Source organism: Chiloscyllium punctatum, chromosome 17 (genome assembly GCF_047496795.1).
Source record: "Chiloscyllium punctatum isolate Juve2018m chromosome 17, sChiPun1.3, whole genome shotgun sequence".
Classification (NCBI taxonomy): domain Eukaryota; kingdom Metazoa; phylum Chordata; class Chondrichthyes; order Orectolobiformes; family Hemiscylliidae; genus Chiloscyllium; species Chiloscyllium punctatum.
The window spans coordinates 67,771,113-67,843,201 of NC_092755.1; the positions used below are offsets into that span (position 1 = coordinate 67,771,113).

Here is a 72,089-nt window from a genome sequence, read left to right on the forward strand (position 1 = left end):
CCTTATTTCCCAAGAGTAAGTGAAGTTTTGCACCTTCTCTAATCAGTACATCCACATATTGCATCAGAACATTTTCTTGTACACACTTAACAAATTCCTCTCCATCTAAACCCTTAACATTATGGTAGTCGCAGTCTATGATTATCAAGTTAAAATCCCCTACCATAACCACCTATTATTCTTACAGATAACAGATCTCCTTACAAAATTGTTTCTCAATTTCCCTCTGACTATTGGGGGATCTATAATACAATCCCAATAAGGTGATCATCCCTTTCTTATTTCTCAGTCAGTGGTAAAGTTGCTATCTTTTTCTGTTCCCTTATCTAATATTGCATCCTTTACAAATCTATCAAGTAAGACCATAGGATGTAAGAGCATAACTAGGCCATTTGGCCCATCAAGACTGTTCTGCTGTTCAGTGAAATCATGGGTGATCTCATAATCCTCAACATCACTTTCCTGCTTTTCCCCCCAACATCATTGAACTCCTTGCTGATTAAAAGTTTTGTCTATCTCAACCTTGAATATAATTGATGACTTACCCTCCACATCCCTCTATGATAAAGAATACTCCACACAGACAGTTGCCTAAGGTGGGAATTGAACCCAGGTTCTTGGTGCTGTGAGGCAGCAGTGCCAGCCACTGAGCATCCTCCGGGTGCTCCGGTTTCCTCCCACAGACAAAACATGTGCAGGTTAGGTGAATTGGCCATGCTAAATTGCCCATAGTGTCAGGTGCATTAGTCAGGGGTAAATGTAGGGGAATCAGTCTGGGTGGGTTGCTTCTTCGGAGGGTTGGTGTGGACTTGTTGGGCCAAAGGGCCTGTTTCTACATGTAGGGAATCTAATCTAATCTAATCTAATCTAATCTAATCTAATCTAATTCCTCAGAAATACTATCGTATGAAGTAAGAAATTTGTCCTCATCTCTGTCTAAATGGACAATCCCTTATTCTCTCTCATTATGAGGGAATCATGCTGTCCGATCCTGTCATCTGCAAACGTGATGATAATTCACCCACTTTTGTCATTCATGTTATTCATATATATTGTAAATATTTGTGAACCCAACATTGGCCATGTATCATTCCAATAAAATATAGGTTGTCAGCTTGAAAATTCATCCATGCTAATATTTTACCCCAAAAATATAAGTTCTTATCACAATAAGTAGCTTTATGTGTCATATGTTATTGAACCCCTTTTGGAAATTAAAATACATTATATCTGCTGGTTCATCTCCTGTGAATGAACAGGAGTCTTTCTTGCCCATAACTGACATGTTGGCATGAGACTTCATGGAGTCAGCAGTCCGTGTTGAGGAGTCCCAGGACAACTACCTCTTAGCTCTGTAGCACTGTACTAGACAGGGACATGCTAGGGATTGTGATGGTGGTGACTGGGAAATTATCTGTTATCCATGGTTCCATGTGCATGTTTATGTCAGACTGTTGCTTGAACAGGCCTCCTCATATTAGTAAAGAGGACGTTGCAAAGTTAAGAGTGTGGTGCTGGAAAAGCACAGCTGGTCAGGCAGCATCCGAGGAGCAGGAGCATAAGCTCTTCATCAGGAATGAGGCCTGAAAGGATCTCTGCTGTTTTTCATCCTTAGAAGAATCCACACACTGAACAAATGCTTTTTCTACACCACATTGGACATCAAAAACTGTAAGTACAACAAACTTTCATGTACCCATTTCAATTTCAAAGCCTCCAGAAATGTCTCTCCTTCTGGGTCCTCCACTCCACACTTGCAGCCATGCGCCGCCACCTACTTTCCCTGCAGTCAGCCCTGCCACAGCTCATGGTCACATTCTCCTGCAAAGGACTTCTGCTGTTCTTCACCCTTAGAAGAATCCACACATTGAACAAACACTTTTTCTATACCATCTTAGATTGCAAAACCTGTAAGTACAACAAACCTTCATGTACCTACCTCAATATCCAAAGACCCTTTGCGGAGTTAGTACAGTTTGGTTAACAATTGTTGTTCCCAGTGTCTAGGTCAGATGGTCTATCCAGTTTCATTCCTTTTCTTATTTGTAGTAATTAGATACAACTGAAACACTTCCTAAGTTATTTAAAGGTCAATTTCATTGTTGTGGGCCTAGAGTCACATGTAAGCCTGACCCAGTAAGGACAGCAATTTTTTTTCCCTCAAGGACATCAGTGAAGTATTTTGGATTTCTCCCAATGATTGGCAATGGTCACCATTAGATTAACCACTAATTCCAGATTTATTAATTGACTTAAGATTCTACAATCTGCCATGTTGGGTTTTGAACCCATTTCTCTAGATCAATACTGGATTACTTGTCCAGTAGCATTACCACCATTGTTAATTAGTAGATAGTAAGTTCACTTAAAACTAAAAGCAGGGTTCTGTAGTCCACACATGTTCCAATTGCCATTTGTGAACTCAATAATATGAGCTAGCTGTCCACCAAACAAGGATCCATTGGATTTCTTCTTTAATTTTGTTGAGGCCAGCAGTGTTCCTCCAGGCTTCGCAACACCATCTCTCCAACTCCCATCTCATGGTATCACACCCCTCCCAACAGACCTGTCAGAATTCAGTGCACAGGCCAGCTGTGCTGTTCTATATTGTGATAAATCAGAGCTAGCCAGTCATCCAAAATTGACAAAAGGGGATGTCCTTCCCCAATATGTCTTGGAAAACATTTACCATATGAGTGAGATGGTTTGCTTTGTGCATTCCATTAATGAATAATAAGAACAACAGTCAACTGTTAAAAATATGTACTTCTCATTTCATCCAGAGTTAGTTCACAGTTTCAATTATGCTTGCACTGCTTTAAATAGAAAATGGAAAGCACTCATGTGAACAACCTCCAAAACTGATGCTGCTGTTACTCTAACAGCTTTGTACCAATTTCACTCATCTCCCTATTAATATGACACCATATTGTCATATTAGGACAGGGTGCACCATTCCATCAAAAAATAATACTTACAATTTCCATCTGATCACACCCTCCATAAACATTGTATTTTCTTATTGCATTCAGATTAATGCAGTTCATACAATGAATGAGATCTAATTAACCTTATTACCCTCACTACAATAGCCAGCAGACTAGTGCATTATTGAGATTGAGTTGCGTGTACATGGGCAAATGGACAACAAAGAGCATAACAAGAGAAACTTGAAGTGCAAATGAGTCAATATTGTTTGAATGCTACCTCATTTACTTGGCATCCATGTTGTTATATTTCTCTTAGAGGACTGGATTAATCAGTTTGGTTACTATTTCCCTTTCAGTCTACAAGTGAAAATTCACAAGTCATGACAGGCAACAAGAGACATTATGAAAACATGAATGACCACATCATAGTTTTAGTAACTTGAGGAGATGATAGTGGGACTTTAATGCACTTGAATGTTTGCAATGCACCCTCAATCCCAATATGACATCTCAGTCGATATTCTGTTATTCTAAATTGTTGAAATTATAATATTAAAACTGATTACTGTATGCTAACTGATCTGTTAGCTTTGCTGGTGAAAGCAGAGATTAATAAAAAAGACCATTAATACTTAATAAGAGATTAATGTTGAATATTTTATGGGCCTTTATTATATCCAGTCTTATAAATGGGATATTTTTTTCCAAATAAGTACTCCAATCTAAGCAAATTTCAAAAATTCCAGAAAAGCATATTTTGTAATATCATAATTGGTAATGTTTCATTTTAGTCAGTTATAAAAATCTATCAACCATACAAAGTCTCCAAGGTACCTAATTCCAGGTTTGTGAAGAAAACCTATCAAACTCTGCCATCAGCTCCACCTGTACTGAATTCAATACTTCATCATAGCAAAGTTCATAACAGCACAATTGAAATACAATAATTCAATAATATGATGAAACCAAACATTGGTAAGTTTACACACTTGTAATGATTTAAGAGTTATATATTGGTTCACTTACAAACATCAAGTAACTTCAGTTTGAATTTTTAAAGATTCATTATACAAATTACGCATGTGTGACCACTTTTGTGCAAATTTATGTGCACTTATCTTTATTTCATTAAAATTCAGTTTTGTTTAAAAAGACTGTGTGCCCAAATTAAAAGGAAAATCAGGAACTACACTGCGCAGTACAGACATTATACATCAACTGAAGGCACACAATGCTTGCATTTGCAAAGAATATTCATAAAAAATGAGCCTTGGATGTGTTGGTTTTCATCCTATTGCCAAAACAACAGAGTACTCACTGAACAGTAAAAGACAGACCTGGGTGTAAGTAATTACCCTGTCAATTGAATGTGTTTCGAGATTCATTGTACTCCCATTCTGTGTAAATTTTGTGGATCTATTATGCCAACTGTCATTTTATGCCTCTGTCACCCTATTTCTGTAATTTATTTTGCACATGGGTAAATGTTTTAATATGTTGCTGTCCACTGAGATTCATGAAATTTACCAATTCTAGTTTTCTTTCAACATATAAAGCAGCATAGTAACATTTTAAGATTAACATAAAAATATGACACAGTTGAAATATATTTGCATTACAAAGATATTGAATTTTCATTTGAAAACATGCAAAATATCGCAAGTATCTTGCTTCATCAACGCATACTGATAATTTATATACCATTGTTCTGAATTACTTATTTCTGCTGTACACACCTCAAAAGAAATGTATTCAGATTACATATACTTTATAGTAACAATAATTTATTCTCAAAATGAAAGCTAAAAGTCGACTTACATTCTCAATTATTGCATATTTTTAGTTACAGTATTTTACCCAGATCTATAAAGTATTGTATTTTCTATCTAAAGCATGGATACATAAAGTCAATGAGTGCAAGAGACATAGGCAATTCCTACCAATTGTGGTGTGGAATTGAGGAAGGCAAGAACACTGAAATATGAGAAACCCATGACATTACCCTATTAAAGTAAAATATATTGAACCAGATCCATTTACAATTCGTAGCACACCAACTTCAGTTTGAATTTTTAAAGATTAATCCTTCCTCAGGGAAAATATTTCATCACTCAATGCATTTGCCAAATAAGTTAGAGATATTGGTGTATCTTGGCTACATGCTTTTGGGATAAAAGGATAAATTTAAAAATTCTTCCTTTATATCCAATTCAATTAGAGCCTGGCTCGTTTATTTTTGACTGTTTGCATTTGTTTATTTATGCTAATTATTTTTATTGTTCACTGCAATTTAACTAGATCATTTATTAAAATGATTGATCAAGGAAGATAGAGCTACTTGCTGTTTTTTTTTATCCCCATATAACATTCCAAAAGGTTTCAAGCTGATAAAGCATCTTTGAAGTATAGCCATTGTTGTAAGATAGAGAAATGCAAGAATTAATTGGAGCATGATATTAAAATGCCCCAGAATATTATTACACTCAAGTATACCTGAAGCAAACTTGTCACTTCCTATTGAGGCAAGTTGAACATTACACGTTGCGAGTTTCACCACAGATAACAATTTCAAAAGAATGTCACTGGAATATATTAAATTTGGAAATAGATGGGGAGAACCTAATCTCCAAAGTGTTGAAATTAAACTTATTGAAATTGGAGGATAGATAATTTAATATGAGGATGAGTCGGAGAAAAAAAAATCAGGCCCAAAGAGAAGACCCAAGGAATAAAGACAGACCTTTTTTTATTAATAATAATTCATGGGATGTGGGCATCACTGGCCAGACCAGCATTTATTGTCCAGAGGGCAGTTAAGAGTCAATCACAAGGTTGTGGATCTGAAGCCATGTGTAGGCCAGACCAGCCAAGCATTGCAGATTTCCTTCCCTAAAGGACATCGGGGAACAAGATGTGTTTTCCTGACAATCATTAACACTTTCATGGTCATTATTAGACTCTTAATTCCAAATTACAAATGAATTCAAATTCTACCAACTACCATGGCAGAATCTGAAACTAGGTCCATCAGAATAATTCCTGGGTCTTTGGATTAATATTCTAATGATAATATCACTAGGCCCTCAGCTCCCCTAAAATGCAGGAAAATCTCCAATAGAAAAAGTAATATCTGTGAGATGAAAAATCATCTATCTGAAACACTAACACTATTTGTCATTCTACAGATGCTGCTGGACTTGCTGAGTATTTCCAGCATTTTCTGTTTATTTTTACATGTGCTTTCTAACATCTATAGTACTTTGATTTTGTCTTTGAAAATCCAATGAAAAGTTCTCAGTTTAATTGCTGTCAAGTCCAGCATATAATATAATTAATTTCACTGATAAGAGTCACAAGTTGTTTACTTTGTATATATATATAAAATAGCTGCACACAGGCCAGTATCCTGTCACCAAGTCACCTTTTATTTACTAGTGCGTAATACACTGGCTGTGGCCAACCAGCTGGGAGCTAGTCCTCAAGTGAGGAGATTCTAATCTCTTGGTTATATTGGTCAAGGCTTTCCTGACTGGCCCAGGTTAACAACCCTAATCAAGATCTTTGTGGTCAACCAGGCCTAACTGGTTCCAATCGTTACAATATGCATTTTTTATGATAGCATTTATTCTATGAACTTATGAATTAGGAGCAAAAGAGTAGGTCCACTGGTCTCTTAAACCTACTTCTCCATTAATAAGATCATTACTGATCTGATGGTTCTACATTCCCACATATGCAGCTTAATCTTCTAGTCGAGAAGCTACCCCTGCTTTAAAAATATTCAAAGAATTTACTTACATCATCTTTTGAGGAACAGAGTTCTGAAAAACATTGAATCTCAGAAAGAAAATCACCTTATCTCGGTCTTGAATGGGAGACCTCTTACTTTTTAAAGGTTCCACATAGCCCCACAGGAGGAAATATCTTTTGCTTATCCACTGTTTCGAGAATCTTCAGGATCAAGTCACCCCTTAGCTTCTAAACTCCAGCGGATGGCCACCTAACCTGTCCAACACTTCAGACAAGGTAAAAACAATGACTGCAGATGCTGAAAACCAAATACTGGATTAGTGATGCTGGAAGAGCACAGCAGCTCAGGCAGCATCCAACGAGCAGCGAAATCAACGTTTCGGGCAAAAGCCCTTCATCAGGAATAAAGGCAGTGAGCCTGAAGCGTAGAGAGATAAGCTAGAGGAGGGTGGGGGTGGGAAGAGAGTAGCATAGAGTACAATGGGTGAGTGGGGGAGGAGATGAAGGTGATAGGTCAAGGAGGAGAGGGTGAAGTGGATAGGTGGAAAAGAAGATAGGCAGGTCGGACAAGTCAAGGAGGCAGTAACTGAGCTGGAAGTTTGAAACTAGGATGAGGTGGGGGAAGGGGAAATGAGGAAGCTGTTGAAGTCCACATTGATGCCCTGGGGTTGAAGTGTTCCGAGGCGGAAGATGAGACGTTCTTCCTCTAGGCGTCTGGTGGTGAGGGAGCGGTGGTGAAGGAGGCCCATGACCTCCATGTCCTCGGCAGAGTGGGAGGGGGAGTTGAAATGTTGGGCCACGGGGCAGTTTGGTTGATTGGTGCGGGTGTCTCGGAGATGTTCCCTAAAGCGCTCTGCTAGGAGGCGCCCAGTCTCCCCAATGTAGAGGAGACCACATCGGGAACAACGGATACAATAAATGATATTGGTGGATGTGCAGGTGAAACTTTGATGGATGTGGAAGGCTCCTTTAGGGCCTTGGATAGAGGTGAGGGAGGAGGTGTGGGCACAGGTTTTACAGTTCCTGCGGTGGCAGGGGAAAGTGCCAGAATGGGAGGGTGGGTCGTAGGGGGGTGTGGACCTGACCAGGTAGTCACGGAGGGAACGGTCTTTGCAGAAAGCGGAAAGGGGTGGGGAGGGAAATATAACACTTCAGACAACCTATTCATTCCAGATATTAATCTAGTAAATCTTCTCTGAAATACTTCCAATCCATTTACATTCTACCTTAAAAAAAATCGATATTATATCTAGAACTGTTATCTCATTTCTGAAGCTTCCCATTTTCCAGGCGTCCCTTTACCTGCGAACATCTGCCTCCAATCAGCTTTTGAAAGTTCTGGCCTAATACCATCAAAATTGGCCTTTCTCCAATTTAGAACTTCAACTTTTAGCTCTGGTCTATCCTTTTCCATCACGACTTTAAAATGAATAGAATTATGGTAGATTTCCAAGGATGTTGCCAGGTTTCGAGGATTTGAGCTATAGGGGGAGGCTGAACAGGCTGGGGCTGTTTTCCCTGGACGTTCGGAGGCTGAGGGGTGACCTTATAGAGGTCTACAAAATTATGAGGACCATGGATAGGATAAATAGACAAAGTCTTTTCCCTGGGGTCAGGGAGTCCAGAACTAGAGGGCATATGTTTAGGGTGAGCGGGGAAAGATATAAAAGAGACCTAAGGAGTAACTTTTTCATACAGAGAGTGGTACGTGTATGGAATGAGCTGCCAGAGGATATGGTGGAGGCTGGTACAATTGCAACATTTAAGAAGCATTTGGATGGGTATATGAATAGGAAGGGTTTGGAGGGATATGGGCCGGGTGCTGGCAGATGGAGCTAGATTGGGTTGGGATATCTGGTCGGCATGGACAGGTTGGACCGAAGGGTCTGTTTCCATGCTGTACTTCTCTATGACTCTATAACTGCAGATGTGACCTCAAAAATGTCCTACAAAACAGTAGCATTACCTCATTAACTTTGAATTTAATTCCCTTCATAAACTATAACATTCTAATAGATTTCTTTATGATTTGCGGTGGAGAAAGTGACGACTGCGGATGCTGGAGATCAAAGTCAACAAGTGTAACACTGGAGAAGCACAGCAGGTCATGCAGCATCAAAGGAGCAGGACAGTCAACATTTTAGACATAAACCCTTCATCACAAACCAGCTCATGCCTGAAATGTCAATTCTCCTGCTCCTTGGATGCTGTCTGACTTGCTGTGCTTTTCCAGCACCACACTTTTTGACTCTCAATGTCATTTTTGGTAGGTCTCATGGATGACTTTTCTCCACAAGCCCTGTGTGTTTTTTTCACACTTCCTTCCCAAATTGGCTTCATTAACTCTAACAGAGTATGAGGACTGCAGTTGCTGGAGAGTCAGAAATGTTAAGTATGGCACTGGAAAAGCACAACAAGTCAGGCAGCATCTGAGGAGCAGGAAAGTCGATGTTTCAGGCATAAGCCCTACATCAGGAATGTAAGATGAAATGGGTGTTGTGCCGCAAGTATCACCACTGGACCGTAACTGTTCAATCTTTACAAAATGACATAGACGGTGGGACAGAAGATATGGTTGCTAATAAGAAGTTAAGTAGGAAAATGAGTTGTGAAGAGGCTGCCTGACCTACTGTGCTTTTCCAGTGCCACACTTTTCAACACAAATTATTTGCTGTTTTTGCAAACTGACTTTTGTGGCTCTTGAACCAGAACATCCAGATCCCACCACATCTTAGTTCTGCAATTTTCTAACTACTTAGAGGATATGCTTCTTTGTGATCTTTAATTTTTCCAAAAGATGTGGAGGTTGGATAGATTGGCCAAGCTAAATTGTCAGTAGTGTCCAGGGATGTGCAGGCCAGGTGGATGAGCCATAGGAAATGGGAAGTTATGGTGTTGGTCTGAGCAGGTTGCTCTTTGGAGGGTCAGTGCAGATTCAATGGGCCAAATAGTCTCCATCTGCACTGTTCTAACCTATTACATCCAGATCCCTTTGTAGCCTCTCCATGTCCTCTTCACAATTCACTTTACTACTTACCTTATTATTAGCAACCATATCTTCTGTCCTTCCTTCCATGTCATTTTGTAAAATTTGAACAGTTGAGGCCCGCTGGTGATACTTGAGGCGCAATACTCATTACATCTTGCCAACCAGAAAATTACTCTTTTATGTCTATTCTCTGCATTTGTTTTGCAAATTAACATACTTGGATATCTCTCAAGAGATCTCCATGGCAAATGAGGCTAGAACTTGGGGCAGCACAGTGGTTCATTGGTTAACACTGCTGCCTCACAGCAAGAGGCATGTGGGTTCAATTCCTGCCTTGGGTGACTGTTTAGGTATACTCTGGGTTCTCCGGCTTCTGCCAACAATCCAAAGATGTGCAGGTCAGATAAATTGGCCATGCTAAATTACCCATAATGTTAGTGCACTGTCAGGGATAAATGTAGTGGTTCAGTGTGGACTTGTTGGTCCAAATGGCCTGTTTCCACACTGTAGGGAATCTAATCTAAACCTGGACCTTCTGAATGAGAGATAGTGACACTACCACTGCACAAGATGCTTGCCTACCCGCAGTTTCTTGATAGCTAGCCAAGCTTCCATCCACGCTGATTGATAACCCCTTTTGCAATGAGCTTTCGCTTTTCAAAATAATCTTTAATACGGCACTTTATCAAATGCCTTCTAGAATTTTAAATTTAGTGCATCCATTTGTTCACTTTTATACACAAACTAGGAAGGATTTAAAGAGAGTTAAGAAGAGCAAAGAGAGGACACAAGCAGTCTTTAGCAAATAGAATAAAGGAGAACCCTAAAGCTTTCTATAGGTATGTGAGGAATAAAAGGATGATTAGGGTAGGAATAGGGCCAGTCAAAGACAGAATTTGGAAGTTGAGTGTGGACCCTGTAGAGATTGGAGAGGTGCTAAATGAACATTTCTCATCGGTGTTTACTCAGGAAGAGGAGAATATTGTAGAGGAGAAAAATGAGGTACAAGATATTAGACTAGAAAGGATTGAGGTTAGTTACACACAGGTGTTATCAATTCTATAAGGAGTGAAAGTAGACAAGTCCCCTGGGCCAGGTGGGATTTATCTGAGGATTCTCAGGGAAACTAGGGAGGAGATAGCAGAGCCTTTGGCTTTGATATTTGAGTCATCATTGTCTACAGGTTTAGTAACTGAATACTGGAGGATTACAAACATTGTGCCCTTGTTCAAGAAGGGCAACAGAGATGACCCAGGTAATTATAGACCAGTGAGCCTTACTTCTGTTGTAGGAAAGGTTTTGGAAAGGATTATAAGAAATAAGATTTATAATCATCTAGCAAGCAACAATTGGATTTCAGATAGTCAAAATGGTTTCGTCAAGGGCAGGTCGTGTCTCACAAACCTCATTAACTTTATTGAGAAGGTGACCAAGCATGTAGATGAGGGTAGGGCAGTTGACGTGGTATACTTGGACTTCAGTAAAGCCTTTGATGAGGTTCCACATGGTAAGCTGATGGAGAATATGCAGAGGCATAGAATTGAGGGTGATTTAGCAGTTTGGATTAGGAACTGGCTTTCTGGAAGAAGGCAGCAAGTGGTGGTTGATGGAAAATATTCAGTCTGGAGTCTGGTTATTAGTGGTGCGCCACAAGGATCTGTTTTGGGACCACTGCTGTTTGTCATTTTTATAAATGGCTTAGACGTAGGCATAGGTGGATGGATTAGTAAATTTGCAGATGACACTAAAGTCGGTGGAGTAGTGAACAGTTTAGAAGAATATTACAGGTTGCAGGGGGATTTGGATAAACTGCAGAATTGGGCTGAGAGGTGGCAAATGGAATTCAATGCAGCTAAATGTGAGGTGATGCACTTTGGGAAGAATAACCGGAAGGCAGAGTACTGGGTCAATGTATGTGCAGAGGGATCTTGGTGTCCATGTGCATAGATCCCTGAAAATTGTCACCCAGGTGGATAGTGCTGTGAAGAAGCCATACGATGTGTTAGGTTTCATTGGTAGGGGGATTGAGTTCTGGAACTGCAATATCATGCTGCAACTATACAAAACGCTGGTGCAGCCACACTTGGAATATTGTGTACAGTTCTGGTCGCCCCATTACAAAAAGGATGTGGAAGCATTGGAAAAGGTGCAGAGGAGATTTACCAGGATGTTACCTGGTCTGGAGGAAAGGCTGAAAGACTTGGGTCTTTTCTCATTGAAAAGAAGAAGGCTAAGGGGGATTTGGTAGAGACATACAAGATGATCAGAGAATTAGATAGAATAGACAGAGTAAAACTTTTTCCTAGGATGATGATATCAGCCTGTACTAGAAGGCATAACTACAAATTGAGGGGTGATAGATTTAAGACTGATGTCAGAGGCAAGTTCTTTACACAGAGAGTGGTAAGGGCATGGAATGCCCTACCTGCTAAGGTAGTCAATTCAGGCCACATTAGGGAGATTTAAACAATCATTAGATAAGCTCCTGGATGATTTTGGGATAATGTAGGGGGACGAGCTGAGAAAAGTCCACAGGTCGGCGCAACATAGAGGGCCGAAGGGCCTGTTCTGCACTGTATTGTTCTATGCTCTATGTTCTATGTTATCTTCAAATATTCAAAGAACTCTAATACATTTATTAAATATGATTTCCCTTTCACAAAAGCCATAATGACTCTGCCTGATTACTTTGTTTTTTTGTTTCAATGAGCTCTGTTATAACATTTTTAATAACATCTTCTAATATCTACCCCATTCCAAATGTTACGTTTACTGGCCTATTGTTTCTTACTTTCTGTCTCTGTTCCTTTCTGAACAAAGGGGTTACATTCACATTCTAATCTCATGGAACCTTCCCAAAATTTAGAAAATTTTAGAAATTCATTTCAATGCATCAACTATCTCATTAGCTGCTGCTTTGTGGACCCTAGGAGAAAGCTCATCAGGACCCTGATCTTATCAGCCCACATTTCCAATTTACACATAAAAAATAGAATAGTACAGCACAGGAATGAGCCCTTTGGCCTATTGTATCTGCTGAAAATGTGTTGCTGGAAAAACGCAGCAGGTCAGGCAGCGTCCTATTGTAACTGCACTGACCATGATGCTATTCCAAACTAATCCCATCTGCTGTATATGGTCTATATCCCTTTATTCTCTTGGTTATTCATGTGTCTGTCTAAATGTCTCTTCAATTTTGACATTATATCCGCTTCTACCACCTCCTCTGGCAGTGTATTCCAGGTACCTACTACTTTCTGTGTAAATACATTGCCTCACACACCTTCTTTAAACTTGTCCCATTTCACATTACATCTATGCCCCCTCGTATTTGATGTTTTGACTCTGGGTAAAGGACTCTGAGTATCTCTCCTATCCCTGCCCCTCATAATTTTATCTGGTCTCCCCTCAGCCTGCAATGCTCTGCAATGCTCAATCCAAGTTTGTCCAACCTCTCCTTTTAGCTAGTAAACTCCAGTCCAGGCAACATTCTGGTAAGCCTCTTTTACACCTTCTCCTAAGCTTCCACAACCTTCCTGTAAGTCAGTGACCAGAAATGTACATGGTACTCCAAGTGTGGCCTGACCAAAGTCTTATACAGTTGCAGCATGCCTTGTCAACTTTTTAACTCAGTGCCCTGTTAGATAAAGGCAAGCGTACTCGATGCCTTCTTTACCACCTTATCCACTTGTGTTGCCATTTTCAGGGAGCTATGGGCTTGGATTCCAACCCCTCCTCCCCACTTTGTTAATTCATTTCTTTCTAAAATATCTATATAAACAAGAGTCAATAATATGATGGCTTTAACACTCATGTCTACTTCGACTCACAGCACCAAAACCGTAATCTTGTACTGATACCATGATAGTTAATACATCTGTTCCGGATGTGGGAGCAAAATTACAGTAAGATTTTCACATATTATTCTGCAGCATTGCATCTTTTTGGTGAGCCAAAGAAGTGTATGTCACCGACATTGAATTGGAACATTTTGTGCAAATATTGGTAGACAAAGCAAAAGTGAACAACAAATCAGCATCTAAGTAAATCCTGCATAGCCAGTAGAAGATCACATTGAAGTGATGACATAGAGAGTTTCAGCTGGAAAGAAACATTAGTTTGCAACCACAATTAAGAATAACAATTTCTAAATTTTATAGTAAAAGTTTAGAAGATCCTATTTTTGAGCAAGTATACCACCAATCAGAATGGCAAGCAGGCATGTTTAAAAGGAGATTTTTAAAAATGAATTTCCTCAGTTCCATTACATTAGTTGAAGATTTAAACCCTTACATTGTCCTGTCCTTTGCACTGTCTTTCTGGTACAGACCATGGGTGACATTATTTCCATTGTTGGGGTGGAGTTTATCTTGCCAACTAGATATAAAACTCATATTGTTGTTGGTCCACCAATCATCTCACTGCATGATCTTTATTTCTGTTCCAAATGCATGTTCAGAGGGTGAGTTAAAATGCAGCACAAACATTTCACAATGTACAATAACAGCAACATAGATTTGAAAGCAAATAAGAAGAATCACCAGAAAATGTAGTTTCATTGCAATTTAACACTAACATGATGTTATTTGAGATGTACTTAGCTACATAACTTGGCAATCTGGCCCTGATCAAACTCATAAATACAGCAAAAGCAAATGACATTAAATTCTTGCAAAGTGACCATAGTACACTAAACTGAGTTTACACATGGTGCAGTATAACTTCTGCCAGCACAAAGCTGCGTCTCTGAAAATATCCAGGAGATCCAATTTTGTCTGTGGCATTTTTAATGAGTGGAGAAATGAAGTCTACCACCTGTGTTCATCTAACATTAAAGTTAACTGCCCAGGAAGGGACCACCACAATCTGTATATCAAAATCTCCCCTTTGTCTCTAATCTCAGTAGAACCTGCTGTCAGTAATATAACTTTGGTTTTCTAACTCTGCTTCAAAGTTTAGGGGTGAGGTGGCTGGAGCAAGTGTAAGTGTCTTGTTACACCATATTTTGATCTCAATGTGACTGGATGCACAATAATAATCTGTTCATACACTCACAAATGTGCTTTCTAATCTGTTTGAGTTACTAGCAGCTCATTAGAAAATGTGTGTACAAGAATATCATTCTTCTGCAACATTAAGAAGGATTTCATATTGAATTCTGAAAGTTCCTAAGAGGTCTAAAGGATCAGCTAGAGAAATATTCTTAGAATGAGGTTTCACACTGAATTTGAGTGTTACTGCAGATGGTGCAAGATTGAAAAAACTTCTCAAAGAAAGTTTTGGCATAGTTTCAGTGAAATTGGAGTGGTTGTTTAGTGAGTTATATAATAAATTTGCACTTCATTTTGTACCTGGAATTGGATTACATCAGCATAAATGTGATACTATAACTAGATGCTAAGGCTACTAAACACAAAGAATCAATGAAGATCTTGCTTATGGATTCTTTTTTGCTCAGCGAGAAGGGAAAATGATATTTAATTTAAAAAGTCTAAAAGAATAGAGGAGATATCACAATGTTGATATTAAAAGGAATAAAAGTTTCAGCCCATGTAAAATTGGAAAGGGAAATCTTGAATTATCAAAATATTGATGAATTTCCACCATAAAATCACTTTCAAATAGTTACCCTGCTCAGTTTTGTTTAGGAATATCAGTCATTTCCAGGAAATATGTACTTATATTAAAATATAAACATTATTGAAAAAAAACTATGTTCACATTATCTTGATTTTGTTGCATGTTAAAGTATTGTTCGATTAGTAATGACGCATTACTGAAAGGCTGTTCAGTCGAACCCCTGATTGTACAGTGTCATATCTATAAATGTCTGAAAACAGCAGAAAATTATGCACTTTAAGCCATCATAACAGCTTGACATGCTGAATACGTGGTACAGCAATTCTCTTCTTTGTTTCTAATCTGGTAGCGTTTTAATCGAGAATTAATTTGACAAAAGTAGTTTGATGTTTATTTTGATTTGATAGCATCTATGATCTGTCATAGAACCACACAATAAATTCTGTCACTGAAGTCAGAGGAAGGAGATATATATAATTTTTGCCAGCAATCTGGTCTCCTTCAGGTTTTCTGGATATTGCATTCCGTCAGTGTGGCACTTAGCGATCTGTTAACAAATACAGGTATGTATGTAAGCACAATTAAGTGCTCGTTCTACCGTGTATTTAAATAATAGTTGTTTTTCATAATAAAACTAATTCATCAAATCCACAAATACATCACCAGCATAAAAACTTCAATATACACGTATTCATTTTTTTTAAAATCCTGGAGGCAATACTTTGAGAATCTAACTAAACATGTTACTGATGAAAGCCGATTTCAGGTAAAATCCGCGCAAGGTCAAAACCGGATGTTTAATAATTTGTATTGTTGATGATAGCGTTGCTGGCTGTTGAGATTCCATGGTTAAACAAGATCGACTCCTTTGGTATTCACTCTGTTATGGGTCAGTGCTTCAGTCAAAAAATGCAGCACTAGTCATAAGTGGAATTTGCATAGGTGAAAGCAAAGTGCTGATGCAAGCCAGAGCAGTCAAGTATTGTTAATGACAAACACAGTACATGAGCAGAATGCATATTTAATTTACAAAATGTGAAAATGGGGACAAAATTGAGGCTATGCATCACAGCAGCGATTTTTTAAAAAAAATGAAATTTCGCAGAAAGGTACAGTACTTGCAAATAAGTACCGCACAATAATTTTAATCCCAGGCAATTGTAAACCTAACACACAGCAATTTATTAGCATTTCAGCCACATTGAATACTTTACAAATGTTACACTACAACCACATGCTTCTGTTTCATTGTGTATCTGTGTAGTGAGTGCCGCCTACCTAATATCTCATTTTAAAGAATAATGTCATTAAATTGCAAATTACGTTACTTTCATGTGACTTCGTCTCGAAATATGAAATCATGCTTAAGTTGAACTTGATTTTAGTAGATGTGCGAGAGTAAATTGCAAATATTCAGAGGATGCCTTTATGTTTGCATGCAGTCTGCGTGCCCCTGCCTGTTATGTTGGGGGATTAGGTTTCTGTTTGTATTTCTAAGATATGGGGGTTGTGGAGAGGGGAGGGGAGTGCCCGTGCGCACGCGCTATAAAGCACGATTTATGTCCAACTGAGGTGTCTGAGTTTGGAAGAAAGGGATGATTACTTGCGTGTGTGTGTGTTATACCACTAGCGGTCAGCCCACATCATCCACACTCACTGAGCGTGTTCTGCAGAACAGCTGAAACCTATTGATGTTTCCAGTGCAGATACATAGGCAAGTCGTGTGACCCGGTCGACTATGGCTTCTCATTTTCAGGACAGATCTCCTTAAAATTAGATTGCTATCGTTACCTCCTAGGGCAATAATATATGGTATTCAAATGGCAAATGGCATGCAACAGAAAGTATGGCTATCCGAGTTGTACGTCATTGCTTTCTCATAACTTTCCACGTTGATGTGTAGACCAATGAATGGTGGTGGTTAACGGAATATTGGAGAATTTCTAGGGCGAATGCATTGCAAGTAAGATGAAAAGTGGGTTTCTCTTAAGGAAAGGTTTATTGTTGCTGAATTACACACAGTTTTTGCGTTTGAGGTGGAAACTGCCCTACAATATTCCTTTACTATGAAAATAACTGGAACTGGGGTAAAATCATCACTTTATGTGCATTTACACATAACTAATATGTACAATGATAGGTTATCTTTATGTTGACAATATATTTCCCTTACCATTTTCCTACCATCATGCCCGATGTTGTCTCATCAAACCCAGAAAAATAACAAGTTTCTTTTTTAAAGACATCATAGGGTAGTTCCCACCCGAAAAAGAACGTAAGTTGATGCATATAAAGACTTGGCGAGTTAACGTGCTGATGGGGTTGATTTATGCATTGGAAAGCCAAATGCACAAACGTGATCTTGGAAACAAAAATAAATTCCAGTCAGGCAGTGATTCACACAAGACTCGAATACAGTACAACACCGTCAGCAATAGTCTCACATTAAAATAGTGAACCCAGCATATGTTATATTCAGTTTTACAAGGTGATACTTGTTAAAATTATAATTGTATGTTTAATTCCATTTTGCTAAAGGGCAGTGGATATGCTTTCCCATTTTGTATTAAAATTGTATTTTTTAACACGTACTGAAAACCGGCCATACATTTTCAAATAACTAGATTATAGATTATAGAAAGTATGAAGTTGAGACGGGTAAATGATTAATTAAGTTTATTTAATGATTTCAACATTCAAATTTTCATAACATTTAGCCAAATTTAAGATAAAATATGTTCTCCTCACTTTTACTAGTGTTTGGTTACAAGTAATCACAGAATCTATTTACATAAATATATAGTGTAAATATTTGGCACTGTTTATGTTTGAATGCGCGATTGGACAGTTCACAGTGCTGAAACACAGCCGTAAAAATGTTCCTAGAGGTCACTTGGCACGATGGACATTGAGGCCTTAGTTTTTGTAGCCAATTTTCACTGTAAATTCCAAATAAATCACGTTCACGCCTATTGGTGCCAATTAACACGTTTTATATTAATGTGTCGAGCCTGGTGTGGAAAAAAAACTAACATCTTAATGTTTAATTAGCATAGGAAATGTACACCAAGTTACAGCGGTCCTTTTCTGATCCAAAATGCAGCAGAAATACCAGCGCATATATCAGAGATATCTGTTCTTCTCGTGAAGGCTGGGGAGGGACTGGCTTTCTTGTGCTCCACTGCGAGCATTACTATAAACTTTGCTTGGATGGATTGAAGTTTTCTATGGGAAATTTGATTAGAAACTTGGAACAATGCAAAAGTATGTTGCTGCCATACAAACACGATGCTAAGGAGGAACCAACACATTTGTGACAGCAGTATTCTGACTATTCAGCGAGCTACCCCAACAGTTGTGTCTAGCCTTATGCCAATATGGCTATAAGTTTTCGTTACGAGAGGAAAAAAGAAACAACGCAGTAAACATCGTTCATTGAGAACATGATGTTTAAATGGAACTGGTGTTCAGGCCTGACTCATGTCTCGCACTTTTTAATGACAGATGGCTGTTTCATGGACTGCAGTGGCTACTTCAGTGGACTGATCCTTCACTGGCGCTGTAACAGGATTAACAAATAAAAAACATGTTAAAGAAAAGCCATGGTCATTTTAATTTCCGTGTACTTGACAATTATTAGGTTTATTCGTGGCAAACTCTGACACTGTGACTTGGCAACGCTGATTTTGAGATAAACTCCTCGTCAGGTTGCATATTCCAGTCTACGCCAAAGGCCACTGGCCGTGTGATCGTTACAACCTGCGCACCGTTAGACAATCGTTAACGGCCTGCACTCTTGGCTGTTGGAGACCGCTGTTCGCGGTTTATTTTAATCCAATGAGGGAATTTGGATAAATGGAATCTGGATCGATCATGTCGAAAAGTTCTAAAGTTATTTTGATGACAAGTTGTTGGATTTTAAAAGGCGGTTCGGTGCCTGTGCTTCAGTTTGTAAAGGGTCTGGCTATTAAACCAATTCGGTGTAATGGGTGCAAGTTGATCTCGAATTTTAACATACATAACGTTTATGTTAAAGCCGGTTTAAACTAGTTAAATCCACTGAGCAAAACATTTCAGAAGGGAATTTAAAAGTTCGGTAAGGAATTTAGGCATACAAATTGGTCGTTTATCTGAAAGTTGTGTTGAGGCTAGTGTGAACGTACAAAAGCAAGGGCAGTGTATTGCTTGACAACAGACAGCACCATCTCCTTGCAGTTTTCCTGCCGAAGACCAGTGTTCAGGGTTTATGTGGGTCTGGTGCCAGGTTTCTGCTCAGGGACATGACTCCTCTCATTTTGCTCGCATGGCTGCTTCACTTTCAGTGGCAATCCTGATTCCGCGTCATTTTCGAGTCTGCACTCCCTGTTATAGGGTGCGAACAACATGTGATGGCCAATGAAGCTTTCAAATTATCATTGGCAAACACAATAGCGTTGTGCTGCGCTGTTCTTAGGGAACATTAGCCTGACGAGTCTCAGTAATGTGGCTTAATAATTATTGCTCATTCCCTTCTTTTGTTTAGTTACATGTTTATTTTCAATTAAATTTAGATTAAATTTCTAGCAGTAATACAGTGCTTTATCTGCAGCCAATTACTCTTCTTGGCATTTTTATTTTGGCAGTAACTGTTGTTGCAGGATTAGATCATTTAACAATGACACCGAGTTATTTTGTTGTTTACTTTCAAATACGTAGATTGTGAAAACAATTCTAAATAGGGGGCGTTTCGTGTTTGACAAAAGCACTGTCCACTGCATTTATTTAGCTTTCAAACATGCCGTTTGGTTTCATGAGGCAAGTTTTCTCCCGCAAGAAAAATCACGAAAGTATAGTCTTGCATTTCCGATGTGTTGTGATTTAAAATGCATTCTACAATCTATTCAGAAGCATCAGATTCAGTTGAAGTCTACGATCGTTAAAAATCTCCAAAACTAAATATTTCAGTTCCAAGATGCCAACTTGTGGGGATATATATGATCTTCGGAAACGTTACCACTGAGCATTTGTACGAATTGATGTACTGCCGCATGGTATCCTGGTCACTTACTGATTGTTACAATACCATAAATGCTGTAATATTGCAAAAGTAAAACCATTGTTTAACATTTCATGTAAACCTACGAAAACGTACGTGCCACATTGTTACCTTCGAGGGTGGTGGGGCCTTTGTGTTATCTGTTCAGTTCGTCTTTGATTTGACAGGCTTCTGTGCTGTGAAATTAAAACGTGTGTGTTTGCCTTTGTTTTGTTCAATGTTCTGTGACAAAATGCTCCTCTGTCAAACTCCTTCACACATTACAAGCCTTTGGGGATATCAAGGGCAGCTATAGAAGGGCTACCTGGAGAAAGGTTGCTACGGCAACCCTTTTAGCCCACAACTAGATTAGCATATTCATGAGGTTGTAATTTAAACCAGAATTGTCCACACTTGCATAGTGGCCAGGATTTACTATGCAAATAGACTGGTTTTACAGGCTGCTGCTTAATTAACTCGTCAAGGCCATCTTCTCACTAAAAGGCAATCTAACTACAGATTAATCTGCCTTTGTTTGCTGCGGTTCTTTCCTTTTGTGGTAAACATCAGGATTTGTAAAGAGAAGCAAGAGTCATTGCTATACACTTATTCACTGTTATTTTCAGCTAAGCTTTTCCTGACAAATAACTCCATGACCTGAAAGATTTTTTTTTCCTTAACGCAACATTGTATTCCGGCCATGAGCTTCTAGTGTAACTACATTTTCTCGATCGCTGTGTGATTTTCAGTATAATTGATAAGTCAGTTATCATTATTATTCTTATAAGCCAATAGCACTTTGCATTGTAGATTGTTTTCTCCAAGTCAGTTATGTTTCTGTTTATTCTTGACCCTATTCAATATACATTTATTTAGCCTTATGTTTCTTATTTGACATTCTATGAACCCAAAGTATTGCATTAATTGCCTATTAATACGTTACAAGATGGCTATTTCGTGTTGTTATCAGCATAACTTGCTCTTGCGTTAAAACTGTGTTGTGGTTTAAGAACATTTTTTTCAAAAGTTAGAAGTGTACAAGGAAATACAGAAGTGTTCGTCGACGTCCAGATCAGATTATGTATACAATAATGATCTTTCGGGCAAATTTATTACTATGGTGTTTAAATTATTATTCTTCTTTTAGGAATTCGCATGTCTCAAACATTATTACGTTTCTGCTCCAGAAAGACGCCATGTCAAAGCTGAGTCAGCTGGCGCTGTGACATGGGATTCCCTCTCTAATGGAAGTCAGTTGAGGATTTGGCTTAGCAAAGGTATTATTGAGCGAGTTTGGAATAATTAGATGTTTAAAGAAGACAAACAATGATTTCGACTATTAACGTTCGATAAAAACGCATTTTTATTTAACAAGTGATATGCGTGCCCGGATATTTCATCTGCCTTCTCTTCAAATTGTGGGCGATAATGTATCGAATTCGTTAATGTGCCAGAAGTAATTGCTTTATTCTGTACTTGTCAAAATATGAGCTTGCTGTTGAATTTGTGCTGAGACATTTAAGTTTCATCCATGGGTCTCGTTCAATAAACATTCTGGCGCAGGACAGCGCAGCCTGTGAAAGTAGGGTTCGGCAGTGGTCACTGAGTGTTGGAACCCTGTGACCAGACGTGGGGAGAAGGAAAGGGGGAGATGGGAAGAAGAGCGGCGACCCCCAGCCTTTGTTCCCTCCCCGGAGCCCTGCCCAGGGAGTGACGCCCTGCTGTCAAAATGGCGGGAAGCCAATGAGCCTCGCACCTCTGCAGCCCGCTAGCCAATCGGGTGGCCCACGCACTAGCCCGCGCTGCCGCGTGCTCCGCTCACCTGCCCACCTGTCCCTCCAGTTCCTTCTCGAGCTGAGCTTCCAGCTGGCGCGAGGCGCGAGGACCTCCCCTGCCCATGCCTCCTCTTGCCCACCTGGTGAACCAACAACCCCAGGCCAACAGCTGCTCGCCGGTCTTAAAGGCGCAGGACCCGAACATCGGGGAGCAACAATTGCCCACTCAGTACGCTACCGAATGCACTGCAGGCACAAATGTTCTAGAAAAATATTTTTCACGCAATAGAATCGAGACAAATACCCAAGCATTAAAACGACAAACATTTTTTTTCTTAAAAATTAAGTTCTGTTCCTTTCATCTCCAAGTTCTGAAGAAGAATCTTGACAGATTCGAAACGTTCACTCTGCTTCTCTCTGTACAGATGCTGCCAGACCTGCTGAGTTTCTCTAGCATTCTGTGTTCGTTTACACGAAATATAAGATCGAGCAATTTCCAGCTGAGTGCCAGCAATATATACTGCAATCATCGTGATGACATCTACGCTTAAATGCATAGTTTTACCTACGTATTTATTCGAAACACAATCAGCAAAAGTGTCCCCAGTACTCTCAGCGTGTTTCTTCTGTACAATTGCACAGCCTCTTATATGGCTAACACCTTTCATTATAATGTTTAAAGCCACTTGATGACATCAGATCAGGAAGTTCACGAAAGAATGAACTTTTCTTTTGTGAAGTTTTTATTCAAGCGATTCTGTAAACAATCGTGTCATGTTATAATATCCTATATGATTTCGATATACACTGAAAGATTGCCCTTTGCAATGAGCTAATCCAAAAACGGATTTAAATATTGCGCAATCAAAACAAATATCTTTTCTCTATTTGGATTTTTGTTTGTAATTACTTTTTTCCATTCGTTCTAGAGCTACTATTATGGACATTAAACTCTTTTTGTTGGAGAACAGGTTCCCACGTCTTTAATGCAGTCTTATTCAGAACCCAATAAAACTAGATTACAAACTTGAGAAATGTAACTTTCCGAAGGTGACGTTTACTTAGTTATTGCAATTTTGAGATTTGTTTCAGATTGTTTAAAATTGAAATAAAAAGTTCGGAAGACAGAAAATGTGGCTTTACACCTCACGATGTTTAAGTTAATAAGTAATTGAGATAATGTGTAGATAATTGCAAATGATAAACACCGAAGACGGCACGATATGTTTGGAATTGTGCAATTCCGAATACTTGGGTGTTTCGAAGTTTGGTATTGCTACTAGATCGCGGAATGCCTTCAAATTCTGTACTTTGCCTTTTTTAGGTAATTAAGATGAAATCCATTTAAAACGAAAGTTGACAGTTGGCATCCAAAATTCGAAATTTGTGAACTTATGAATACTTTTGATACCATGGGACTTCTTGTCACAATCTCCGTCTTAATTATGTTTAAACTGAAAACATTATTAAAAATCCAATCGACTAATATTAATGATATTCTAGTACTGACTTAACACTCCTTCTGGTATTAGATTATGATTGTTTAAAACAATAAGGACCTCGTGGTCAATTGTTCAGATTGATTTGCTAATGATAAAACGTGCAAACAATGTTAACCTTTTGCTTCCACCAACACACGGAGAGGACACAAGGGTTCATTCTCACAGCGAAACTGCAGGTTTCACATCTATATTAGATCTTCATTGCAACAATTCAAAATAGTATTTATTTGGCATTAACGTACTTTAGGATGTCTGGTGGTCCTGAATGTGCTCTATAAATGTAATACAAAATAAAACAGAGAGCATTGAAAACACAAAACAGATCTAACATCTTCTGTGGAGACAGAAACAGAGCTAGGATTTCAGATCCAGGTCAAATCTGTTTCTATCTCCACCGACGCTACCAAACTTGCTGAGGGGTTTCAATACTTTCTGTTTTTGTTTCAGATTTCCAGCTTCTGCAGTGTCCGCCTTTGTATTATGTAAGTGCAGCTCTTTCTTTGCACAACATCTGCATCCGCAGCCGCAGTGAACCTTTAATTCCTAGTTCAGCCAACGGGATAACATTAGTGTTGGGTTTTTAGTTGTTACTGTAAAACAAACAGTTCGATTCATGTTATATTTGTTGCTGAGTTTGCATTATTTTATTCATAGGAAAATGTTTTGGGGAGTGAATGGTGTAATTTTCCCTCGAATGCAGGCGTTCGAGTGTTGAAGAGCAATTGAACAGTTCACTTTGAGAATCACAGATCTATTCTCACCCACTGTTGGTGCAAATGTTTTATATTGTAGTGTGCACAATTTTTCAAAGGAAGAGATTATGAAGCAAAGCCTTTGTTTTTGAAACTGTATTGTTCGATGCGTTTGGGCCATTTTCAAGATGCCTCCACTTCCTTCTCGTACTTTCCTCCTTCAGCACTTTCCTGAATCATGGAGCGGAGAGACATAGTTCCTTCTCAGGGCGGTGCCAGTGTTGTTCTTGACCAAAACACTAAGAGTTGCTGGAAAAGCGCAGCAGGTCAGGCAGCACATTTTCAGCTCTGATCTGCAGTCTGCAGTCCTCACTTTCTCCCAAAACACTAAGAGTGCCAGTAGATTACACAAGTTGGCTCGAACTCCAATGTTCCTTTCAGCGACTGGGTGCACTTTAGAAAAGCCAGGGTGACTCATACTCGGAGGTGAAATACTTACTTGGCCCATGTCCATATTGCACAGAGCAACATAGACACCCTCCCAATTCACAACTTTAATATTAAGAATAAAGGAAATTTCTTAATATTTTTTAAAAGATGCCAAATATCAATATGGCGCCTCTTTGAATTCTGTTTGCTCCGACTTTAAGTTTAATAAAAACATATTCGATTTTAATGTAAGAATCGGAAATTTGTGTTAACCCACAGATGAAGTGGCAATTGTGTTTTTGTTTTAAGCAAACAACCTTTAAGAATTGCTACCTTTTAGTCTTTCTGGAGCTGGGAGGTTCGTCGGGAAAATGAAAAACTGCAAAGCCCTGCCAAACTTCAACTTATCTCCGAGCAATGCTATTAGAGCATATGATTACGCTGAGAATCGTCTGTTCTTATTCTCGTTAGGGATTGCTTTTGTCAAAATAATTCATAGCCGAAAAGCACAAAAAAACATGCCATTGAAATGAGGGAGGTGAAAAGCTGGAAGTGCAAGAAACACACAGCGGATCAGGCAGTATCTGTGGTGGGAGGAACGTTGGAGTAACGTCACAACTGAAAGTTATCTACTGGAAATGACAACCTGACCTGTTCCACTTCACACATATTACCCAACCAACCGAATGCTTCCAGAAATTTGTAATTCTTCAAAAACCAAATGGTGTTATTGTGAAGGAATACAGCTTCTAAAACTATTTTTATCACTTTTGACCCCACAGTTGAGACATAAACATGTAAAACACGCCTTTGTCAAATGATAAAGGACAAACCTTGCAGAAAATCGAACATTTCAATTATATTTTAAAATTCCAATTTGAAAGAAACTCTATCATGTCAAATATGATATTAAATACTAAGTTTGCATCTGATGGAGTATTTTAGATAGATACAGCAACTATATACTGCCCCAACTCGGAATAATGGTCTATCCACTAATATTAATGTAGATATTATGGTAACTGGAGCATAACGACATTATACACTTTTCACTTTTACCCAGGTACAAGTGACAATATTAAATAAATCTAAATCTAAATCATTGTGAGTTCCCAATCACAGCTTATTTTGTTTCAAATGCTCTTCTTACTTCATAACCTTCACATGTTTTTAATAAACAGAGCAAATATCTGTACAATTGACCCCCATCAGTGTGGCTTGAATTCGAGTCAACGTCTGTGAAATCCAAAGTTCTTTCATTGATGGGTGAAAGAAATCTTTAAAACTCACTTTGCTACTCTTCAGTTATGAAGTCCTCACTCCAGAAATAATCTTAATATTCAGCTGTTACCAGTCCCGACGCCTCAATATTCTACTTTCTGCTTATAAAAGAGTCAGTGGTGTTTCCGTTGGCCTTATGGTGCCTAGAATGAAGCAATTGACAAGTAATTATTGATCAGACAATAATGTACTTGTTCGCTGAACGATTTGCGAAATAGACCCTGTTCTGATAGGTTACTTTATACACTTCAATGATTTCTACCTTAAGACTCTACCATGGTAAACTAAACCATAGCAAACAGTTAGAACTAACCAGCCAAATAGTGGCACAGACTAACTCAACACATATTGACTTTATATAGTCTGATGCACTTCTCACTGCAGCCTCTACTTAATTTGACGTGTTCATATTTTAAAAAGTACTATTATGGAGATGACATTGTAAATCCCCTGTTGGGGATTCCCCATTACGCGAGGTAGCTGCACCAGTAATCGAGATCTTCCAGTAAAATAGTTCCAGTTCTTTAACAAATAGGGACAAAAAAGAGAGTTATGGAGATCTTGAGAAATAGTCTCCAACGTTCTGTGCAATATGTGCATTTGCTGTTAGGTTTTGTCCTGACTCATAATTCTGTGCTAAAGTCTTTCAGTGCATCGTTGTAATGGATAGTAATTCGCCTCTTGTAGATTTCCCCCCTCTCCCCAAAGGAAGGACATCTCTACTTTTGGCTCTTTTAAGTGTAGTTACATCACAAGTGACTTTTTAAAATCTTCATACACATTCTCACGGGAGTTCCTTCCATATTTGACAGTTAAAGTCCCCTGCTCCTGTAAGTAAGGAAGCTATTTTAAATGAATTGCGTTGCGTCGAACTTAATAAATAATCTTCATATATCAGTTTAGGCCGAAGCGACTTTCAGGTCTGTTTATTTGAATGGTGATAAGAGGTTTACAAGAAAGCGCTTTCTCTTTTAAGAATTAAATCTCGATATATTTAAATGCGAGCATATAAATTTTTCCAAAATGAATAATTAAGCAAAAATCCCAGAGCCGCTGAAATATTCAAATCTCCATCGCCTGTTCTCTATTCCTGCATAATGAGTTAAAAGAAATGTTCCATGCATGTTAAAACAGATGGCATTTATATATCTCATCCTTATTCAACGGAAGATAATGACCTTTTCTTCGTTGAGAAACATTTGAAAGCTATAGTGCAATTGGCTGAAAACAAAACGGTGGATTTCCTTTCCACAGGGCTTGTTGCCTCGCACTGGGATGATGTATACATTTTGAAAATGTTTGTCACTACATCTTTGTTTACCTTCTTTTTCACATTTCTAACACTTTTACCTGAATTCGAGTGAAAGGGGAGACTGAATAAGACGAGCAAACATTTAGAAATAGCACACAGGATAAAGATGCACCTTCAGGCTTTGGCTGTTAGTAGCCATACGTGCCTTTTTCGCATCCCCAGCAGCCTCCCCTCCCCCCCACCCCTCTTCAACCCCTCTACCCCCACCCCCACCCCATCTTAAAGTTTATTTCAGGTTCATTTCTGTTGTGATTCACCGAAAACCAGAACATTATACTACGTCAGTAAAGCGCATACATTTGTCTCAATAAAGTTGGTGTTAATCAAATTTTAAAAATAATTTCCACCCAATAAAATAATTCTAATTTCGAAACAGTTTCACTTTTGTTTCGAAGTAGCTTGTTGTTTTAAGCCAGTAAGATTCGTCCAAATGAATACATAGGCCCCGCGGTTCATAATACTAACCAACACAGTGCTCCTTCAATGTGTGGTAGTAACTCAGTATTTTCTCTGACTTTTCAAAATCTATTTATTACTTATACTAAATAACTAAGATGACTATAACTCAAAGGCTGGCTTTGACTATGTAAGGAAAGGTCATCTAGATTAAATCCAATCCTTTACGTTTAGGTCATAAAACCAGCAGGTATTTGCATCGCCTTGATAGACTGTAGAATCTCCTGAGGTCCATCCCAAACTCCTTGTAAACTTTAAGATGAAGATAGTCTATGAAAGAAAATCAATTATCAAGGCATTTTTTAAATCAGTTAGGATAAGGACATCGGTTTTGAAAGGCGGAGCATATGTAAAAGCACGAACCCTATAAAAACAGTCCCCCTTTTTAATTCCAGTTCTAGGCTACTCTCTGGCTGTAAATCAAAGGGGCGCTGCTTTTGAGGTGCTAAAACTTCTAATAAAACACCAAATATGTATCTAGCGCGCAGCGCTCCGTGAGTGTTTCCACGCGAAATTTATTCGACCAAAAGCATTGTTGTGGAGTTGCTCTCCGTACATCATTAGATGCGTTTCAAAAACTAAAATGTAAAAAAATGAATTGCTGTTAAGAAACAACTGTGAAAAGCATTCAAAATGGCATCTGAACTGATACAAAAGGAGAGTTTTCTCTTGTAATCCCTGGAAGCAAATTCTTCTGATACCATCTGAGTCTGTGCTGCTTGCCCCAGGCGAGCAGCGCCTGCACTTGACTTCGATCGCTGGAAGCTCTGAGCGGGTGCCAGCCAGTGTAGTGGTGCGCTTCAGCGTTTCTCAACACCTTCTGAACAATAGTAAACGGGGCAGTAACGCGGTATCACCTTCATTTACAGCAAGTCCAGAATACCAGGTAAACACAAGTCTCTCTTACCACTGAAAACATGTCTGAAATGCATAACCATTAATGCTATTGAATACCTGCATACACACCTACACTGCATTATTTCTCAGAGATGAAACGAAAAAATAAGGTATATGAAATAATCGATCTTTTTTATGATCGTCTTTAATTTAAATCATTTCCCTCAAGTTTATTTCCCCTCAAAGCAATGTTACTTAAAATCTGCGCATATTACCTTATGTTGTTTTCCAGCCACATCATTAGGGAATACTGAAAAAACCCCTTTTCAGTTCTGCTCTGCAATATGACTGCACACGCTCACAGTGCCTCTGTTTTTCTTTCTCATGCTTTCTTAATGAGACAAGTAATTGATTGATTTTAATATACATGACTGATTGTTTCTCCCTTGTTTTGTGAGTGAAAAGATTTCTGGGTAAACTGACGTTCCTACCGCAAAGTGGGACGAGCTAATTATATCTGACCACATAAAAATAAATGTTATATGTTTTAAAGGAGTCAGTGCTCTCCCAGAAGAATTGATCTGTTTACTGTAAAATTACTTAAGGGAATTACATTTTTTGACGAGATCCTAACAGTACGATGCCTGTACTAATTTTGGTATTGGGGGAAAAAAACCTGACTTCATAGATACGTTCTGAAACGGTACAACTTACGATCTGAATTCAGAGGCAGTGTTTTCTCCGCTCGGTGAGGGATTCAAATGTCGATTGTCCTCAGTTCTTGGATGAAGCAGTCGTGCAAGAATACTATATGCAATTTCTCACGCTTCGCTGATATCAAAGCGGTGGTAATGAATGCTGAGAACTATTTAAATTTATCATTTGTAAAGCAGTCACTTATAAAAGCCTAGACGATTTACAAGGACCATGCTGGGTTTGTTTAACTTTAAAATTGCACACACAGAGCAAAATAACTTTTCCTAATCGCGTTGCCTACGCAGTTTGTGTTAATGTATCTTCAAGAATTAGAATTGCACATTTAGGTTATATACGTCGATTTTAATAAAATCTGTCCACAATTGTTTTGCCTTTTATAATTCACACCATGTCCAAATATTTTACCTGTAGAGACAAGCCCAGTCTTCTGCAATCTGGAGAATATTATATAATAGGCACTGGGTTTATTGATTTCTAATCATTTACCGACTCTATTGAAATGATAATTACAAAAGAGGGTTGTTTCAAAAATAGGTCTGCATAGCATTTCCGTCCATTACCGATCCATGCTTTGACCTAACTATTCAAAACATTTACAATGTACGGAATCCACACAAAAAGGCATAAACCTTGATGTCGGTGTTATTGAAAGGTTTGCAGGGCTAACAGCATTGGGTACGGGGCAGAACTATTTACCTAAACAGGAATTAAACCGTTTCATTAGGATAATATACTAAGGCATCAGAACGTATTAAAATCGTTCTTGGGGATGCAACGAGCTGTCCTTGAGCAGCTCAACCAGGCGTTGTTCGTTATTAATAGGGACAGAAAGACAACGATTTTATTTTAATAATGGATGCCATTAATGTATGTTATTTTACTCCGCTACAGTTCGGAAATACTCAGTATATCTCACACATTTGCAATGCAAATCGGGTGGTGTGTAACCGGGCGATGTTCTTTTATGGGGTGTCAGATTACTTCTCCAACGTACAAATAGTTAATACAGGAATTTGTTACACAGCATCTTTGCTCTTTTGTGTCAACGAAATAAAAAGTCTTTCACAAACACAATTGCCCGGGCCAAAAAAAAAAGAGATGTTGGAACTGAGTGCTCCTTCTCAAAAATAACTTGATAATGCTTTCACCGACAAAGGCTCCAAAAGATCTGAGTCTGTCTTACAAAACGCACATATATGTCGCGCACTGATCCTGCCAGCTAAACTAACCCTTTTCAGACTTTTGTTCTTTTATGAAACGTCACAGAAACGTGACCTCGAGTTCATTACACTGCAGATTTGAAACGACTTGGGGTTCCATGTCTAAATAATCACTTCCCACTACACATGAATTAACACGAATGAAAACGGAACAGTTTGTTGAACGTTGGGAACATAAGCATAAAATTGTCTTTAGTTATGTTATGGAGATGATTTGTGCTTAGAAAGCTTTGTCGTATTTTTTTGTGCCTCTTAAATAAAGATTCATGCCAATTTCAAAACAAAACCTCACCAATTCTTCCCTTCAATCTCTGCCAGGAACTAGGAGATCAAGAATATTTTGCAAATATTGCGACTTCTTACGCATTAAAATGAACAATGAAGTGATTCTCTATTCTGTCTGGCACCGTCCTCCAAATCAAATTACGGAAATAAGAAATCTGCTGTCGTTCTTTGCAAGTATAACATTTCTAGATGTCTCAAAAATGAAATGCAAAGTTAAATGTATTTACTTTGTGACATACGTGTATTTGGCATGGTGTGGGACTTGCACACTCTGGGTTAATGTCTGCACATGGAGTTGCCATCTTCATATACAGTTGCCTAATCCACGATGAATTACAATGTACAACGTATGCGTAATGAGAATATTTTGTGCACTGGCGTGAATGTTTTGTTTTGAATCGTGATTAAACAGCCTGATCCATGCTCGTTTGAACATGCACAGTGGCGATAATGGCATCTGCGCATTACGCCGAGTAAATGCGAATTGCATGTATTTATTGGTAATCAGGTGTAACGTGCTGTTACCAACAGCAAGGCAGACAGCCACCGATGAGCAGATCCGCACTAAATACAATACAAACAGTTATAACTATCATATAGCAGGGAAATGCTATGACAAATACTGCTCTAATGAATGTATATTATGCGCGCGCCAATTTTATATCAAACGTCCTGATCCATTTCTCAGTGCCATTGTAGCGCCAAAGCGAACACCTATAAAACCAAACTATTGTATGATAAAGTTGCAGCGTTGGATGACGCTTTGCAGTCAGCGATTTCTCATTGCTCCTTTGTTCATCTCAGAGTCACTTTCAGCGACCAAAATTCAACTCCAGAAAGTGCTACAGATCAAGTTTCAGATGTTACATCAACACCCTAAATGCCTAAACTGTTAATTACTTAATAACCTTACAGTGCCAATGTATACGTTATCTCAGACTTCTGAATCGGAAGTTTTACAGCATAGACTGTAAGGAACTGTGGATAGATGGGTAAAATATGTAACTGTGAGTAAATACAACATGTTTAGTTTGTTATGCTGTAAAGGTGATAAAACCAAGATAGAAAATGAAATGACTAATTAAACAGCTTCATTCTGTTCCCATTAGCAGTTGCGTTGTCAGGCATTTGTCAGCCCACACTTTTAACTGTGAAGTTAAGTCTACAAAGTTAATCCACCATGTATATCTTTCTAATTACACTACAAGACAACAGGTAAGAATATCTGCTCTCTCCAAAAATGAACCATACCAGTTGATGCGTTACTGCCTCCTAATCGCTACAATGCAGATTCAGGCTAAGATATGTGATTTCCAGAAACGATGTCCGCTTGTAAAAAATAATACGCAAACCTGCTGCTTCTGTTTTTGTCTGGTTTTTGTTTTTTTTTATTATTTTATTTAGCATTTAACAAAACTGACACAACATACTAAGAAGGAAAGCGTATATTTCGTTTCTTAATCGCGTTTGTTTGCAAAGCGTGCTGTCGATTGGACACAATCGAAAAACAATTAATCGCTTAAGAAAGTTTTAAGAGGTCCTAACATTTGGATTTTTAAAAGAAGTACATATTTAAATCAGCAGCCTACGACAACATACATTCTATTTAATCCATTATCTTGCGATTTATAACCATTAGTACCAATCAGATAAAGTTGCCTTTACAAAGAAAACGATAGACAGATCCTTCCCGAGGCTACGGCTAGATACAACGTTTGGTATAGTCAGCATTTAAATTCTGAATATCGCTTCATTAAGAGCACGGATTCTGAGCTTTAGACTTATGCAAAGAGACCTTTATCTCTTAATTGGCTTTTATTTGGGTACCTAGTTTCTGAAGCTGTTTCTGGGGAAGATAAGCGCTGTTCACGAAGGTGACCCAACCTAGAAGATGTTAACTTACCAAAACCCACGTCTTTTACTTGGACAAAAGAAAAAAAAAGTCTTCATACCAGAAAGAGGGGCATGGAAGGACATTCTTACTTAAGGTATGAGGCACCGAGTAAACCTAACACCCACAAAGGTAATGGGCTGTTTTCCTCTGTGCGGGCACAACGTTGCATTCAATTTAGATATGCTATAAATTAAGCGTTTCTATGGTAGCGTGTCTCTGATTGGGCGGCATATCCCGTACGTGACGGCAAACGTCACCAAATCTGAATAAGGATGCGCGAATTACAGCTTCGTACACAAAGATGATGGAGACAGCATGAGCGCCCGAGAAAAGTCCTGTTGCAGCCCGGCTAGGATGATTTTGAGTTGATTGCTGAATGTGTAAGGATAGCTTCAAGAAGCAGGATGAGCTGCTAGCAGGCGCATCCCAGAGTAAAAGAGGATTATTTTGCATTTTCCAGCTCCTTCAAACTTCAGGGAGAAAAAGGAAAACACAATCGCACCCAAAGCGCGCAGCTTCGACAGAACGGATAAGGCAGCTGCTACGAAGCTGACAAGAGGAACTTGAACGGGGCAACTGGATCTTTGAAGTGTAAACTGCAGTCACTCGAAGAACGTTTTTTTTCCAAAGGAAAAGGCAAGATTGTGTTCCTGAAGCAGAGCACGATGGTGCACTGTGCAGGTTGTGAGAGGCCTATTTTAGACAGGTTCCTCCTAAACGTTCTGGACAGAGCGTGGCACATCAAGTGCGTCCAATGTTGTGAATGCAAGTGCAACTTGACTGAAAAATGTTTTTCAAGAGAAGGGAAGCTTTACTGTAAAAACGATTTCTTCAGGTGAGTTCGATGAAGTTCCGTGCTCGTTTTTAAAAACTCCATGTAATTTTGAATCTGAAGCTCACTTAACCAGTGTAAACTGTCCCCAGAATGTGTTTCACTCACTCACTCACACACACACACACACACACACACACGGATGGTCGTGCGGAGTTGAAGTAACTTACAACATGTAAACAAAAAAGCTCATGATTAAATATCAACAGCATTTTAAAAAAAAGCCAAGGGAACACATTTTGACATTGATTCCAGTTCAGGCCTACACAGGGCTTAACTGGGGCCGCAGAACCTGAATGAAGTATTGGATGTTCCACGAAACACTCCAAATTGCTTTTACCCGGGAATGCGATAAAGAAATCAACAATGTCACTCTGTTTAATCAAACATCCGTAACGCGTATCCCAGTCAGTCTGATGGTTCATGCGCTCAGTGCAGCTAATTGTTTCCGGGTCTACTTATGGTTCTGTGTACCTTCTCAAACCCCACAGTCAACACGGAAGGTGTTGAAACCGGGCCTTCAGCTAAGTGGTAGGCTATAGCGTGTGACCTGCGGTGGTGCATGTCGAAAGTTGGGCAACTTTAAAGGGCTTCAGGGAGTGCCAGCAAGTTGTAGTTCAAATACTCAACTATTTGAGAGAATGATGGCATAACACAAACGCTCGCTACTTGTTTTAAATGAATATAAACTGCAGGTGTGTCGAAAGTAACATTAACCACGGGGCCCAGCAGACTTGCACGTAGAATAGAACGATCCTCTGTGACCCATTCTCAATGCAAACAACGATTCGTTGAAGGTTCCTAGTGTAGCAACACTTTAAACATGTTTACTGATTCTGTTAAACTGCAAATGAACCAATTACACCTCGAGGATAAAACAAAGCTGACTTATGATCTCTAATTATTTTACTAAATCAATGTCATTGTCACTAAAATCGGCCAGAACGGCAGCCGTGGATTGGAGGCTACGGAGATCATCCCGGCGATTGTCCCGAACCAGGCATGACTTCTGATGTCCTGCCCTCCGGGAAATAAAGGGTGGAGGCTACTAGCCTCTCCCACCTCCCCCTGCGGTGTTTCCGACTTTGAAACAGTGATTTAAACCAGTCAAATGGAAGAAACGACAACTTTCGCCCAAGTAAGAGACTAAGTCCACAAGTATCTTCTGACAACTTACTTTTCTCCACGAGTGTGGGACATGCATCAATGTACATTGCAGCGTTCTTGTGGAACCGAATGGGTTCACCTCTAAGGCCGCAGGGATTTTTGAGGTTCTAAGTTCATTGTCTAATATGAGCTATTTCAGGATGTATTCTCACCCATGACTATAGCACCACTAATCCAGTATAGTAAAATCTATTCAGGTTTAAAATCTATTCAGCGTTTAAGATGTTGGTTTGTTTGTTCTTTAAAAGGGACAGGATACTTTCACAGAACTGTGAGGTGCGAGTGAGGACGATTTGAATGTAATTGCGATCTTCTTTTGATTCTTCCTGAAACTCATTTTATTCATTACAGAAGGAGCGCCGCTGAAGTTATCTGGTTCGCTTCCGAAAAGCTGCTCTGGCAGTTTGCAGAACTGGTTCCAATTATCAAATCCTCGTGACTGTCCTCTAATTACATCATTTTCTCAGCGAGATGGTAAAGGCTTACTTAATTATGGAGGTGATATATATTTACATGACGCCCATTTCTGTTTACAGGCGGTTCGGTACGAAATGTGCGGGATGTTGTCAAGGTATCTCACCCAGTGACCTCGTAAGGAAAGCAAGAAATAAAGTGTTTCACTTAAACTGCTTCACTTGTATGGTCTGTAATAAACAACTGTCGACTGGAGAGGAACTGTATATAATCGATGAAAACAAATTCGTGTGCAAGGAAGACTATTTGAGCACCAGCAGTTTAAAAGATACCAACTTAAATTCAGGTAAGGGACTGGACTTGGATCAGCACCTAATGGTAATGCTTGCGGATGGCGAGAATTATTTCTTTTTCATATCTCTTCCCCCGAACTCCCACCAGCCACCCACCCACCCCTCGCCACCACCCCGTGAGGTGTCGCTAGTTTAAAATCACCCCCGTCCCACTCTTCCCTCCTGTGTAACCGGGAACCATCGTCAATCTTCATCGTCACTTTCCGAATAAGACAATTTAAAAAAAAATAAGCTTATTTACTTTGACCACATGCCGCGTGCTTGATGTCGAAAATTGTACTTACAAGAAGATTTCGGAATGCTTGACCACTTTGGGACATCGTACCTCGGAAATGCCCCCTCCCCCCTCCCAGGGTTTGCTTTTGGATTTGGCTGGCGTCTAAAATCAAATCCAAGGCCATTAAAATTGTACAAACACGGTGTCATTGCCTGGAAATTCGAATTCGTATGAAATTACAAATGCATTCTCCGAAAATACTCAGAAAATACTAAGGATGAAAGTAAGTTCTAAAAGCTTCAGTTTTCTTTTTTTTAAGCAAAGAGTGAAAAACTATAATAAAATGAAAACAATAAACACGTGTTTCAGGGAAGCTTCTCTGAGATATGGAGCTATGTTTCCAGTTTAGCTAGTCACTTGGAATATTTCATTGCGGCCGTTGGAAAATCGCCTGTTCTAGGCTAACACTTGGTTAAATTCTGTCGCTTGCCCTTCTTCTATCGGAGGGATGTCAACGGCAGCTTTCAAGGAAGTCTGCTTCTGACAGGTTAATAAAGGCCGTTGCTGTCTTTCAGTCTCTTCGTGCACCGATCGGAGTTTATCGCCTGACCTCCAAGATCAGAATTTAGACGATACAAAGGAAACGGACAACTCCACCTCGTCAGACAAAGAGACCCAGAACAACGAGAACGAAGAGCAGAGTATGGGCACCAAGCGGAGAGGACCCCGGACCACCATTAAAGCCAAACAGTTAGAAACGTTAAAGGCCGCTTTCGCTGCTACTCCGAAGCCCACCCGACACATACGGGAGCAGCTGGCCCAGGAAACAGGCCTCAACATGCGGGTTATTCAGGTAGTCTCACCTCCTTGTTTCCCCGGTTGGTCTGCCCTGAGCATCACTGCACTCAGAAAGTACACGTTTCAGCAAAAGTGCAAATATTACGAGTCAGATATATTCTAGTTGACAGTGTGGCTCATAGCGAAGAACATGTAATGTATAAAGTATTCATTTCATTTATCCCATGGGTTTACATATTTTGCCCCTCCTCCTCTCCGAGACTTCACATTAAACTTTTAATATCTGAAGGTCGGCCGGGTCCGCGCTCGGGTGCCATCGGGAGGGGTGTGGGCACCAAATGGGCACGGAGCTCAATGCCCGGGCGAATATTTTCCGCACACGAACGATCAATCTGACGCCCTGTCTTTTATCCGGTGCATTTACAATGAGCGCTTTGTAAAGTCTTCCCTGGCGCGATCGAATGTCGCTGAACATTAAATAGGTCAGAATTATGTTATCACATTTCCATCAATCAATTGCAAAGTTTTATCTTTGTTTTCCAAATGTTTTTTTTTTGGCTCTATGCCGGTTAAATCACTGCATGTAATATCAGTACCCTCCACGCTATGAGTGCGAGGGGGGAGTTGGAGGGAGAGAAAGGTGCTGGTTGAATGATCAGCCACAAGAGTAAAGTGATTTGGGGGGGTTTGCCCTTCAGTGCTTACATGGGTAGCTGTTCTTAACCGCACTTGCTGTACTTGCATTAAAGAGCGGGCCATTGTTTTGGCAGGTTTGGTTTCAGAACAGGAGATCGAAGGAGAGAAGGATGAAGCAGTTGAGTGCTCTAGGAGCACGGCGGCACGCTTTCTTCCGAAGTCCCAGGCGCATGCGTCCTCTGGGAGGGCGCCTGGACGAATCGGAAATGATGGGCACTGCTCCCTACAATTACTACGGAGGTACTTTCACCACATTTCAACTTCCGAAAGAGCTTGGCTGCGGTCAAAGCGGCGGTGTTCCTCGATATCCCCCGCCCCCCCCCCCACCCCCACCCCTCCTCATCCGTGTCCCCAGGGCTGAGGGTTGAGTGGTGTCCCGTCTTTTTCTCTCCCAACAAGGCGCACAAAGCGCGGCGGGCAGGTTCTTGTGTTAAGCCGTTGGCCTGCAAAGGAGGCGTCTGTCTGCTCTCCATCGGCTGGCTCCTACTCCTGGCTCAGGGCTCCTTTAGCTTCACCTCAAAAGCATCAAGGCGAATAAGGCAGAAGAATTGTAACGCCTCTTGGTCCAAAAAAACCCCACAATTTTCATGCATTTAAAAAGAACACAGTAACATTAGCTAGCCCCCGCTACACTTGCGATGAGTGTTTGTCACTTTGCATTGCGTTAACCGTTTATTTGTGTAATGATCATCTCCCTCACCCCTCCCTGCCCTCCCCCCCACGATAGTTTTTCTTTACTATTATCTAAACGTTCCGCTGGAACCTTTACGCAATCCGTTCAGTTTTTACGAAATGAACATTGCTGCAAGATTGTACGCTTGCTACCCGCGTCCGATGCGAACGGTCTAAGGTGCTGGGTTGCTATGACTTTCTCACTCGCTTTGTGGCATCTGCACGGGTATTATTGAGTGAATGATCGCAGCCTGTTGAGCTCTTTAATCTCCACCTCCCTACCCCCCCCCCCCCCCCCCGCATGCACACACACACACACACACACACACACATACACACACCCCTCCCCAACCCCCGTAAGAGATTCCGCTCCGGCGCTGGCCAAGTTGCGCCCCATAAAGCAATGCATTGTGATGAAGCTGTCTTTTTGAAGAGAAGCCTGACCCATTCAACGTGCACTTTCTCTTGTGTTTCCGCGAACAAAGCTACAGCTGCAGTCTTTTGTCGGATATTCACCCAGGATTTGTTCCAATTACCTCGAACTCTTGGAGCATATGGAGGGTCACTTGCAGAGCGCCACGACTCTGCTCCTTGCCGTTTGCTGCAGCCTTCTGCTTGCAAATGTAAAGCAGCACCTTCACTCAATTAAGCCCTTCACGTTTTTTTTTTGCGAATTAAATGTAATAATTGTACTCTATCTTCCCCATATACACATGACAAGAAGCCCCTGAATGTACCTAGCGCTAACTACGTTATTAATATGAGATAAATGGTGACTAGAAGCGCCTTGCTTCCAATGCCGCGCCCAATCACATAATGTGTCAGGACTTTATACATCCAGATTTAATTCCTGTATACTGAATGATTGTTTAGAATTCGTTTCCAATTGCTAAACGGTCTGCGTGTTAAGAATCCTCTGGGTCGAATGAAATGCGCTTTACTCATATGAAAACTTACTACTGCAAGCAATAGCTCATACCCAACCGTACTTACAGATCAGTATTGACTTTATAGTTACTTCGAGTTAGCAGGGATATTATTGAAACCCCTACAATGCTAAACACTTAACAGAAGCAGTCGTTATTTTCCTTTTGTTTGGTTATGTCAACTGAAATTTTGGGGAATGTCAGAAAAAAAATGCAGCTGTCAAACCATCAAAGGGACAGCAACAGGTTCCAAATCGCAGTTCTGCGGTTGCGCGGTGCTGACTGAACGTATTTAGGTCCATTTGGAATCCACTGTAGATAGACACAAGGCATCCTTGTACATTTTGTAGGTGCACATCAGATTTCACGCAAACTAACACTTCGCCAAAATAATGTAGCCTTTATTGCAAGGTTAGTACAGTAGATCACATAAGTAGGAAGCAGTCAATTGACTGTCGGCGTGTAAATTCCAGTCGTTCGCCATTTACTAATAATTGTAATCGGATCTACTAAAATGATGCATAAATACTGACAACGTTCCTTACTTCAGTGATTTGGAACTATCCATCCAACTTTTGTAAAATAACTTCGCTTTGTCACAGGGCAGTGAATGGATTTAGGTGACAAACCTGTTAGTCCAAAATAATGATGATCAATTAATGAAAAAGTGGGAGGATCACCAATCATGTTTGTTCTGGTTGGGTGGGAATACGGGTGTGGACAGGAAATTCACACCTTTGTCTTTTTGCATGTCGGAGTGTAAATCCGAAAGGCAGAAATGCTGTTTTTGTCGAAACCATGGAAGAATTGTGTGTAGACTAGGGCCCATATTGGATGACCCGGAATTTGAAGATCTCTGTCATGTTTCTGAGCGGCATGTGTGTGACTTTTACATCCCGAACATGGGGTGGTCGAATTCACCTTCCCTCTATCCCTAGCCCCGTCGTCCCTCTTTCTCCCTCCATTTTCTTTCACCCTTTTAGACCACCCTCTCCCTCTCTCTGCCTTTCTCCCATCCACTCCCCACCCCCTTTCAGGAACCTACTCCTCTCCCTAAATCCTATTCTGATAAGCATGGATGAGAAGCAACAAGTCTTCACTGGAGGACTCAATCACACCATTTCCTTATTAACTTCTGGCAACACTTTTAAACGGAATGCAATTTTGTCATGACATTTAAATTGACAAATGCTGTTACATTTCTTATCTAAGCTGTTCAAGAGTCGTGATGTAGCTGGAACATAAACCGGAATTGTGTTTTTGAAGAACCCAACAGAAATAAGTTGAATTTCAGTTTGCCTGCAACGCTGAGTACTTGTTTTATTTTGTTCCATGCAGATTATCAAGGAGATTACTACGGACCGACTACAAATTATGACTTTTTCCCGCACGGCCCACCGTCCTCTCAAGCACACTCGCCGGCAGATTCAGGCTACATGCAGTCCTCAGGGCCTGGGGCGACTTCACTGGGAGTGCTGGAGCCTCCGCTATCCGCCCACCACCCTCCTGCTCTCGGTGGCAGCGAAAACCAAAGGTACACGGACATGATTTCCCACCCTGACACCCCAAGCCCTGAGCCCGGGATGACCGGGCCGTTGCACCCGATCCCGGGCGAAGTGTTCAGCGGAGGACCTAGCCCGCCCTTCTCCATGTCCAGCAACAGCGGCTACAGCGGGCCGCTCTCACATCCGAGTCAGGAGCTGAATGAGACTGCGGTCTGGTGAGGGACTTGAGGTGGCTCAATCAAACAGCAATGAGCACTGCGGCTCTGGCTAGCGGCTTCCTGCACTTGCGGCTCCCTCCAAACGCTTTCTCACAACCACAGGGCCAGTAAAAACTCCCCTCTCTTCCCCCTTCCCTCCCTCTCCCGGCTCCCCTTTCCTCTGCTCCGTTACATCTCTCTCGGTCCCTAGCCCTGTACTCCCTCTCTATCCCACTTCCTGTCAACCCTCTATCCCATCCCCTCCCTTCTCGCCTCTCTCTACTTTTCTCCCACTTCCCCCCACCCTTTCCCTCTCATCACTCCTCTCCCTAAATTCTACTCTTGTCTTCGCACCGCCCCTCCCTCATCCCTCCCCTCCATCATGCCTTCCCTTCTCCCTCCCCTCACTCCTGCCACTGTGTCCACTCCCCCTCCTCTTCCCCCCTTCTCCATTCCCTCAGCGGCCCCAACTTCTCTCCCCTTCCCCTCTCTTCCCTTTTTGCCCCTCCCTCTTCCTACTCCCTCGCATCCCTCTTCTTCCTTCTCCGCCTCTCGGGCGCCCCCTCTTTCTGCTACCCCTCCCCGCACCTTTCTTTCTCCCTTACCCCTCCCTTCCCCGACCCATACCTCTCTATCCCCTACTCCTCTCCTCTGTCTCCTCTCTCCTTAGCCATCTCATCCCTTTCTCTCTTTCCCAGCCCTATCCCTGTCCGAGCACATCCTCTCTCGCCTACGCCTCTTCTCTCTCCCAACTTCCTCTCCCATACCCACATGCAAACCCAAGTGACTTCAAAAGCAGGGGAGGAAGCGAGCACCGCGCATGTGTCACTGTTCCAGCCAAGATGGCGGCACATCCGGCATGGGCAGGGGCCTCTGAGAGAGGTGCTGCTGGGAAACTTGGAGCTGCCACATTGCACCGACCCGCAGTGAGAGTGGGAAGAAGGCACTGGATATGAATAGAGTTCCTGATTCTGTTGTTAATGTGAATAAACGATCATTTTAGTTTCCACCCACCATCGTCTGACAATCCATGTTTCCATCCGTCATAGAAACTCTGGCATCGATGATGACAATCACTTTTAGTGCTTTGGGTAGTTAGTTCCCATCCCACCCTCTTGGAGACCCCTACGTGACACCTTTTTAAATTTCTTTAATTAACTGTAAAATGTCACCATTGATGTTAAAAAAAAGTAAAAACTTGAATAAATATCCGTTTTTTACAATCAGCGATTTAGAAGGATTTATTTCGGGAATCCTCGATTGTAATTACAAGTATGCGTGGGCGATGGGATTTCTTACAAAATTGGGAAAATTCAGAATACCTCAGTGTAACTGCCAGAACTGTTAATAGCGTGGAAGATTGTCATTACTAGTAATCCCATAAAGCAAGAAATTAAATATAAATACATTTGATTACAAGGTACAATAATAACCTCGTCTCGCTCAGCCGTTTACACCCACGGACACAAAAAATGCTAGGGACTTCAACGGACATTAAGCATAGTTAAAACATTGGAGGGATATTTATGCAAACTATTGTTAGCAATTTAAATAATGCAATATTAATTACGTCCCCTTTGTCCATCTCCTTCCAAACTCATTCTGTACTTTAACGAAGGGAGTGCGAGCACGTATAAATCCGGCATAAAACCAACATATCGCTTTAGGTCGTTAAACATGGATGACTATCGTTTTGTTCCCGTATGTCTAAAGCAGTGCAGAAAATGCTGAAGAAACTCAGCAGGTCTGGCAGCATCTGTACAGAAAGAAACACAGTTTCCAAGAAGTATCTTTGAACTCGAAACGTTAGACGCTGTTTCTGTCTGTACAGATGCTGCTAGACCTGCTGAGTTCCTCCAGCATTTTCTGTTTTAAGTTCAGATCTCCAGCATCCGTAGTATTTTGCCTTTATTTGAGTGCATAATCTATGCATCTTTTAAAAAGATGTTAGAGCCTGCATTTAGAAAATAAACGCGGGTTAGCCTCAGTTTCCAAGGTAAAATTAGTTAAATTTTCCATTAGCCAAATTCAAGACCAATAAAATGAATAGCTGACTGTAACAGAAACGGTTAAAACCTCGAATATGTATATGGAAAATTTAATGAATTTTACCTTGGAAACCATATATATATATATTATGCTAACTAGGCACTATGATCCAGACAACCTCTAAGGATGAATGAAATTATTCTGTTGTGTTAAATGTTTGCTCGTTCTTTTGAAATGAACACAATTTATAAAAATTCCATTCTGGTTTCCACGTTCCTGAAGAATAAAAATGGATGAAGGACTGAAATATTGGTTTTATTTTAGCATGGTCTCGAATAAGCGTCCTATACAGCGTAAGTAAAAGAAGTGCCGAACCAGATCACACCAATATGAATCTATGGACTTGATGAGCGAACTGCTGCCCAGTCCCCTTTGTGATGTTTTAGCTGTTTGTTTTTATTTGTTGTAGATCTCTTTTACCAAACGGGAAAATTGCAAGACAGTATATGTAACCAAACGGCAATCTATTAGAACTGAATAACATAAATGAGCATGTATATACATTTTGTTATCGCCATTCAGCCTAAGAGGCCTGTTTAAAGATGCGGTTCAAAGGCCAACTGGCAACAGCGCCTTGTTGTCAGCATTAACATAAACGGTTTTACTGATATTTCTCACAGGATATATATTTAATATCGCACTGTAGTTTCCTTCAGAACCCAGTTTCTAATTGGCCGCATTCTTTGCACGAGTGTTGAAACAGTGTTGGGTTTATGACCAATGAGCCATCAATCAAATGAACCCCAATGGTGTGTACAGAAAGGGAATAGGCGAGAAGCTTTATGAAGACTAATGACTTAAATGTGCATTATCCAAGTGTCGCGCAAAGGATTTAACCCCAAGTTTACACAGGGAACCCCAACCTTGTAGTGGTATTCCCCTGACAACACGGTGATTTCTGTTAGCTTCTCGGGCATTTCTATAAATCTTCTGTTCACCTGAGCTCGAATGAGTAGATTTATGCAAATCTATTTTGAACGAGGCAAGGCTTGTTCCAGTTGTGAATTGTCCGAAAACAATGACAATGTTTTCGTCATGTTTTGATCTAAAGGCAGAGCACCGTGCTAACTGCGTGCTTCAAATTCGGAGATGTGCCCTAATCCAATCTGAAATAAACTGTATTATCATTGCTCAACGGGAACTCTGGTATTTGAAGATACAGAATAAGCACTCGATAAATATAATTGGACAAAACTTAAACAAGTGTTGACACAGATTTTATTGTGTTCCATTTTGTTGGGCGAAATTGTGCCTTATTGAAGAAACAGATTTTGAAGTCAGTTTGTCAGTATCTCTCCGTGGTTTAAGCCGACAGTTTCAGCAAGTCATCAACAAGGTCGTGTAGATGGTACCGAGGAAATGATTCTACATTTGATGCTGCTTTGATTGTTTCCCTTCTCCTCAATCTCACAGTGATCTGTACGGGGATATGTAGGATGGGGGGGGGGGGGGGTGGTATATGCATGTGTGAGTGAATGAGTCTGTACATGTGAGCAAGAGGGCGTGTGTGAGATGAACTATTTGTGAGCGGGTGCACTCTGAATATGTTCTGCAGTCTAGTTCTTTGCTTCATGCAGAATGTGATATGCCTTTGTTGTATGGACTGTGTGTGTGTTGAATGTATTTGTACACCTCTAAGTCTGTGTATTGTGGTCGCACTGGCATGCATGTCGTATACCTACACGAGCATGTCTGCTATCTGCGCGCTTGCGTGTGTTTTGAAGAGGTACCACATAATTTTTCAAGCTTTCGGTGAAAAATAGCAGGATTCAGTTTTGTCGACTTTCTATAATTAATGACCTCAGTTGTAATAGGATTTTGCAGCCTTTGGCACTGACTGGAAACACCTTTTTGCATAAGACGTAGCATACAATAGGGAGCTGCCTCTTGATTTATGGGTTCCTACTCAGGAATGAATCTCCGGGGTAGCTGGCCAGCAAAATTCATCAGAAGAGACACAGGCGCCTTTTGTGTGGATATATTTTTTTTTACAGTACCTGAAAATGGATACCTTCTTAGAGTAGAAATGTAAAAACCAACGTGAAAAACAAAACAATATTTGATGATAGTAATAACAACGCTGTTTATTGCAGGAGGCATTGCAAGCTAATATCTCTAAACAGTAGAAGCTCTTCACCTGAGCCTACACTGTCAAGCAGTCGCTTGTGTTTTTTGTTCCAGCTGTTACACCACAAAGCATTAATCAAATGCAAATCCTGAAAGGTCATTTGTAACGCCTAAAGGCTGCTTTAAATTCCCCCAATATCCCTACTCTTGGGCTCTGGATAGAACTGTGTGGAAATTTACACAGCAAATAAAATAATCTCCCCTCCTGCTTGGAGTTCTATAATTATATTTTCGTCGGTTCCCTTCAAAGTATGCGGGGGTCGATTACAAATTGAATAAAAAAACTCCCCCCTTCTAGAAAATGTTTGCTTGGTTGAATTGAAAGGTATGGCTTTGATTTGAGGGAAAATTGAAGCTCCGTAATAAGTTAATTGACTGTCAGTGTTTCAAATGTCTTTAATATAAAGAGTTTTGGATATTTGGGGTTCACCCAAAGTTGCTGGGTACAAAACCATCTGAACGCTTTGGTTTGTGCCACTTTGCAAACTCATATGCACTTCAACAAAAGTCTACCTCCCTATTCATTAGTTATAAATGATAGCTTTTTATATATATGTGTGTATGCGCAGACAAATGCATTGCAATGGCTACCTACAAATTGTTGCAATTTTACACACACTTGTGTTTTCAAGTACCATGAATAAGATGATTTCTGACGTGATGATGCCTCTCTCCTAATAGGACATTTAAATAAGTGGTGAAATTCGTAATGTTATCGTTCATAATTTACAAAATGGCAGGTCAAAATCTTCACGTTTTGTGTTAACAACAAATGGACCAATGGGAGATTTTCTCCTTACTTTTAGGCGGGCCATGGAGGCGAAACTCAACGTGTGATGATGCAGACAGTTTCTTGAGTTGTCCCTGTTCGGCACTCCTGGTATTTTGAATTTAAGGCACATAGTTTTCCCCGTTTCTGGAATAAACCACAAGCCGCCATATTTGATTTGTTTAGGGGGATTTTTGTTTGCTTTCAATAAGATGTACTATAATGTAGAGAAGTGCGAAGTTATTAAATATGGTTGTCACAATTTGATGATAGTAAGAATTGATTTGAAAAGTGGAGAAACTATTAAGTGTTTATTTTCAAAGACGCTTGGGTGTGCTCCTACAAGGAACATGGAAAGTTACATGCAGATGGAGCCAAGCAATGAGGAAGGCGATTGGCATGTTAGCCTTTATTGCAAGGGAATTGGAGTACAGGAATTAATACGTCTTGTTACTGTTGTACAGGGTTTTGGTGAAATCACATCTGAAGTGTTGCGCGTAGTTTTGATTTCCACATTTAAGGATAAACCGGTATCAGAATGGCATAGGGAAAAAAAATACATTAGGCTTTGGGATGAGGCGTTGTCCTGTGATGAAGATTGAGTAAAATTGTGCCTATATTCTCTGGAGTTTAGAAGAATGAGAGGTGATCTCATTGAAACGTGCCATATAGTGAAGGGGCTTGATAGAGTAGATGGTTGTTCCCACTGGTTAAGAACCTAACGCCCAGTCTCAAGATAAGAAGCTAATCATTGAGGGTTGAGAGAAGGTGAAATTACCCGAATGAAAAGGTTGTGATCTTTGGAATTCTCTACCCCAGAAACTTGTGTACATTTCATTGAATACTTTTAAGGCTGGAATAGACAAGTCTTTCAGGGAATCCAGCAATATTAGGAGCGGGCAGGAAAGTGGAGGTGAAGTTCAAGATTAACCAAAGTGTATTGAATGGCGAATAAACTGGACGGGCTATTGGTCTACTCAGGCTCCCGTTTCCTATCCTTGTACCTCATTATTCAGTAAGTTATAGCAACAAGTAATCTCAGCGCTTTGCTGTTCAGAGACCCACCTCACTATGGTCAGAAGTGGCCCCGTTAAAAGTTTCCGAGTTGGATGCGACTCTGCCCAAAGTGTGGTCTAACAAGAGACAATTATGCGAAATTCTACTTCATTCTTTGCGGGGGGGGGGGGGAGTGCTGCGGGCAAGAATGGGTGCATTTCCTGATTGTTTGGTTGCAATATGTTGATTGATTTGATTCGTGCAGGTCAGCACAAAACACCGTGGATAATAAATCATGTAATTATGGCGGTTTTCATGGTGATGCAAGTACCAAGAACCTCCATTAATCACTGGTAATTGTTAACTCAGAAAGTTAATGCTTGGATAACCGGGCAGTCAGGGTACTTCAGCTACACTCACTCACTGATCTTTGTAGTGTATATTGTGAAGCTTCATCCAGTCAAACAACCAAATTCTCACAAAAAAAAGTTTAACGAAAACAAATGATAAGGCAGATGATAAAAACACATTCTATTTTAGTAATAAATTAGAATGTATAAGAGTTTGGAAGATTTCGTTTCCTCCAGTAAATGGTCTGATCCACTAACTATAATGTGAGCCTTTCCGTTTGCTTAATTCGATGCAAAATGTTAAAGGAAGCGTGCCTTTAAACAGCCTTTATGTGATATGTAAACGTGTAAATGAAACTGGAAAATGCAAAAAAAAATCAAATTTATTCTGTGTTTATTAATAAAAACGCATGATGGTGATAAATTAAATCGTACATTATTTATGACACAAGAGTTGATTCTCCAATTTTTATGAGGCAATACATAACGCCACAAACAGTAGATCATTGGCATGAACAGTAAGTGGCTGCTTTGAAAAAAAATTGGAGTCTTTTCTCTTTTGACAATCAACTTAAAAGATTAACAGGGTAAAGCTATAGAAGTAGACGACGATATATCTAAGAGCTGGAAGCTTTAGCGAATAAGGAAAATGTGGAGTATGCGGATATAAATTATGGATGCTCATAGTTCCTGCTTTTGTATTTTACAGAATGCATGATCACGTCAGAATTATTTAAATAGAGCTAAATTTAACACGTACAAAGTACCACAGTCCCCAGCAGTGTTCCTGGAATGTATTGTTGGTAGTTTTACAGACAGAGTACTTTGGTTACTCCAAATTTAAAAGTGAGTCAGTGTTGGAATCAACACCGGCCATACGGCCAGCCAATGTATCCAAGTTTCTGGGCGCCTGAGATATACCGAGGCCATTGCCTTCCGTCATGTGAGGTTCAGCACCATGGACAACACCTCACCGCCTCCCTGATCTGCACATACAGCAGTTTCCAGATGTCTAACGTTATCCATTCAAGTCTAACATCATTCTCTTTCAAACCACTATTTCAATACAGTGCTCTTTGGGACAAAATATTGAGCAGAGGGATTTAGTTGTGGCAGAACTTAGCTAACTCTGTTTTGTTTTAAAGTGTTTCATTTCACACTTTGGAAGAACATTTAAAATACTTCCTGGTAAAGATTGCAGCTCGTTGCACAGTGCAGTGCAACGTTTTCTCAGTCGTGGAGATATGAGCATTGCTGGCCGGACCAGCATTTATTGTCTATCCCTAGCTTCTTTGAGAAGGTGGTGGTGCGCTGTCTTCTTGAACCGCTGCTGTCCACGTGCAACAGCGACAGTAATAGACTTCAGGAACAAAGTTCACACTCCAAAACCCAAGCACGGATTCTGAAATGCCGCTCATTAGTCTGATTTGACTTGTCAATCAGTGAAACTTACAGGAACACTGCAAAGGGATTCCAGCATATTATTGCTGGCGATATCTGGACGCAATGATACTGCATATCGCGGTAAATGCTTAATGCTGAGGCTTCTTATGCATTTTGAAGTACAATTACTTTTTGTCCTTTGATACACAACTACTCCCTAACCCCGAGACTGCTGGGGGTGAGTATCTGGAGTGGAGATCCATCTCAACCTTGAGTTAATTGCCTCTTCCCATCCATGCCTCCCTATATAAATTGCTGCCCGAAATCTGCTGACACAGTCTCTGTCGAACACACGTTTATCAAATTGTGGTGCTGGGATGGTTTGAGATTTAATGATCAAACATAATGAGCAGTTTCCCTGGGAACCTGGACGAGTTGTTCTATCTGACCGTGTTCTGTGCATTAATTTCACCACCAGAGAACACGGCAAAGCCTCTTACTCTCCTGTCAGCAATCTCATCCTGCAGCTATACCGACCACCTACTGTTCGCTTTGCAAAGTATTACTGCGTTGTGCGAAAGTAAAACAACAGGACCTGGTCTAACTCTTGGACACAGGGAGCCATCCGACTGAACTGATTGAGTATTATCTAGTGTAAAACAAGGGTTATAAAGTGTGGATGGGAGAGAAAGTTCAAGTAAATCTGTCCCCTGGCATTTGCCAAAACTCTAAAGGAGGTTCTTTTAAATATATGCTGTAAAACACTGTAAAATAACCAGACGGAGGCGCAGTTCTGCCCTTGCGCAAATATCTATACCACGCCCCAAAGTATGACTTTCGTCTCTTTAATGGGAGTCGCTTTTTGCCTCACACTGGATTATACAGTGTTCAGTAGACTCAAAACCTGGGACAGCCTCTTGCCACTTGGTTTTATGCCATACCGGATGGAAGGTCACAGTCAAAACTGCGTTCGCATTTAACTCACATATAGATATCTGCCCGCATTTAAACGTAGAGCCTTGGAGTTTGTCCACGCCTCATTCGGGAGTTGAGCTCAGGATGCAAGGACAAAGTAGCATCAAACGCGGAGCTGATAAGTTTTAGCTCATACTTTGTAAAAGCACCGATTTGTATCGATAAGGCAGCTTGTTCACATGAACTTTGGTGCATTCACAACTGAGTCAAGATAGGGTCATAGAGATGTACAGCATGGAAACAGACCCTTCGGTCCACCCCGTCCCTGTCGACCAGATATCCCAAGCCAATCTAGTCCCACCTGCAGCACCCGGCCCATATCCCTCCAAACCCTTCCTATTCTTATACCCATCCAAGTGCCTCTTAAATGTTGCAATTGTACCAGCCTCCACCACATCCTCTGGCAACTCATTCCATACACGTACCACCCTCTGCGTGAAAAGGTTGCCTTTTAGGTCCCTTTTATATCTTTCCCCTCTCACCGTAAACCTATGCCCTCTAGTTCTGGACTCCCTGACCCCAGGGAAAATACTTTGCCTATTTATCCGATCTGTGCCCCTCATAATTTTGTAAACCTCTATGAGGTCACCCCTCAGCCTTCGACGCTCCAGGGAAAACAGCCCCAGCCTGATTAGCCTCTCCCTATAGCTCAGAATCTCCAACCCTGGCAACATCCTTGCAAATCTTTTCGGAACCCTTTCAAGTTTCACAATATATTTCCAATAGGAAGGAGACCAGAATTGCACACAATATTCCAACAGTGGCCTAACCAATGTCCTGTACAGCTGCAACATGACTTCCCAACTCCTGTACTCAATACTCTGACCAATAAAGGAAAGCATACCAAACGCCTTCTTCACTATCCTATCTACCTGTGACTCCACTTTCAAGGAGCTATGAACTGGCACTCCAAGGTTTCTTTGTTCAGCAACACTCCCTAGGACCTTACCATTAAGTGTATAAGTTCTGCTAAGAATTGCTTTCCCAAGATGCAGCTCATCGCATTTATCTGAATTAAACTCCATCTGCCACTTCTCAACCCATTGCCCCATCTGGTCCAGATCCTGTTGTAATCTGAGCTAACCCACATCGCTGTCCACTACACCTCCAATTTTGGTGTCATCTGCAAACTTACTAACAGTACCCCTTATGCTCGCATCCAAATCATTTATGTAAATGACAAAAGGTAGAGGGCCCAGCACCGATCCTTGTGGCACTCTACTGGTCACAGGCCTTTAGTCTGAAAAACAACCCTCCACCACCATCCTCTGTCTTCTACCTTTGAGCCAGTTCTGTATCCAAATGGCTAGTTCTCCCTGTATTCCATGAGATCTAACCTTGCTAATCAGTCTCCCATGGGGAACTTTGTCAAATGCCTTACTGAAGTCCATATAGATCACATCTACTGCTCTGCCCTCATCAATCCTCTTTGTTACGTCTTCAAAAAACTCAATCAAGTTTGTGAGACATGATTTCCCACGCACAAAGCCATGTTGACTATTCCTAATCAGTCCTTGCCTTTCCAAACACATGTACATCCTGTCCCTCAGGATTCCCTCCAACAACTTGCCCACCACAGTGGTCAGGCTGCCGTATAGCATCAAGGAGCCCTAGCAAACCTAGTGTCAATGGGAATCGGGGAAAGTTTCCACTGCATGGAATCATACTTAGCACAAATAAGATGGCTGTGGTTGTTGGAGGTCTTTAATCTTACTTACAGGGCATCATTGTCGGAGTTCCAAATGGCAGTGTCCTCGGTTCAACCATCTTCAGATGCTTCAGTAATAATCTTGCCTCCATCATAAGTTAAGCACCATCAAGACTGGAGTAGTCCAAGTCCAAATGTGGCATGACCTGTAAAATATCCAGCTGAGAAGTGACAAGTAACATTCACATTGTACAAATGTCAAGCAATGGCCATGCCCAACAAGACAGATTCTAACCATCATTCATTTCCATTCAATGCCATTACCATCACTGAACTCCACATTACCAACATCTTGGAGGATACCACTGACCAGATGCTGAACCATATAACTCATATAAGAGGAGGTCAGAGGTCAGACCTCACCTCCTGACTCCCAAAACCTGTCCACCACCTGCAAAGCATAAGTCAGGAATGTGATGGAGTGACCCCACCCCCCGCCCCACCCCCCGTTGCCTGGATGAGTGTAGCTCCAACAATAATCAAGAAGCTTGACTCCATCCAGGATAAAGCAAGCATTCCTTCTGTTACCAATGCACATGAGAAATAGCTTTGCAGTGCATCTCTACAAGCAGCATGCACCATCCACAAGGTACACTGCAAGATTCCACCAAGGTTCCTTCAACATCACCTTCCAAACTCATGACTACTACGATCTGGAGGAACATGAGCAGTAAATACTTGGGAGCAACACCACCTGCAAGTTGTCCTCCAAGCTACTCACCATTCTGATTTTGAAATATATCACCATTCTTTCAGTGTTGCTGGGTCAAACTCTTGGAATGCCTCTCCATATGGCATTGTGAATGAGTTTACACCAAATGGTCTCCAGCAGTTTAAGAAGGCAACTCACTGCCACCTTCTCAAAGGAAATTAGGAGTGGGCAATAAACGCTGGCCACACCAACAGCAGTTACTATCTATGAATGAACAATATAAAAAAAACTAGACAGCATCAATGTCTGACCAGTAAGACAAAGGTGTTTCCTGGTCACTTGACTTGGCAACTCACTGAAAGCCTGTGCTTTGTTGAGACCACCATTGATTTTCTTTATTTTTCTCATTCTTGATTTGGAACTGTGCTGAAATTGAGAACTAACCTTTGAACTTTGAACAGCATCTTGCTTTATAAAGAAAAAGCAAGAGTCTGCCGCGCTTCGCCGGGGGCTCAACATGGTGCTGCCTGGCATGGTGACGAGGTGTCTGGGGACAGAGCTGCTGACTCAGTGAGCAAATGTGCAACCTAAACCTCAATATGTAGTTAGGCTGACTTGAGAGGAGGTCATATTGGATTTGTCACTTGGCAATAAACTAGATCAGGTGCCAGATCTTTCGGTGGGAACCCATTTCAGTGATAGTGATCACAACTCCCTGATCTTTACTATAGTCATGGAGAGGGATAGGAGCAGATGGTATGGGAAAGTATTTAATTGGAGGAGGGGGAATTACAATGCTATTAAGCAGGAACTGTGGAGCATAAATTGGGAAGAGATATTCTCAGGGAAATGCATGACAAAAACGTGGAGGTTGTTTAGGGAGCACTTGTTTTGAGTGCTAGATAGGTTTGTTCCAGTGAGTCAAGGGATGGTAGGGTGAAGGAACCTTGGATGACAAGAGATGTGGAACATCTAGTCAAGAGGAAGAGGCAGCTTACTTAAGGTTGAGGTAGCAAGGATCAGACAGGGCTGTAGAGGGTTACAAGGTTGCCAGGAAGGAACTGGAGATTGGACTTAGGAGAGCTTGAAAGGGGCATGAAAAAGCCTTGGCAGGTAAAATTAAGGAAAACCCCAAGGCATTGCATATTTGTGAGGAACAAGAGGATGGTGAGGGTGAGGGAAGGTCCGATCATGGACCGTGGAGGGAACTTCTACCTGGAGTCAGAGGAGGTGGGGGAAGTCCTTAATGAATACTTTGCTTTGGTATTCACTACTGAGAAGGAACTTGTCATTTGTGAGGACAGCGTAAAACAAACTGATAAGCCCAAATAGGATGATGTTAAAAAGGAGGATGTGCTAGAAATTTTGAAAAACATGAGAATAGATAAGTCCCCTGGGTCAGATGGGATATACGTAAGGTTACTATGGGAAGCAAGGGAAGAGATTGCTGCACCTTTGGTGATAATCTTTGCATCCTCACTATCCACTGGAGCAGTGCCAGATGATTGGAGGGTAGCAAATGTTATTCCCTTGTTCAAGAAAGGGAATAGGGATAATCTTGGGAATTACAGACCAGTCAGTCTTACATTGGTGGTCAGCATATTATTGGAGAGGATTCTGAGAGACAGGATTTAGATTATTTGGAAAGTGTAGCTTGATTAGAGATGGTCAGCATGAAGGCAGGTCTTATTGAAGCCTTATTGAATTCATTGAGAACTTGACAAAACACATTAATGAAGGTAGAGCAGTGGATATGGTGTACATGGATTTCAGCAAGGCATTTGATAAGGTTCCCCATGGTAGATTCATTCAGAAAGTAAAGAGGCATGGGATACAGGGAAATTTGGCTGTCTGGATACAGAATTGGCTGGCCCAAGAACACATGGGGTGGTAGTTGATAGAAAGTATTCAGCCTGGAGCTTGGTGACCAGTGATGTTCTGCAGGGATCTGTTCTGAGAGCTCTGCTGTTTGTGAATTTTATAAATGACACGGATGAGGAAGTAGAAGGGGAGGTTCATAAGTTTGCTGATAACACAAAGGTTGATGGAGTTGTGGATAGTGTGGAGGGCTGTTGTAGGTTGCAATAGGACATTGACAGGATGCAGAGCTGGGCTGAGAAGTGGCACTCGATTTCAACCTGGAAAAGTGTTAAGTGATTCATTTTGGAAGGTTGAATTTGAATGCACATTACAGGGTTAAAAGCAGAACTCTTGGCAGTGTGGAGGAACAGAGGGATCTTGGTGTCTACATCCAAGTATCCCTCAAACCTGCCACCCAAGTTGATAGGGTTTTTAAGACATATGGTGTGTTGGCTTTCTTTAGCGGGGAACTGAGTTTAAGAGCCGCAGGGTTATGCTGCAGTGGTATAGAGCCCTGGTTAGGCCACACTTAGAATATTGTGTTCAGTTCTGGTCAACTCATTACAGGAAGGATGTGGAAGCTTTAGAAAGGACACAGAGGAGATTTATCAAGATTCTGCCTGGACTGGAGGGCATGTTTTATGAAGAATGGTTAAGGGAGCTAGGGTTTTTCTAATTGGAGTGAAGGATGAGGTATGATTTACGAGAGGTATACAAGATGATGAGAGGCAGAGGCAGAGTGGAGAGCCAGAGACTTTCTCCCAGGGTGGAAATGGTTATCACTCGGGGGCATATTTTAAGGTGACTGGAGGAAGGTTTAGGGGTGATGTCAGAGGTAGGTACTTTACACAGAGAGTAGTGGATGCATGGAATGCACTGCCAGCAGTGGTAGTAGAGGCAGATACATTAGGTACATTTAAACAACTCTTGGCTAGAAACATGGATGATAGTAAAATGAAGGGTATGTAGGTTAGTTTGATCTTAGGGTAGGATAAAATGTCAGCACAATATCGAGGGCTGAAGGGCCTGTACTGTGCTGCACTGCTCTATGTTCTAAACTGATGCCTGCATGTGGGAACTGGCCTGGAGAGATAATTACAGACTAACCATTTTTATAAGAACACTATAGACATTTAAGCACCGGGATATGTCATCTCAAGGACTTATTGCTGGGTGGATATTGCACAGGTGACCGGTGCTGGCCAGCCAATCACAGAGATTGCGATAAAAGAAAGGGAAACCACAGATTGCATTGAGTTTTTGACTGGGGTTCTGGTGGCTGAATGGTGTGTGCTTAGAAGCTATTGGACTGTGTAGTTGTGTGCAAGTTTTACTCTCTCAATTGTATATTCAGTGAAAGAATTATTCGAACAGTTACCGAATTAGTAAATTACAGCTCCTATTTTCTTTGTAATTTATCCTTCAACTGTGTCTGTCTGTCTGTCTGTCTGTTTTGTGGGTGTATGATCTAAGAAGATTGAATTTAAATCATAGACAGTGATTAGATTGCTTTATTGTTCAGCTTTGCTGTACTAAATTTATAGCATCGGTAATAAATTGGCAATTTCTGTTAAGTTATTAATTTGGTCTCTGATATCTGTTGTTCTTCACACATGGTTAGGAACAATTGGGTAGTTTTAATGATTATTGAATGTTTTATATTACTGTGTTGTGAAACCAGTGCTAGTAAGTTTCATTTGGCTTGGCTTGCTATTCCAGGTTCAAGCAGTTGGATACTTGTCTTTTCACATGGAACTGTTTCATGTGCAGCAGGTACCACTACAGGACCTTTCACCCACATAGTCGTGCACTGACACAACACCAGCATCACAACATCATCATGCTTGTTCTCGGACCAACACAGGCCCAACTTGAAACTTCAAGCATGTATTTTAGAGCATGCACTTTCTGAGCTGAGAAGAAGCTAGGAGTGCATGCTGTAGCTGGCCATTTTGCACTGGGGACAGCCAGGCTTTTTATCTATCGTGACATGACTTTTAGTATTGATAAAGACATGACTTTTAAGCACCTTGGGGAGATAATGACCTAGTGGTATTATCACTGGACTATTAAGTCAGAGACCCAGATAATGTTGTGGGGACTTGGGTTTGAATTCCACCATGGCAGATGGCGAAATTTGAATTCAATAAAAATCCGGAATCAAAAGGCTAATGATGACCATGAACCCTTGTCAAAACTCACTAATGTCCTTTAGGGAGGGGAACTGCCATCCTCACCTGGTCTGTCCTATGTAAGACTCCATGTGGTAGCAATATGGTTGACTCTTACTATCCTGTGGGCAATTGGTCCAGCCAGTAATGCTCTCATCCCATGAATAAATAAAATATAAATGGAGCCAGGCATATTCTCTATCTTGGCTTTCTTTTTAGCCAAGAAGGTCTTCAGCACTGATAGAGGCAGGTGGTATCTCTGATTTAGCATGCTCAAGGGCAGAAGGAGTGATAAGCAATTTGTTGTGATGCGAATACTGAAGAGTAAATGTATCAGTCAGACAGGAAATGTACCTGTCATAGACTGTACATCATGGTGCTGCATCACATCTTACACAGCAAACACACTACATATGCTAGAAGAAAATGGTGATGTCTGAAAATCAAAGGGAAGAGTATTTACTGGGGAAGGAGTCGACTCCTGCCAGTCAGAGGACATGGCTGCAATCAGTCAGGGACTTTGTCCAAGTCCAGCCAAGGGAGTCAGCCTCAGTCTGACAGGCCCTTGGTCTTAGGTAAGTTCAGGAATTTATCCCATTGCAGTCCGAGGATTGGGCCATGGTCAGTCCTCAAGAAGAAATGGAAGCTGTCTAAGGATTACATGTGTGTCAGTAGGGTTTCTGTAATGAGATCCATCTGGGGCTTGAACTGTAATTGATTGGGACTATCCCGTCAAGTCAGTCCCGGGGGTTGTCCACCGTGAGCCGGGGGCTGGGTAGGTAAACAAGAGGAGGTTAATCAGGGTGAGGATTGGGGTGGAGGAAGTCCATTATATCCTGAGAAAAGCAGACAGCTTAAAACAGGAGATAGGCTTCATTATTCTGGGTCACTGAGACAAAAGAGGGAAAGTGGAGATGGTAGAATGGAATCATAAATCAGAGAGGACTGGGAGCTCTTAAAGTAGAAGGGGTATGGATGCAGTAGTGTGGAGGTGTTCAAGTGACAGTTCCCCTGGCCTTTGTATGGGGAAGGTGTATGGTGAGTAAGGGAATAGGAACCTCCAAAGGCAAGGTCTCTGGGGCAAAGCAAGCTTATTTATGGTAATGTAAAATGGGCATAACTAAAACAGGGAGAGGCTGAAGAGTCATCAGTGCCACAAGATTTGCAACTGAAAAGGAAAGGTAATGCTTAGCTTTCAGGTGAGTCTGCAAGTCACTCACACAAGTACAAAGCTGGAATCTCACCATGTTGATCTGAAAATCAACTGCATCAGAGGTTCAGAAACTGACTTGGACTGCATTGAAAATGGGAGCTATAAATCGCTGCTTTTTTCTTCATTAGGCAGAGCTTGAAACATTTTTTGAGGCATGCAATGGACAGTTGCAGTAATCATGCCTCCATTGATTAAACAATTATATCCTTCATCCTTTAATTCTCAATTCATCTCAACATCAGTTAGTAATAGCCAAAGAATCTACATAAATGATCTCCTGAAGCAATTGCAACCATTACATTGTGGCCGCTGCTTGTTCTACAAGTCTTAATGTCACAAGGACAAAGAAGCAGAAACTGATATTCCCAGTTGGTCAGGACAATCTACAACAAATACACGAAGGTAATGTATAGCATTTGCCGTATACTCAGACACAAGGACATGGCTTCTGATGGAAGGGAGGTTGGCAGGTGCATTTCATGGGGGCTTATCAACATAAACCTACGGCCAATGGAACGCAGTTGTCCACCGTGCATTTGAAAGGTCAAATACCTCAGATCACTCTATCAAGGCTTCACTATCACCTCCTTGGGCAGCCTGTATATGACCCAATATGGAGGCGTACACTCAGCTTGAGTGCTGAAGATGTAAGAGCTCAGGTGTTCCTTCAATAACACTGCATGATTGCTCGGAAATTCCCCATGAAATCTCTTTCATTTGAGCAGGAATGGCAGACATTAGCCCAGCCTTTATCATGACATTGCTCCTGATGAGAAGAAACAGGAGAAGGAGACACCAGAGACAAAACCTTCAGCCAGACCAGCAACAACAGCAACCTCAAGTGCCAGCCACCCAGCCTCCAGAAGGTGAAGCTGTAAGACAGGATCCAGAAAGGAATTGCAGAGATATAGTGAAATCCTGTATTAATAGTCTCCACTACGGATATCACCAAAGGATGGCACAACAATGATGCACAAAAGTAAGATGTCCCAAACCCATCATCTCAGATCCATGCCAACTACTGGACAAGGACATGTGCCGTAAAGGTTTGAGTGACAATCACGCTCTTGGGGCTATCAAGGTGACAGTAGCCCTCAGCTTTTCTTGCTTGTAGACCATTTCAGGGAGCAACTGAACACCCCTATGCATCTCACAGTTCACCAGACATAAATTCATCAGTGATATTGATAATACAATTTTCAACAGAGTCTACCTCTTTGGTTCCTTTCCCCTTGTCAATGGAGTCAAACAACTGGAACATTAGGATTTTCAGTCATCACCACCTTTGCCATAAACAGGATGCTGTCCATGGTTACTTAATCTGAACTATCAATACCTTTTCTCCAGCAGCATTCTACAGCCACTAACCCCACCTCCACTTTCCCCAAACTATGGCATAAATGCTGACCCTTCAACGCTTCACTTCAGCTCTGTCAAAGAGTCATCTAGCCTCAAAACGTTAGCTCGTTGTCTCTCCATGGATGTGTCTGACCCATAGTGATCTCCAGCATTTGTTGTATCAATATTGTTTTGAGAGTGCCCTATCACCAACTAGTGATGTGTGTGAACATGAATGGATTGCAGTCCCTTATGTTCAACTAATTTGTGACCATCAAAGCCATATTTTGGATATGTGCATCAGATTCCAGGGAGCTGCCTCTTTCCAAGGTCATCGACTCACACACATCGGCAAGGGGTGCCCCTTCCAAATCTAGCTCATGAGGTCTGAAAGAGATCCTTGGATGAGTGTAAGCAACGTACAACGCTGCCCACAATTCCACAGGGTCTTTGGGGAACAAAGCACAGGCCTCCTGATGATGAGGTTTCAATGCCTCAAGTACTCAGGTAGGACTGCAGGATAGCCCAGACAGGATGACCTGCATGGCTATAGTATGCTACAGCCCTCACATAAAGTAGGAGGTTGGGGAAGGGAATGTCCTGGATGCAAAAAGACATTGGGAAGCGTGAACAACCATCTGAGGATGAAGCTAAGGCTAAAGGATCAAGACACTCTGTGGGAAAGTGATCCACAAGATGAAGACACATCAAAGTTTCAGAGAGCTCAAGAAGCCAGAGATAATCTAACTGCAGCCTGTTTCCAGGAGGACTGAGATGGGGTGAGACTTTGTAGGAGTTTTTGTGCATCTAAGTGGCTGAATTGATAGGCTGACTGCTACATTCTAACTAGTTTGTTTACTGTTCATTACTTCTTGTGTTGCAGAAGAAATTTTGTTATCCTTTTAGTGTCTAAATGGATTTTCAGTTATAGTTTAGCTGGACATAACTTGCCATATGTCAGCATTTAGGAAAGAGCAACAAATGGACACTGTACTTCCATCAGGTGAAAGTGATTTGACTGTAAATGTTTCATGTATCTATGACATATAAATCTTCTACAGTCCATTCCCTCAGGAGAGCTACCAAACTGATACTAATCCCTTCAATGCATGATCTTAACCTGCAACATTGCCTTGACTTGTCTGACCATCCTCAATAACAGCAGTTAACCTGCAAAAGGCAATGTTCTATGTACATTTAATCCAAACTATCATATAAAGATAGTGGACATGTGAATTGGCCATTGAATCTCCCAGTCTTAAATGTCATTGCATTTCCTTGAAAAGCTCATGCAAAGGAACAATCATTCCCCACTGAGATGCATTAGATCATCAATGATCCTATCTTCTTGCACATAAGATGAGTGAAAGTGTCAAAAGATGTATACAGGCCAAACCCTCATACATTCCCTAGCCATTGCCTTTAGATTCAGTGGTTTTAACACACAATGTCTTGCCTCTTGATGCATAAGGGCAGCAGTATTTATTGACTTACCTGCTTGAAAGAGATGTTCAATATTTGTTGATTGCAATGTTTTACATCTTTGGCATTAATGAAGAGGCTCCTCAACTATCACATGAGTATCATTAACCGGCTCTTATAGTGACAATAATTCATCAGCAAACGTATACCAAAGCAAGAGAATATATATATTTACAAAAATGATTGTTTATTTACAACATTGTACATCTAGCTGCAGGCCTGACTTCCACAACTGGGATGGAGGAAGCCTGAGCATTCTGTTGAACCTGTGCCTCCAAGGCAGCCACGACCATTTCCAAAGAGACAACCAAGTTCTCACATGCCAGTAGAGCCTCCCTCGTAAAAATGTGGACAGACACTGTTCTTTATTGTTCCAATTTACAAAGGGCCATTGGCATGTGGGCCAACTTTTCCTGTGCCTTTCTCTGTAGCTTGAGCATGTCACTGTGTGCAGCGGCTCAACTTTGGTATGTGGCCGAACAGGTGTCTAGTCTCTGTCAATCCTCTGAGTGTCAAAGATCTTGGGTCCTTCTTCCTCCACTGCCTATGGAGATGTGGAGTAATGTGCTGACCAGATTGTATCCCTGAGCTATCTCGATAAAGTGCTGACTGAGGTGATGTCTCAGTGCTGATTTATGGTGCAGATGAACACCTTGCCAGTGCACCCTTTGAATGTTCATGGCCTTCCTCATCTGAGATGGGATTGTCACTGAGGAATTAAGGATGTGACCTCTTTCTTAATGACAGTACTTGGATGCCACCAGTACCTGCATAAGAAAGGAGAGAGACTAAGTTGGAGAAGATGATTAAAAGATTTTGCAGGAAACAGATGGGCTTGTACTGGTGGAAATGGGAAAAGAACATAGCACAATGGACCTTATTGTTCTCTCCTATCATCACAAGTGGTCCTGCTCTTTGCAATCTATCCCAATGTGCTCCTCACAGTGGGTGGGCAGATATACTTTTGCCATCACCTCTTCCCATTATGGAACAGTTTATCCAGAAGTGCAAGAAAGGAAGGATTGAGTAAAACAGAAGTAGACACAATGGCAGTTAGTATTGATGCCTGAGCATGCAAGATGGTAACATATCCTTAGTGAGTGAGTTGGAAGTGCAGAAGCAGCAAAGGTTAGTTGTTATAAAGGATGAGGTGGATGCAATCCTTGAACAGTCATATTGCATATGATGCTGAACATTGTAGCCCATGGACCTTAGTGACATGTGTGTGAGTGATGGCCTATGAGTGTAAGGTAGCAGAGAGAAGATGGTGTTTATTCTCTTTGCAGAGGCCAGGGGATCATTGACCATCTTTTTGCCCTGCTGGTCTGTAGCGTTCCCTCTAATTTTCTTTCCAGAGCCTCCAAGGTCCATAAATAATAGCCCCTTCTGGAACCAGAAGTCAGTGCTGTGATCAACATGCCAATACTCATTGCCTTGCATGAACCTGGGAGCATTTGCATATATAATTTAGAGGGAACATTGCTGGCCATCCTTCTTCAGAACAGAGATAGCACTGCCTCATACTTTATCTCTACCCAGGATGGATGAGTCTGGTGGCATGGTTTCTTATGAAAGTCAGCAGGGAAGAGGACTGACCTAATCTCCATTTCCTCATCAGCTAGTGTCACTACAGCTCTCTCTGTGAAGTTGGGGAACTAATTTAGTTTTCTCTTATGTAATCGGTTGAGATTTTAGGATTGACCACTGCAATGTGAGGAGCAATTCCTGGATTGCAAGAATGTGAAGCTGTATTCAACTGGACTTCAAGATAGTGTCAGAGCCTTGCAACCTAGATGGTCCTAGTATTGGTGAGAACCTCTGTCTCATTCACCATATGATTGAGTAAATAATTCACACAACATCTTGCTTGCGTAAAAGATTTGCTGAGAAGTACATGATCACACATGATAACCCAACCTGTGCCATCACGGATATGACACTGGACAACCTGTTCACTATCATTCTTTAACTTCAAATGGGAACACCCCAGCTGGGGTCTTTAAGTGAAAACTTTGTGTTTTAGGCATGTACCTTCATGGTCAAAGCTGTGTAGAAGTTGTGAGGCATCCGGAAGTGAGGATTACAAAAATGGTGAGACTGTGAGTAGAAGGTAGAGGAAGCCGGATGAAATGATGGTCTTACTGATATAGGAAAAGCATGTCACCCAAATAAAGGTTAAAATCTTAATTTGCTCAGTCTCCTTCCCTGTTTTTTTTTAAGAACCTAGGTAAATGTTGGACAATACTCTCTACCACAATATATACTTACCAAATACAGTATGACTGCACAATCCCAGTTAATGAGAGAATGTCTGCCTTTTTTTAAATACTGATAGACCTGTGATTTATATTTCCTAACAGCAGCTTTAAGAACAATACAACATGAACACGTGACAAACAAAGGTTTGCTTTTCTTAATGTTATTATTAACTATTATTAAATGTTTTAGGATGGGAAAACAATAAATGTAGAACACTTTTGAGTTATCTGTGTTATGCCTGCTGATAGTCAAGTTTCTAGAAATATATCCAATAACTAGCAATTTAAAATCTGCAAGACATCTGCTTTTTGCTCTATCCCATTGTTATGCTACTCCCTTTACAAAGAAGAACAAAGACTGCATCACAGTTAAAGTGCAGGGTCATCATCAAGGTTAATGCTTTGCATTTTGCATTAAAAATGAACAATATCATAGAAAACAAGCACCAAACACTTCAAATTGCGTCAAAAATCATATAATGAAGACTGAATTTAAATTAATGCTTCTACTATAATTCAATGAGCTGGTTTTATATAGACAGAATCACAAAATATGTTTTGACAAATATCAGTTAAAAACTGCAAAAACCTATGTAATAAAAATTAAATTTGATGTATTCAGTCATTGTAAACTAGTGCCCTTGGGCTGCACCAGTGATTTTCACGCCGAATCATGAACATCGTACCATTTCTTTAATTGTTATGCATTGCTGTTTAATCAATATTAACATCCAGACTGGAGGATTGATTTGAAGAAGCAACTAAGCACACTGACAATAAATTCATATCGATGCACATACAATTGTGTATTACTTGAGCGCTAAACAGTATTGATTTTTAAAATTCTCACCCATGTTCCCAAATCCTGCCCTGACCTCTTCCCGTATTTGTAACCTCCCTCAACCCTACACTCCTAGAGTCATAGAAATGTGCAGCACGGAAACAGACCCTTCGGTCCACCTCGCCCATGGTGACCAGATATCCCAACCCAATCTAGTCCCACCTGCAGGCACCCAGCCCATATCCCTCCAAACCCTTCATATTCATATATCCTTCCAGATGCCTTTTAAATGTTGCAATTCTACCAGCTCCACCACTTCCCCTCACAGCTCATTCCATACACGTAACACTCTCTGTGTGAAAAAGTTGCCCCTTAGGTCTCTTTTATATCTTTCCCCTCTCACTCTAAGCCTATGCCCTCTAGTTCTGAACTCCACTATCTCAGGGAAGAGACTTTGTCTATTTATCCTATCCATGCCCCTCATGATTTTGTAGACTTCTGTAAGGTTACCCCTCAGCCTCTGATACTCCAGGAAAAACAGCCCCAGCCTGTTCAGCCTTTCCCTATAACTCAAATCCTCCAATCCTGGCAACTTCCTTACAAGTCTTTTCTGAACTCTTTTAAGCTTCACAATATCCTCCCAATAGGAAGGAGATCAGATTTGCATGCAATATTCCAACAGTGGCCTAACCAATGTCCTGTACAGCCACAACATGACCTCCCAACTCCTGTACTCAATATTCTGACCAATAAAGGAAAGCATACCACTTCTTCACTATCCTATCTACCTGTGACTCCACTTTCAAGGAGTTATGAACCTGCACTCCAAGGTCTCTTTGTTCAGCAACGCTCCCAAGGACCTTACCATTACGTGTATAAATCCTGCTAAGATTTGCTTTCTCAAAATGCAGCACCTCACATTTATCTAAATTAAACTCCGTCTGCCACTTCTCAGCCCATTAGGCCATCTGATCAAGATCCTGTTGTAATTTGAGGTAACCTTCTTTGCTGTCCACTACACCTCCAATTTTGGTGTCATCTGCAAACTTACTAACTCTTATGCTCACATCCAAGTCAGTTATATAAATAACGAAAAGTAGTGGACCCAGCATCGATCCTTGTTGCACTCTACTAGTCACAGGCCTCCAGTCTGAAAAACAACCCTCCACCACCACCCTCTGTCTTTTACCTTTGAGCCAGTTCTATATCCAAATGGCTGGTTCTCCCTGTATTCCATGAGATCTAACCTTGCTAACCAGTCTTCCATGGGAAACCTTCTCGAATGCCTTACTGAAGTCCATGTATATCATGTCCACCACTCTGCCCTCATCAATCTTCTTTGTTACTTCTTCAAAAAACTCAATCAAGTTTGTGAGGCATGATTTCCCACGCACAAAGCCATGTTGACTTCTTGAGATCTCTGAGCTTCTACAAATCTGACTTCCGGTGCAATTCTATTTTTATTTAATGAGTGATAACCTTCAACTGTCTAGGCATTACACTCCCTAAATCTTGCCACTTCTCTAGTTCTCTATCTTCCTTCAAATTGTTCACTTAAACCTATCTCTTTGACCAAGCTATTGTTGTCCTAATCTTCTCTAATGGACATTACTGTCCCAGTTTGTTCAAAAATGCTGCTATGAACCACCGTGAAGCATCTTACTAAGTTGAAGAACTGTATATTTATGAATGTAACTTTTGTTTTCTTGTTCACTTATTCAATAAATTAAGCAAATAAGTTTTTTCACAGATTGAATTAAATTATTCAGAAAACAATGAGACAGGTTCAATGTAGTGCTTAGTGTAAAATTCTAGGAAAAGCACCCTCTTAGCTCCACAGATAAATGTTTGATGTTCTATGGTGCTGATTTGATGTGTTTAGCATGAGATATGAGCTTTACCTTCATTGGCAGTGTGCTAAAGTAAACAAACAGCACCATCTCTGGGGCACTGAAACTTACCTGATGAATTGGATTTAGATTGAGTTTCCTGAATGATTTTATGACCAGCATTGCTTAAGGAAGAAACCATCAACTAGAGAAGCATGGGTTTATCATCCATGATCTTTGAAAGCAACTGACAAGTAACCTTATGCAGGGATAAAAGAAGATAGATTTGTAACATGACTTTAAACTAAACTTAAAGAAGTTTAAGTTTATGGCAGGAAATGGCAAAAAATTGATCATTTTTCCCAAGTTGTTTTTCACAGGAAAGCTGACCAAAACACAAAACAAACCTTCAAATAGATTCATGGAAACATCAGTGCAAAACTCTTTGAAGAAATAATTGTTTATTAAGCTGTGATACACTGTAGGAACTATATGTAGAGGTGAGCTAAAATAGTCTTCCTCATCATTATATACGGTCGCTATTTCATGATATTGTGACTTTGCAAGCTATTGGTATATTGGGTGGCTCATCAAGTCTGTGTAAATCTTCTCCAGCCAATGATGGAGGGTAGTGGCTAAAGGTGCACATTAGGATATTTAATAGCCCATATTATTGGATGTAGTATATTATTATGGATAAAAAGTTGACTAACTGAGAGATGTCGATTCTCCTGCTCCTTGGATGCTGCCTGACCTGCTGTGCTTTTCCAGCAACACATTTTCAGCTCTGATCTCCAGCATCTGCAGTCCTCACTTTCTCCTGAACTGAGAGATGACAGAGAGTGGGCAGGGGGTTTGAGGGCTGGGGTGGGGACTGCATTTTCAGGATGACAACCTGCAACTAATGGATTTCCAGAGGGATCAGTGATGGAACCACAACTGTTTACAATATATATAAATGACTTTGATAAGGAAAGCAAATGAACTATCACAAAGTTTGCAGACGAAATAAAAATAGATGGGAGGTTAGTGATGAAGATGACACAAGCAGTGTGCAGAGGGATATCGACATATTAAATATGTGGGCAAAACTTGGCAGATGGAATATAATGTGATCTAACTGAGGAGAAGCCCTTTTGCAGGAAGAAGAGAAGAGCTGAATATTACTTAAGTGGGTAAAGACTGCCAAAAGCTACAGCTCAGAGGATTTGAGGGTTCTTGTACATAAATCACAAAATACTAGCACACAAATTCAGCACATAAGGGGAAAGGTAAATGGACATTGGCCTTAATTCGAATGGTATGCAAAAACAGGGAACTTTTCCAAAAACTTTACAAAGCATTAATCAGACAACACTTGGAATACTGTGAACAGTTTTGACTGTTTTATTAAGGACAGGTATACTGGCTTGGAAGGCACACCAGAGAACGTTCACTAGATTGATCCTGTGCATGGAGGGATTGTTTTATGAGGACAGCTTGAGTAGGTTGGGTCTGTATTCACTGGAGTTTAATGGAATGAGAGGCAGCTTTAGTGAAGCAATTCAAAGATGTACAGGTTAGGTGATTTGATCATGCTAAATTGCCCATAGTGTTCAGAGATGTATAGGTTAGGTGCATTAGTCTGGGATAAATGTAAAAGTACTATGGGAACTGATCTGGGTGGGTTACTGTTTGGAGGGTCAGTGTGGACTTGTTGGGCCAAAGGCCTTGCTTCCACATTGTAGGGATTCTATGATTCTATGATGACATTAATAGGGAACTTGACAGAGTAGATGTGACAAGGTTATTTCCCCCTTGTGGGACAGTCAAGGACCAGAGGCCAGAATCTGAGAGTAAGTAGTCATCCATTTATGACAGAGATTTAGATTAGATTACTTACAGTGTGGAAACAGGCCCTACGGCCCAACAAGTCCACACCGACCCTCCGAAGAGCTTCCCACCCAGACCCATCCCCCTACGTTTACCCCTTCACTTAACAATACGGGCAATTTAGCATGACCAATTCGTCTAACCTGCACATGTTTGGACTGTGGGAGGAAACCGGAACAACCAGAGGAAAGCCATGCAAACACGAGGAGAATGTGCAAACTCCACACAGACAGTTGCCTGAGGTGGTAATTGAACCCGGGTCTCTGGTGCTGTGAGGCAACAGTGCCAATCACTGCGCCACCGTGCCACCCCAGATGAGGAAGAATTCCTTCTCTCACAGGGTAGTGAATCTGTGGAAATCTTTATCACAGAGGAATGGAAAAATTTGATTGTTAAGTATATTAAAGGTGTGACAGGTAGTTGGTAATGGAATCAAGGATTATAGAATCCAGGCAGGAAAATGGAATTGATGATTATCAGATCATTCACAATCCCAATAAATCCTGGAGCAGATCCAATGAGCCAAAAGGTCAATTTCTGCTCCTATTTCTTATGATCCTATAAGTAGTAGGGTGGTGCTTGGTGGGGGTTTCCGGCGTGATAAGAAGTAAAGGTGCCTAATGCTATATCAAAATACTATGAAGGGATAATGTATTCATGTGCATTACCTTTCTAGTGATCTAGTATTCCCCTGCGACATAAATGGGACAGCTGCAATAACAGCATGAAGCTAAAGAAATACTGCAAAACCACATTTTTTTCAGTATATCTACAGCAAAAATAGCAACTATTATACTGCTCTTAATTTAGAAGCATAGAGAATAAGAGCTGGAGTGAGCCATTCAGCTCATCAGAACCATTCTGCTTTTCAGGATAAATCATAGCTGAAACACTACCTCAACATTATAATCCTGTTCTCTCCCCATAACCCTTGACAGCTTTAGCTTAATGAAATCTATATAGTTCATTTTAAATATATTCAGTGACTTCACCCACACAGTCTTATATGACAGAGAATTCCACAAATTCACTACCCTTTGAATGAAACTATTTCTAGTCACCTCAATCCAAAGTGGCCTAACCTGCATCCTGAGACCATTACCTCTTATTCTGGACCCTTATCCAGGGGAAACATCATCCCTGGAACTAGGAGCAGAATTAGGCCATCTGGTCTCCTGAGCCTACTCTGCCAGTCAATAAGATCATGACTGATCTTCCTGTGGACTCAGCTCCACTTACCAGCTCGCTCACCTTACTGTTCAAAAATCTAGTTATCTGCACCTTAAAAAACTCAACGAGGTAGCCTCAACTGCTTCACCAGTTTTGGGTGAAGAAGTTCCTCCTCAACTCAGTTCTAAATCTGCACCCCCTTATTTTGAGGCTATGCCCCCTTGTTCTAGTTTCACTCAGCAATGGAAATAAGTTCTCTGTTTTATCAATTCCCTTCATAATTTTATATGTTTCTATAAGATCCCTCCTCATTCTTCTAAATTCTATTGAGTATAGTCCCAGTCTACTTAATTTCTGCTTGTAAGCAAAATCTCTCAATTCTGAAATCAACCCAGTGAATCTCCTTTGCATCCTCTCCAGTGTCAGTACATCCTTTCTCAAGGAGGGAGACCAAAACTGTACACAATTATCCCCAGCCCCCTATACAGTTGAATAACCTCCCTATTTTTAAACATCCCTCAATCAATGGACAATATTCCATTTGACTTCTTAATTACCTGCTGCATCTGCAAACCAACTTGTTGTGATTCATCCACAAGTTCATCTAGGTCTCTCTGCACGTCAGCATGCTGTAATTTCTCACCATTTAAAAATTAGTGTATTTTGCTGTTATTCCCACCAAAATATATAACTTCACATTTACCAACGCAGTACTTCATCTGTCAGACCCTTGCCCATCACTTAATTATCTACATGCCTCTGCAGATTTTCAGAGTCCTCAGCACACTTTGCTCAACCATTCGTTTTATTGTAATGTGCAAACTTTGACACACTACACTTGGTCCCCAACTCTAAATCAGTGATGTAAGTTATAAGCAGTTGCAGTCCTAACACTTATCCCTAAGGCACACCACTAGGTGTTGATCGCCAACCAGAGAAACACCCAATTATCTCCACTCTTTGCTTTCTGTTAGTTTACCAACCTTCTATTCATGTTAATACATTACCCATAACACCATGCACCTTTATGTTATGCAACAGCCTTTTGTGCTTCACCTTGTCAACTGTCTTCTGGAAATCCAGATGCGCCATATCCACTATTGTCCACTGTGCTCATAATATCCTCAAAGAATTCTAGTTTTTCTAGGTACACATGACCTGCCTTTCATGAACCCATGTTGTATCTGCCCAATGGGACAATGTCTATCCAGATATCTCACTATTTCCACTTTGATGGTAGATTGAATCATTTTCCCCATGACAGAAGTTAAGCTGAACTCAATTTGCATACAAGCCCAATCAACCCAATCTCTCCACATACAAACAAGCTCACTCAGCCCAATCTCTCCTCATGCAACAAACATGCCATTAAGTCTAGTGGTATGATGGCTCAGTGGTTAGCACTGCTGCCTCACAGCACCAGGGACAAAGATTCAATTCCAGGGCAACTGTCTGTGTGGAGTTTACACGTTCTGCCCGAATCTGCATGTGTTTCTTCTGACTGCTCCAGTTTCTCCTCACATTTCAACGATGTGCTAGTTAGGTGGACTGGTCATGCTAAATTGCTCTGTAGTGTCCAGGGATGTGCAGGTTAGATGGATTAGCCATGGTAAATGTAGAGTCATGGAGATAGTGTTGTAAGGGCTGGGTCTGGAATGGTGTAGACTCGATGAGCCAAATGTCCTCTGTACTATGGGGATTCTATGTCTGAACCCTTACTGCATTTCCTCTATGGCAAGTATACTTTTACTTAGGTAAAGAAATTATGTTCTAGGTCAGAAGCATCTTAAATCAATAATATTCACTCCAGCATCCATTTAGATTCATAGAGTCATAGAGATGTACAGCATGGAAACAGACCCTTTGGTCCAACCTGTCCATGCCGACCAGATATCCCAATCCGATCTAGTCCCACCTGCCAGCACCCGGCCCATATCCCTCCAAACCCCTCCTATTCATACACCCATCCAAATGCCTTTTAAATGTTGCAATTGCACCACCCTCCACCACTTCCTCTGGCAGCTCATTCCATACACGTACTACCCTCTGGCTGAAAAAGTTGCCCCTTAGGTCCCTTTTATATCTTTCCCCTCTCACCCTAAACCTATGCCCTCTAGTTCTGGACTCCCCGACCCCAGGGAAAAGACTTTGCCTATTTATCCTATCCATGCCCCTCATAATTTTGTAAACCTCTATAAGGTCATCCCTCAGTCTCTGACGCTCCAGGGAAAACAGCCACAGCCTGTTCAACCTCTCTCCATTGCTGAAATCCTTCAACCCTGGCAACATCCTTGTAAATTTTTTCTGAACCCTTTCAAGTTTCACAATATCTTTCCGATAGGAAGAAGATCAGACTAGCACACAATATTCCAACAGTGGCCTAACCAATGTCCTGTACTGCTGCAATATAACCTCCCAACTCCTGTATTCAATATTCTGACCAATAAAAGAAATCATACCAAGCACCTTCTTCACTATCCGATCTACCTGCGACTCCAATTTCAAGGAGCTATGAACCTGCACTCCAAGGACCTTACCATTAAGTGTATAAGCCCTGCTAAGATTTGCTTTCCCAAAATGCTGCACCTCGCATTTATCTGAATTAAACTCTATCTGCCACTTCTCAGCCAATTGGCCCATCTGGTCAAATCCTGTTGTAATCTGAGGCAATCTTTTTCACTGTCCACTACACCTCCAATTTTGGTGTCATCTGCAAACTTACTAACTGTACCTCTTATGCTCAAATCCAAATCATTTATGTAAATGACAAAAAGTAGAGGACCCAGCACCGATCCTTGATGCACTCCACTGGTCACAGGCCTTTAGTCTGAAAAACAACCCTCCACCACCACCCACTGTCTTCTACATTTTAGCCCATTCTGGATCTGAATGGCTAGTTCTCCATTTATTCCATGAGATCTAACCTTGCTAACCAGTCTCCCATGGGGAACCTTGTCAAACGCCTTACTGAAGTCCATATAGATCACATTTACAACTCTGCCCTTATCACCCTTCTTTGTTACTTCTTCAAAAAACTCAATCAAGTTTGTGAGACATGATTTCCAATGCACAAAGCCATGGTGACTATCCCTAATCTTATGGATAACTGAGATCTTCTTACAAAATTGTTTCTCAATTTCCTGTTGACTATAGGGACGTCTATAGCCCAATCCCAATAAGATGATCATCCCATTCTTATTTCTAAGTTCCACTCAAGTAATTTTCCTGGATGTATTCCCAGGAATATCCTCCCTCATCAAAAACACCACTCCCTCTCCTCTCTTGCCCTCATTTCTATCCTTCCTATTGCATCTATACCCTGGAACATTAAGCTGCCAGTCCTGTCTGTCCTTGAGCCACATCTCTGTAATTGCTACAATATCGCAGTCACAGGTTCCCAACCATGCCCTTAAATGTCTTTCAGTTAGATACTTTTGTCCTTACAAAAGTAAAAGTTGTTAACAGGAAAGAACTTAGAACACACATGAACATAGAAGACCCCAAAACAGTTTATTTTTGTAAGTGAAGCATAGTCAACTTAAGAGGGACATAGTGGTGTCGTGATAATGTCACTTGATTAGTAATCCAGAACTCAGGTTGTTGTTCTGGAGATATGAACTTGAATCTGATCATGTCAGATTGTGAACTTTGGATTCGGTAAAAATCTGGAATTAAACAAAAAAAGCCTCTTTTTTCCAGGTTGAACATGTTGAACATGTAACCAGTGTCAACTGTCATTTAAAAAAATCTGTTTTACTAATGCTCTGTAAGGAGACAAATCTGTCATCATTACCTAATCTGGCCTACGTATGATTTCAGACCCACAGCAATGTGGTTAAACCTTAATTGTCATCTCGGCAATTAGAGATCGACGCTTCTTTGACTAAATAAAAGAAGCATGTGATATACGAAACGCAATCGTGGCGGAGAATGAAATTTCTCTAATTTTTTACCCTGTATCACACTCCAAGATTAGGGCACAACATCAGCCAGATTGAAAGTGAAACTCTCACAGCTCTGGTGTAGCAACATGCAGTATATTTTTACTTCCACAGCATCATGTGGCCTCTCAGAGTTAGATTATCAATTAAAGCAATATTAAGGATTTGGCGCTATGCTGAAGAGGAACTGGATTGAGACGACCAGCTATCTTTCACATAAGGCACAGTACATCAACCTATTTATTTTAATGAGTGGCAGGTTGAAAGTCCTGCAATCAATCCACAGAATAGATAATTTATATACTTTTACACATTAGCTAAAATAAAAATAATTCGCAATTTGCCATCAAAGGGATCACAACCTTATTATAAAGACAACAGTCATCACAACCTTATTATAAAGAAAATGGCTATTTGTTTGTGAAGAAGTTGAACTATTGCAAACAGTATGGCACTTCTTCATGTAAATCTTATTTTGTGAAGAAGCAACTGGAAATATGTGAAGGTTTATGTAACCATGGTGACTGTGCATTGAAGGAGAACGTGATTCATTTTATATCACAATTTCTAAGTGAGAATATGTCTTCTGTCATGGAAATAACAAAATGGCCTGAGGTATCCAATGTGGTTGGGGTGATGCTGGAATTCTACTTGAGGGAATGCTTTCTGTGTTTGTACTGAGACCCGCTTTAGGGTTCTTTTGGACATCAAGCATGACAAATGAC

The 72,089-nt window shown here is 40.8% G+C and overlaps 1 protein-coding gene across 2 annotated transcripts; it reads left to right on the forward strand.

Moving 5' to 3' along the window:
* The first annotated feature begins 31,424 nt into the window (after window positions 1–31,424).
* Window positions 31,425–41,454, forward strand: lhx5 (LIM homeobox 5). Of its 2 annotated transcripts, XM_072587344.1 has the most exons (7): window positions 31,425–31,984; window positions 32,601–32,757; window positions 33,124–33,498; window positions 35,199–35,422; window positions 36,222–36,499; window positions 37,215–37,380; window positions 40,077–41,454. In XM_072587344.1, exons 3-7 carry the CDS (start codon window positions 33,329–33,331, stop codon window positions 40,460–40,462), a joined length of 1,224 nt encoding a protein of 407 aa, XP_072443445.1. In that variant the 5' UTR covers window positions 31,425–31,984; window positions 32,601–32,757; window positions 33,124–33,328; the 3' UTR covers window positions 40,463–41,454. The 2 variants fall into 2 exon arrangements, with proteins under 2 accessions (XP_072443445.1, XP_072443444.1); XM_072587343.1 differs by having other exon boundaries at window positions 31,425–32,757.
* The last annotated feature ends 30,635 nt before the right edge of the window (window positions 41,455–72,089 follow it).

Excerpts from the sequence above, each read along its gene's own strand:
- lhx5 (XM_072587343.1), top strand. The coding sequence starts at position 33,329 with ATGGTGCACTGTGCAGGTTGTGAGAGGCCTATTTTAGACAGGTTCCTC. Across the intron at positions 33,499-35,198 it reads TGTAAAAACGATTTCTTCAG|GCGGTTCGGTACGAAATGTG; the intron begins GTGAGTTCGATG and ends TTCTGTTTACAG. Across the intron at positions 35,423-36,221 it reads AGATACCAACTTAAATTCAG|TCTCTTCGTGCACCGATCGG; the intron begins GTAAGGGACTGG and ends GCTGTCTTTCAG.